This window comes from Mus musculus, chromosome 12 (genome assembly GCF_000001635.26).
Source record: "Mus musculus strain C57BL/6J chromosome 12, GRCm38.p6 C57BL/6J".
In the NCBI taxonomy this organism is placed as follows: Eukaryota; Metazoa; Chordata; class Mammalia; order Rodentia; family Muridae; genus Mus; species Mus musculus.
Window position 1 is genome coordinate 20,234,180 of NC_000078.6, and position 72,089 is coordinate 20,306,268.

The 72,089-nt window shown below is 45.0% G+C and overlaps 1 protein-coding gene and 1 pseudogene across 1 annotated transcript; both read left to right on the forward strand.

The window, feature by feature from the left end:
- The first annotated feature begins 6,559 nt into the window (after positions 1 to 6,559).
- Positions 6,560 to 12,633, forward strand: Gm32719 (predicted gene, 32719). Its single transcript, XM_030247026.1, has 4 exons — positions 6,560 to 6,582; positions 10,131 to 10,258; positions 10,427 to 10,906; positions 11,426 to 12,633. The coding sequence occupies exons 1-4, from the start codon at positions 6,560 to 6,562 to the stop codon at positions 11,527 to 11,529; spliced, it is 735 nt and encodes a 244-aa protein (XP_030102886.1). The 3' UTR covers positions 11,530 to 12,633.
- Gm9269 lies at positions 7,493 to 44,597 on the forward strand (annotated as a pseudogene).
- Positions 44,598 to 72,089: the final 27,492 nt, after the last annotated feature.

Sequence of the window (72,089 nt, forward strand, 5' to 3'; positions counted from 1 at the left end):
GGATCTCAGCAGCAGCTGCCGGAATACTAGCACTTGAAAACCGAGACACAGATTCAGCGGCGCCGCACTCAGACACACCAACTCACACAGACGTACCTCCAAGGGGTATTCTTGGGGTTCGGGGTGCCCCCAAAATCCCGGACGAGCCCCCACGATGTAGGACCCCAAATTTAGGGACCCCGCTCTAATCCAGGAACAGGCGGCACCCACAAACACAAGAATCCTCTCTTGTTGCAAGACGCATGAGGTTTATTTGGCAGAGCTCTGGGTCAACACGTACCTCGCACAGGAGGCAGGGGAGTCGACCCCCAGACTCGGAGCCTAGGGGCTTTTAAAGACGCAAAAGGTTGGGAATACAAGGAATTTTGGCAAAAGGCACGGGATTGATTCATTAACAGAAAGATTACATGTCAGCAGAAAAAGGGGGCATTAGAGCTGTTCCGGTGGGCTTGGGACTTATCTAACAACCAGTTGATTTATGTGACTTTACTTGGCGCCAAGAGGTAATGAAGAGACAGGAAGCTCTGGCCAGATGGTGTGGATGGCCTTGCCTGTCTCCGGATTGAGGGGTGAATCCAACCAGATGGTGTTAGCTTAGATAATATAGCCCCATTTGTCCTTGAATACCTTTTCATACAGTCAAGCTGTTCTTAGGAATGCTTTAACAACAGCCCCGCCTTGGCCTGCCTGGGGGCTGTTCTGCTTTGTTCCCAGTCCCGATCCCGGCTGTGGGCTCCTAAACAAGTTATAAAATCTCATCTTCCTTCACACATTCCAGCAAAAATCCCATGACAAAATCCCCTTATCAACAGCCAGTTAAGGTACATCAGCAGGGTCAAGCTACATAGAGATAACTAAGACCTCCTATAGAAAACAAAAACAGAAACAGCTTACCCATCATGGTTGTCAGAATTTTTTTGCCACCCTTGCTTGGTTCCTGCACATTATGCCAGACATACAATTTTTAAATATTACAATGCTGATTTGTATGCAAATTCCCCACTCTTGTTGTAACTACAATAAATACTCAAAACCTCTAGACTTGATCTCTCAGTTTGTACCTAAAGGGAGTTTGACTGCTGAGAGTCCTTGTTACTGAGCTCATAAAAAAGACCTCTGTGTGTTTGCATTGCAATCGGCTCTGTGCTGGTCATTGCAGTTTCTGTGACTTAGGCATAAAACCTTGATGCTTTGACTGGAACCCCAAGACCCTCAGGACTCCCATCGGAAGGGTTGAAAGACTGCTGTTAGGGTGTGTCATTGCTGTTCTTTGTATCAGTGACCTGTCTGTCAGAAATGTGTCTGTGTACCTTGGTTTTTTGTTTTTTTTTGAGTACTCGTGGAGGGAGATGAACATAGTGAATGTGGAACTCCAGTGAAGTGGAAATGCTGGAGAGTCATAGCTACAAAGTACTAGGAAGATGTTCCAGGGCCTGGAACAGGGGTCATGTGCCTCTGGTCCTAATTTCTGGGAAGTTACAGCAGTCTTGGAACCCTGCTCCATGTCTCACAGCTGCCATCCTGTCTTCATTTTCTACTCTGTACAAGTGGTGGAATCTGCTGCTTAGCCTTCACCGCCACCTGTGGCCCTCTATTATGTGTGTGCCACTTTAGTATTCTCTTACTGAGAGAGGAAGTGAGACTGTTTCCATCCCAATTTATATAGTTACTCACCTTCCACCTTGGGTTAAATCCCTCTTATCAAGAGGACCTGTACCCATTAAATTGCTCCTGACAGAGAGCTCTTTATGACCGCATTCAGGGCAAAATCAGACTCTGCAAAACATGGTGGAAAGGACAAAGACCTCATTTTTCCCCCTTCTAAACAACCCTGTTCTCAGTCTATATGTGACTCTGTAGGTTTGAACTTGGAGCTGTCAGTATATGGTAGGTTGTTTTTAATCCCTTCCAGCAAAGTTAGCATATCTTCCTTAGACCAGAGTCTTATTTCCAAGTCTGTGGGACAATCTGCTCCTCCGTTCACCTTCCAGCTGTTTGGCCACCTCTTTTGTCTCCCTGGCCTGGGAATCCAGGGTTAAGGACACCTCACCACAGGGCAGTGCAGCCTCCCTTCTCCCCATTCCACTGTATCCTTCCATGCTCTGAGCCAGGAGCCCTTCCCATTTTATCCTGGCTCAGACACTACTCCAACTCTCTGATGTGGTGGCAGGGGTCCTGTAATTGATATGGTTAGATCGTTGGTTTTGGAGTTTTACAACTTTCTCATTATTATTATTATTTCTCATTATTATTGTCTCTGTGTCATAGTTGTTTTAACTCAACATTTCAGACTACAGTCATCTGAAGGAGCCTCAGTTGCAGGTGTGCCCTCATCAGAATGGCTGGTTTCTGTCTCTGAGAGATAGTGTTGATAATTGATATAGGAAGACTCTTCCATGAAGGGTGGCAATATAGGGAAGCAAGTGGACTTGGGTTGGATGAGAGAGGTAGGTAAGCATTGTAGCTGCCTGTGGCCATGTGAACTGGGTTCCCCTGAAAGGCAGCCCGGGGCTGAAAGAGATCAGAGGGCAACAAAAGAATGAGGCCAAGACAAACCTTTCTGTTCAAAGCCTCTGAAGTTTACTGAGAGTCCCTGCTTATAAAGAGGGTAGGCCCATCTGCCAGCCCATTCTTTGTGCCTGGAGCCAGCCCATAGGCGATCTACAGGGCTTGTCTCCAGATAGTCTCCAGGACCTTTCAGCAGGAAGCAGAGTATTGGAGAAGATCAAATAGAGCCATCAAGGTCAAAAGGCTCTACCCTAGGTGTACTGGCTTGTTTTATGTGTCTACTTGACACAGCTGGAGTTATCACAGAGAAAGGAGCTTCAGTTGAGGAAATGCCTCCATGAGATCCAACTGTAAGGCATTTTCTCCATTAGTGATCAAGGGGGAAAGGCCCCTTGTGGGTGGGACCATCTCTGGGCTGGTAGTCTTGGTTCTATAAGAGAGCAGGCTGAGCAAGCCAGGGGAGGCAAGCCAGTAGTGAACATCCCTCCATGGCCTCTGCATCAGCTCCTGCTTTCTGACCTGCTTTAGTTCCAGTCCTGACTTCCTTGGTGATGAACCAGTATTGAAGTGTAAGCTGAATAAACCCTTTCTTCCCCAACTTGCTTCTTGGTCATGATGTTTGTTTAGGAATAGAAACCCTGACTAAGACACTAGGTAATCTCCTTCTTAGTGGCAGCAAGGTCAAAGTCTGGATCAGCCTGCTCCAAGGCTGAGGGAGGCTACAGAGCATGAGAGAGTGACCAAGCAAGAAAGCAAGGCAGGAAGTAGTGTTTGTCAAATATTTTTGCCTTCATTTTCTAGCTTCAGTTTCTAGTCTGAGCTCGCAGAAGGATGGTCGGCTGTGATCTGACAGAACCGTGTAAAACAAACATTTATTACCTGAGATGCTTCTGCTCAGAGGAAACCATCACAGCAGCAGAGTTGCAAGGTAGAACAACAACAACAACAAGAACAACAGCAACAACAATTGTTTCAAAAGCTGATTTTGCTGCTGGACAGAATCTCTGGTCTCTTTTGAAGGAATATAGAAAATATCAGAAATTGAGATGGCAAAATCGTAGAAAGCTGTACATGGAGCTTAATTGGTTCTTCCCATAGGGTCTGGAAGATTGGAGTGTTGACAGCAATGCAGCCACACAAAGTTGAGGTCATACTATTTCAGTGGAAAATAGACTGAAAAACTTTAGGAAGAGGTCATTTCTGTGATATTTTGGCCAAAAAAAAAAAAAAAAAAAACAGAAAACTTTTGTACTTGGCTTATGCCCTGAGATATTGAGTAGGTCAAACAAACAAAAAAACAAAAATATTGCCTGATTTGTATATTTTTACGCTATTGATAAGTATTTGTTCAATCTTTCTATTTCTTTTTTTTTTTTCCCACTGAGACAGAGTTTCTCTGTATCTCCCTGGCTGTCCAGGAACTTACTTTGTAGATCAGGCTGTCCTCGAACTCAGATATCCCCCTGGCTCTGCCTCCTGAGTTCTGGGATTAAAGTTGTGCTCCACCACGACCCAACTTCCCCTATTTCTTTATTCAATTTACATTCTAATTGTTACACCCATCCCATTCCACCTTCCATAGTCCCTCATCACTGACTCCCTTTTATCTCCCCAGGGAGGGTGGGAACCACTTGAGTATCCCCCAACTATGGCATGTCAAGTCTCTGCAGGGTTAGACACATCCTTTCCTACTGATGTCAGACAAAGCAGCCCAGTTATGGAAACAGTTTGCACAGACAGGAACAACTTAAGGGACATGCCCGGCTCTGGATGTTGGGGACCCCATGAAGAGTGAGCAGCATATCCACTACATATATGGTGGGGGCCTCCATCCCAGCCTGTGTGTGCTCTTTGGTTGGTGGCTCCATCTCTGAGAGTCTCCTAGGTTCTGGGTTAGTTGACTGAGGGTCTTCTCATGGCCTTCCTATTCCTTCAGAGGCCGTCAATTCTTTCCCCAACTCTTTTAAAATACTCCCTGAGCCCTGTCCAATATAGGCTGTGGGTCTCTGCATATGTTTCAGTCAGATGCTGAATGGAGACGCTCAGAGGACAATGATGCTAAGCTACTATCTGCAAGTATAACCAATTATCCTCAGTAATGCCAGCCTTGGTGCTTGCCCATGGGATGGGTTATTAGTTGGGCAGGGTATAGTTTGGCCATTCCTTGAATCTCTATTTCAACTTTGTGCCTGCCTTACTTGCAGACAGAACAAATTTTGGGAGAAAAGGTTTTTGGTTTTTTTGGGGTACTGAACACTTGACTGGTAGTTCTGCCTGACTGCAAGATGTCACCTCTTCATGGTCCATAACTCAATGCTATCTATCTCAGCTAAGATCACTTCCCTAGCTGCATTTGTGCCCTCCCATTCATAGTCTCAGGCACATTCTATAGATGCCCCCACACTAACCCCGCTCCCTCTCAGCATCTGCTAATTTCATTTCATTTTCCTGGCTCTCAGGCCTTCCCTTGTCTCTCACCCATCCCTAAAACTCCCCTTCTTCTTTCTTAACTACAGTCCCATCCAGTTTTCTCCCTTCCATCTGCCTCTTCTGTCTCTTTCAACCCCGTTCTGAGTGAGATTCAACCATGCTCATTTGTGCCTTGTCTTGTTTATTGTCTTTCGGTCTATGAAGTGCAGTGTGGGTATCCTGTACTTATGGTTATTATTCACTTGTAAGTGAGTACGTATATGCATGTCCTTTTGTCTCTGAGTTACCGCATTCCAGATATTAGTTTCTAATTGTACCCATTTCTCTGCAAAATTCATGATGTCCTTGTTTTTCATACCTGAGTAGCACTCCATTTTGTAAATGAAACATGGTTTTTGTGTCCACATTTTAGTTGAGGAACATCTGCATTCTTTCCTGTTTCTAACTGTTACCAATAAAGTGCCTGTGAACTTAGTGGAGCAAATGCCCTTTTGGTTATATGCCTATGAAGGTACCCTAAGTGTAGTACTTCCTCCTGCTTGCTATGTTTTAAATTAATGGAAGGAGTATTCAACGTGTTTCCTCATCCCAGGATGGAACCTTAAACAAAACCTGCTGCAAATTGGTCCAAGCGAGGCAGGGTCCATTAATTTAGAAGCCAAACTTCACAGGATCATCCATATTGTGCTGCTTCTAGAAACTGAAAGATGAAAATAGCATAGTCATATATTCTTTCTCTATGGTTTCAGTTTAGCACCACTCCAGCCATCTTTTGACAGAGTCAGGATCCCAGGGAAGACTCTGTGAGAGTTCCTTGCCTTTAAGTGGTTCAGGTTGATGCTTGAATTGCATTTTGTGACCACAGGTTGTGGAGTAAACTAACGTATTGAGAAATCTGCCATGGAGAGATGCTTACAGGGAGATGAAGTACCCAAACTGAGAGATGTATGAGAAGTTACAGGAAGAGCACCATCTATGCCTTAAGCAATTTAAGTCCAATGTGTTTGTGACAAAACTATAGGATTTGGTGTTTCCCCTGTTGTTTTTCTTACCTTTGTCCAATCTTCTCTCCCTATGTGCACATTCCTATCGATTGGAATGGAAAGGGGTATTCAGTGCCAGTTTATGTTGGAAAGATATAACTTGCTGTTTGATTTTGCAACTTTGCTTTCTGATGTGGCTGTCATGATACTGTCTTGAGTGTCAGCAGAGACTTTACATATTTGAACAGTGCGGGAGCCTTTCTAGATTCATCTTGGGGAAGGTGAAAGTGTATATACACTCAAAAAATTTCCTTTTTCTTTCTTTCCTTTTTTTTTGTTTATCCTATAATTTAGATATTCATTATCACCCTGATCACTGTCCCTACTCTAGGTCCCTGCCCTCACAGACTCCCTCCTCCCAATCTCCTCTGTTTCTTTTTTGAGTGGGGTTGGGGCCCCCTGTGTACCCCGTGGGCACATAGGTTATAGTCTATTTTTTAGGATGGCATATGCTCATGACATCAATACTGCCTGAGGCTTCAGAGTCATTGGATTCTGGGTGTTGATGTTTCCCCAAACTCTTGTATTTGTTTTGAAATTTTTAAATAAATAGGGGTGTTTTGCTTGTATGCGTGAATATGAATATCATGTGTGCCTCATCGTTAGTGTTGTTTGAAGGTGGACTCAGAAGTCCTGTTCATAAAGCCATGGGTCACGTGAATGCTAGTATTGACCACTGTTATCTGGAAGACCAGCAAGAGCTTTCCATGGCTGAGTTATCATTCTCTCCTGCCTTATGCTGCTTTTTATGTTCAACACCATATTACTAATATTTTCAGTCCATTGGTCCATTAAATGTGCCTTGATTGCCAGTAAAGTTTTACTAATGTTGCAGTTTAAAGCGGTACACTTCCTGTTTCTGCTAGATGAGTACAGAAGTGCAGGGAATGTATACTTCTTTGTAGGAACTGTAGTAAACAACTGAGTTCTTTCTATCATTTTTGTCTCCGTGGTTGATTTTTGCAGTGGAGTAAATAATTAATATGTAACCTTTGCAGTCCTGGAATTTGTTACATAGAACAGACTAGGATCCAGCTCAATGATGTATACCTGCCCGTGACTCTGGGATTAAAGACATAAACAAATACACCCTGCTTGTCCATGATTTTTCTCATTAGTGATTCTTCTTACAAATTATGGGATATGTGCTCAGTACTGTTGATCTGTTTCACCCTACATCTCCCTCTCAATTGTAATTCCTCTTGAAGACTTTACCCTATTTATTTAAAATGTTCATAAGCAACACAGGTGAAACTTCAACTCAATTTCCTTTAAAATGTTATGGTACTTAGATTATAACTTCTGTGTCAAGAAGTCAGTGGAGGAAACACCAGAATTGCATGAATATATGGTCAAGGAAGCGCACATTTACTTTACAGTGATGTCAGTACCATGCTTTGTGATGTACACATGTATGGGATATTTTAGGATGCAGTGACTTATGATGATGTGCATGTGAACTTCACTGGGGAAGAGTGGAATTTGCTGGATCCTTCCCAGAAGAGTCTCTACAAAGATGTGATGCTGGAGACCTACTGGAACCTCACTGTTATAGGTATGACTGTAAATTTTCTTTGCTTTTCAAAATAGTAGGAAAACATGTCTCTTGGTTAGTGATGGTGCTCTGTTATTACAACTGAGAACAAGGAAGACTGAGCTGAATAAATAGTGTCCAGTGATGTGAAAATTCACAGTACCTTGAATTTTGCCTATTCCCAATACTGGATCATTCATTTTTCTCGTACTGTCTTTTAGGCTATACTTGGGAAAACCATCATATTGAAAGACGTTGTCAAAATTCAAGAAGAAATGAAAGGTAATTTTCACGTGAAAGCTTATGCAATTATGCCTCTAAGGAAATTTTACTATGATACGGAAGCTCTAAAGAAAAGCAGGAGTGTAAAATGTCAATACTTGAAGTGTAACTATAGTTACAATATTTTTTAAGATTTATTTATTTATTATATGTAAATATACTGTAGCTGTTCTCAGATACTCCAGAAGAGGGCATCAGATTTCGTTATGGATGAATGTGAGCCACCATGTGGTTGCTGGGATTTGAACTCAGGACCTACGGAAGAGCAGTCTGTGCTCTTAACCACTGAGCCATCTCACCAGCCCTAATTACACTATTCTTAAAAAACATATACTGCCTCGATGTAGTTATCTGATTTATCTATCAAAGCATTCCTCTTTTTTAAAAAAAGATGAGGAAACATTGCCTTAAGAGATACCTTTATTCAATTTGTAGCTCTATTAGAGCTATACTGATCTGACAATGTGTATAGACTTACAAGACTCAGATATTGCACATCGAATAGTGATAAATATATATCCAAAACCTTCCAATAAGCAAATAATCCATGGGAAAGTTGGTGATACTCATAGTCTTATAGTGAAATTGATCATTTGTTTAGGGTACAGTTTATGAGAGTCAAGATTGTTGTCATAGGAGAAACCTTAATTCATATATTACATGTCTATGAGAACAAAAGTCAAACAGTGTGAATGCAATTTATAAACCTTTCATCTGTTACTCTTCTTTTAATATATATATCATGTGTCACAATGGATAAAAGCCATGTGAGCAAAGGATATTGAAAGAAGCAATGTACCTCTTTCTATTCCTGAACTGGGAGCTAATTGTCAGATTCTGCCTTTGGTAGACATTCTGAATATGATAAAAGTTTGCAATCAATTGGTTTTCTAATTTTACTGGGAACTTCCCCAAGCTCACACTGTAGAAAATCTTTATGGGTACTAGGAATTTGGAAATTCTTTTGTTTGTCCTAGTTCACAGTCAAATGTTGTACAATTCATGCTACAGGAAAAATTACGAAAGCAATTACTGTTATAAAGCTATGAGTTGTTCTATTATCCTCATATAGATGAAATACATCATATAAAAATCCCATATAAAAAGGATGTTATAAATGTCAGCCATGTAATAACCATCACAGATATCTCGAAAGATGCAAAACAACCCATAATGAGGGAGAACACCATGAACATATGAAGTGATAAAACCAGATGATCTGGTCCACCTTTATCAGTAGACCAATTTGTAAACTTTATTCATCTTGATGAAATTACTGAACAAAGAAATTAATGTAGTAAACATATCACATGTGCCAATTTTCATTGCAGGTATGTAAGTAATCATAGTGGAGAGAAACTCTATGAATGTAATGAACGTTCTAAAGCCTTTTCATGTCCCAGTCATCTGCAATGTCATAAAAAAAGAAAAATTGGAGAGAAAACACATGAACATAACCAATGTGGTAAAGCCTTTCCAATACCCAGTCATCTTCAATATCATAAAAGAACCCATACTGGAGAGAAACCTTATGAATGTCATCAATGTGGTCAAGCCTTTAAAAAATGCAGTCATCTCCAACGTCATAAAAGAACACATACTGGAGAGAAACCCTATGAATGTAATCAACGTGGTAAAGCCTTTGGAAGACCCAGTCATCTCCAATGTCATAAGGGAGCACATACTGGAGTAAAACCCTATGAATGTAATCAATGTGGTAAAGCTTTTACAAGTCACAGTGGTTTCCAATATCATAAAAGAACACATACTGGAGAGAAACCCTATAAATGTAATCAGTGTGGTAAAGCCTTTGCACGTCACAGTTATCTCCAATGTCATAAAAGAACACATACTGGAGAGAAACCCTATGAATGTAATCAATGTGGTAAAGCCTTTGCACAACTCAATAATCTCCAATGTCATAAAAGAACACATACTGGAGAGAAACCCTATGAATGTAATCAATGTGGGAAAGCCTTTGTACTACTCAGTAGCTTCCAATTTCATAAAAGAACACATACTGGAGAGAAACCCTATGAGTGTAATCAGTGTGGTAAAGCCTTTGTACGTCACAGTTATCTCCAACGTCATAAAAGAACACATACTGGAGAGAAACCCTATGAATGTAATCAATGTGGTAAAGCTTTTACAAGTCACAGTGGTCTTCAATATCATAAAAGATCACATACTGGAGAGAAACCCTATGAATGTAATCAATGTGGGAAAGCCTTTGCAGATCACAGTATTCTTCAGTATCATAAAAGAACACATACTGGAGAGAAACCCTATGAATGTAATCAATGTGGTAAAGCCTTTGCACAACTCACTAATCTCCAATATCATAAAAGAACACATACTGGAGAGAAACCCTATGAATGTATTCAATGTGGTAAAGCCTTTGCAAGACCCAGTCTTCTCCAATTTCATAACAGAACACATACTGGAGAGAAACCCTATGAATGTAATCAATGTGGTAAAGCCTTTGCACAACTCTCTAGTTTCCAATGTCATGAAAGAACACATACTGGAGAGAAACCCTATGAATGTATTCAATGTGGTAAAGCCTTTGCAAGACCCAGTCTTCTCCAATTTCATAAAAGAACACATACTGGAGAGAAACCCTATGAATGTATTCAATGTGGTAAAGCCTTTGCAAGACCCAGTCATCTCCAACATCATAAAAGAACACATACTGGAGAGAAACCCTATGAATGTAATCAATGTGGTAAAGCCTTTACAAGTCACAATGGTCTCCAATGTCATAAAAGAACACATACTGGAGAGAAACCCTATGAATGTAATCAATGTGGGAAAGCCTTTGCACGTCACAGTAATCTCCAACATCATAAAAGAACACATACGGGAGAGAAACCCTATGAATGTAATCAATGTGTGAAAGCCTTTGCACAACTCAGTAGTTTCCAACGTCATAAAAGAACACATACTGGAGAGAAACCCTATGAATGTAATCAGTGTGGTAAAGCCTTTGCACGTCACAGTTATCTCCAATGTCATAAAAGAACACATACTGGAGAGAAACCCTATGAATGTAATCAATGTGGTAAAGTCTTTTCACAACACAGTCATCTCCAATGTCATAAAAGAACACATACTTTCCCGATATAACTGTCTCCTGTGAGGCTATTCCAGTGCTGAGCAAATACATAAGTGGATGCTCACAGTCATCTATTGGATGGAACACAGGGCTCTCAATGGAGGAGCCTGAGAAAGTACCCAAGGAGCTGAAGGGGTCTACAACCCTATAGGTGGAACAACAATATAACTAACCAGTAACCCCCAGAGCTCATGTCTCCAGCTGCAAATCTAGCAGAAGATGGCCTAGTCTGCCATCATTGGGAAGAGAGGCCCCTTGGCCTTGCAAACTTTATAAGCTCCAGTACAGGGGAACTCCAAGGCCCAGAAGTGGGATTGGGTGGGTAGGGGAGCAGTGCAGGGGGGGGGGGAGTGTATAGGGGAACTGTCTGAATAGCTTTTTAAATGTAAATGAAGAAAATATCTAGTAAAAATTGAAATATAAAAAAAACATACTGGAGAGAAATCTATGAATGTAATCAATGTGGTAAAGCCTTTTCACAATTCAGTAGTCTCCAATGTTATAAAATTACACATACTGGAGAGAAACCCTATGAATGTAATCAATGTGGTAAAGCTTTTGCAGGTCACAATCATCTCCAATATCATAAAAGAATCCATAATGGAGAGAAACCTTAGAAATATAATCAATGTTATAAAAGCCTTTTCACAAAGTTATTGTCTCTATAATCATAAAAGAACCCATATTCGATAGAAACCTTATGAATGTAGTCAATGTGCTAAAGCCTGTGCATATCCCACTCGTCTTCAAAATGTTAAAGATTCCACACTGGAAAGAAACCTCATAAAAGCAATCAATGTGGTAAATAAAGACTTTTTACAACTCTATAGTCTCCATTATTTTTAAAGAACACATAGAAGACAGAAACCTTTGGAAGGTAATCGATGTTGTAAAGCATTTGATGTCACGGTCATCTATGATGACTTAAAAGATCACATACAAGTGAGAACCCATGTGAATGTTATGAACGTAGTAAAGCCTTTGTATGTCATAGTTCTTTAGGCACACACAAGACAAACCACACTGCAGAGAAACCCCAATTTAAATGTTTGCTTTTCTGAGAGTTGGTTTGGTCATGAGATCTGTTCCTAGCCATTGAAAGGCTGAGGGAGAAACCCTCTGAGTATATTTAATATGGTAAAGCCTTTGCACAATTTTGTAGTCATTTTCATCATGGAAGAAATTGAACTGGGTAGAAACATTGTGAATCTATTTAGTATGGTGAAGCTTTTTCATTGAACTTCTTTTTATGTATATTTTTCTTTTTATGAGAATATTCATACTGGAGACAGATGCTATGAATATCAGCAGTGTGGTAAAGCTTTTAAGTTGTTGGGTCCACTGAGGTTCAACACAACTCACACTCCAGGACAATGCAAATGATAAGAATTTATTGGACTGGGTGGTGGTGGTGCACTCCTTTAATCCTAGCACTCGGGAGGTGGATGCAGGCAGATTTCTGAGTTCGAGTCCCAACTAGTCTAGAGTGCGTTCCAGGACAGCCAGGGCTACACAGAGAAACCCTCTCGGAAAAAAAAAATTATTGGAAACATACTGAGAAGTTTATCTTCAAAACCCCACCGCCCACACCCAACCTGAGACAGAAAGTTGTATAACTTTCAAACACAAAAGCCTCAAAGTCCTAGGCCAATTTACAGCTACATTTTCTCCCAAATCAAAACTTATTTTTATTGAATGAGTCAATAAATGGTGATTGCTAACTCCTTGTATTTGGTGGTTGTTGTTGCAGCTGCGGGTGGTGTTGGTGTTGGGCTGTGTGTGTGCTTTCCCTTCTTTTGTAGACAGTGAGAGATTATTTACTACCTGTGTTTTCATGTGTATCCTTAACTTCCTCGGTTAGATTCTACCTCTATCTCTTTGTGTTGGTCAGTATGTTTAGAGAGAGGTTGTTTAAGTTTGAGTTTATCGTGGACTATCTTAATTTTTTCCATTAACGGTGTAGTCATTTTTTTACATATTAAAATCCAGGCATGTGTTGTTTCTGCGGCACATGTGTACAAACCCTTCTGGCATCTACAGACTCCAAGAAGACATCTGTGATCTTAATAGATCTTCCTTTATGTTTTTCCTGGCTTTTTACCTTTGCAGCTTTTAGTATTCTTTCCTTGAACTGTATGTTTTGATTATTACACAGGGAAGAGACTTTATTTTATAGTCCCTTCTGTTTGGTGTTTTGATGATTCTTGTGTTTTCTTTATGTTAGGAAGTTTTTCTTCTAAGATTTGGTTGTCAATACTTTCTGAGACTTTGAGCAAGGATTCTTCTTCCTCTCTTCCTAAGTATTCTTATGTTTAGTCCTTTTACAATGTCCTGGATTTCCATGATACTTTATATCAGGAAGATTTAGACTTAACATTTTCATTGTCTGGTTTACCCATTCCTTCTATTGCTTATTCAATGATTGAGATTTTTCTTCCATGTCTGTGTTCTGTGGGTGAACCTTGCCTCTGTAGTTCCTTTTTGCAGTCCTAAATTTTTATTTCCACTATTTCCTAAGTTTTAGTTTTCTTTTTTGCTTCTGTTTCCACTTTTATGTATTGAATAGTTTTTTTACTTCACATGTTGGTGTGTTCTTTCTTGGCTTCATTTATAGGAATTTTGGCTTCCTCTCCTTTTTGGTTTGTGTTTTTATGGCCTTCTTTGTGGAATTTATTGATTTCCTCCAATTTTCTTATGTTTTCCTGGATTTCTCTAAGTGATTTGGTCATTTCCTCTTTACGGAACTCTGTCATCTCCATACATTTGGGGTTAGAGTGTTTTTCTTGTAATTTAGCTTTGTTGGAATATTTAAGACCTTCTTTGACAATATAAATGAGCTCAGAGTCATTAACCAGAGAGTGATAAATGTTGGTCCTTATTACATTATCGAGCACCAATGTCATGGAATGGAATGGCGCTATCTAAGCTAAGTATTCAGCTTAGATTTAAGCCGATGTGTTATCAATCCCAAGGTTGTTCTTTCTCCTTACACTGGATGGGTAGCCAAGTGAGACACTTTTTGATAGAGTTACTTTTTGTGAGACACCTGTTTTTATCACTAACCTTGGAGTCACCATTTAAAAAACAAAACAAAAACTTGATGGTGACAGGGTGACTGACTTTGTAATTTTCCAGCATGTATTTATTCATGTCTTGTGAATGAAGACAGACCAGATTGATAGATATGTAAATTGGGGACTTTAGCTTGGTTCAAGCAATATTGAATTTCTTACTTTGGAGATATGTCCAATGCACTTTCAGGGTTTGGTCAGCTCAGATGATTGTGACACAAGCCATTGGCTGTAGTTTTGTGTCATGTTACAGATCACAGCAACTGATATTGCACACAGGAGCCAGGTCAAAGAGTAATGTATTAATGCCATTTTTTTCTGCCAGATAAGCGCTCTCTCTCTCTCTCTCTCTCTCTCTGTCTGTCTCTCTCTCTCTCTCTCTCTCCCTATATATATGTATATATATATATTCAATTATATTTCATTTTTCCATTTTTAATTTTTTTTTTCATTTATTTATGTACATCCTGTTTGTGTCCCATTGTGGACAGAGAGACAAGGCAGTCCTCTGCTACATATGTGCCTGGGGCAATGAGCCAGCCCCTGGATGCTGCTTGGTTTTTGGCTGGGAGGTCTGAAGTGTCCAGGTTAGCTCCCAGTTTTGTTCTTCTTATCGGGTTGCCATCTTCTTCACCCCCTTAAGTCAGTACAGTGACCTGCCCTTATGTAACATTTCAACCTACAACAATATATCGGTATATCGATCTACATGTTTCTATATCTATCTATCTATTCATCTATATATCTTCAATCTATACATCCTTACATCTATATATCACCTATTAATCTATATATCTACATATCTATATGTATATATCTATACATCTATATAGCTATCAATAAATATATATCATCTATATATCTATATAGCATCTATAAATCTATATATCTATAAATCTATATATAAAAATCTATATATATATAAATCAATCTGTCTATCTATCTATCCATCCATCCATCTATCTATAAGTCTGTCCATATGGTTAGCTTGATTTACCCCTGTCTAAAAGGTCTGTTATTTTCTAGGTTTCAGACGTTCAGCCTGAGAGGAAACAGTATGAGTAACATTTGATCTGATACCAGATCCTCGACTCTGGACCCATATTTTAGATAATTTTGGGGATTGTGATTACATCAGTCCTACCTCCTGTAATCAATCAGTAAACACATCTAATGCCTGCAGCTGGCAAGAAGAAAGGTTGATGGCACTTCAGTTCCCAGCCTTGGTATCTTTGGAAGAGACCATGAAGGAGAGGGAAGAAGAAGCAGGAAAAGGGTCCCATGGGTGGATAGATTGGGAGAGCATGGCCAGGTGGGTGAGCCTGAGAGTATGAGCAGCCTAGGCAGAATATGGCAAGTGCGCCGGGCGTGGTGGCACTCGCCTTTAATTCCAACACTTGGGAGGCAGAGGCAGGCAGATTTCTGAGTTCGAGGTCAGCCTGGTCTACAAAGTGAGTTCCAGGACAGCCAGGGCTATACAGAGAAACCCTGTCTCGGAAAAAAAAAAAAAAAAGAATATGGCAAGTGATATCTCACTGTTCTTAGTAAAGAAGTAGAGAAATTAGCATAGAGGAATGGTATCTGCCACATGCTGGTGCTTTAATGCTTATAATAATAATTATTAATTATTTTATTGTTTTATTATTTCATATTATTTCACATTATTATCATTTACTATATTATTATATCACATTTAATATTTCTTATTTCATATTACTTCATATAATTATTTCTTATTTTATTATTTCATATAATTTCTTTTTATATCATATTATTTCTTGTTATTAATTTACTATCATTTCCTCTCTTCTTCATCTTATTATCATCATCATCATTATTATTATTATTTCATACCTCTATAATTTATGTGGTGGTAAGAAATCCACAAGTAATATTTACCACAACAAGTTGGCTGTAAAAACAGCTTGTGCCCAATGAGTGAAATGCAATTGAAAGTAAGATGTGGTTTTACACACTTGTAACCTTAGAACCCAACAGACAAAACAGAAACATGGCCAACAGTTATCTTCTTGGGATACAGGAAGAAACTCCTCTGGGGTCTCTGATAATAAGGTCACACACATACATACACACACACATACCCCCACAAACATGCGCACACACACATGCTACATACATACATTAACACACACCACAAACATACTGCATACATGCACCACACATACACCAAACACACACACATAATCATGCCCCCACAAAAGCACGCACACGCACATATACCACATACTTACATTCACACACACACATATACCACACATACACATGCACACACACCATGTACAGTAACACACATACACCACACATAACCCCACACAGTCACATACATACATTCACACATATACACATACACCACACATACACATGCACACACACCACATACTTACTTTCACACACATACACCATACAGCCCATGCACACACACCATATACATTCATTCACACGCATATATACAAACACACCACACATACCTCCCTTTTTGATTCTGCTTCATTTTGCTTAACAATGATTTCTAGTTCCTTCTGTTTCTGTGCAAGTATCATGATTTCACTTTTCTTCCTGATTGCATGAAGTCATGTCATGTGTACTCTGTAATCAATTTGGTTAACAAGGGTAAACGCATAAAGCAGGGCCTGGGCTGAGGAATTTGCATTTTGGGTGTTCCACTTAGCCAAGAGTGACATGGCATGTCCCAGAGTCTCTTCTCCCCCAGTGAGCCCCTTGGAGCATGGCTCTTGGCCAAGGTTGTGGGGAAGGCAGGATGAGGAAATCAGTAGCTGACATTGTTTGTATACCTACTTGCCTGGTGATTTCTGCTGCAACCACCAGGTTGTTTGTCTGATGACCTTCCACAGGCTCCACCATCTGCCTGCACTTTGACCCCATGAGTGTTAAATGAGAACTCCTCTAACCTATTGAATCTGGGGGCTTTGAAGCTGTCCTGTGAGATAAGGAGTCTCGCCAGCGAGGACACACACACAGGACACACACGGGTCCTTCTGCAGCATAACTTTAATCCATCTCGAGAGAGAGATGATCAGCTTCTGGGGGAGGAGGCCCAGAACACAGGAAACTCGGTCCTTAAATAGACCCCAAGAGCGGTTGGAGACGTTTTTCACCCTGACTGGTTGTTCACTATGAGCCCAGATGACGCCACGGGACAGGCAGGGCACAAGGAATGGAAAAATACCCTAGCACATGTGCAGACTACTTGTTTACCAGTTAGAACACCGGATATCAGCGCCATCTTGTAATGGTGATTGCAAGGGCGCCTCCTCACATCTCCCCCTTTTATTTAAAAGGCAACAGGCCACCCAGTACTGAGAGTGGAGATGGAGGTCAAATCCCCAGTGTGCAAAAATAGGGGCATTACACAAAACCTTCTCCCAGGCTCATCACCCGGAGGGGTCTTGGTCCGCTCCCCTGTCGTTTTTTTTCCTGGGGGAAGGACACTTGGACACTCAACCTTTATACAAGATGACGTGTCTCCTTAGAATAGGTTCATTTTATGCCACAGAGCCTTTCTACTGCAGTGCTTAGCCGTGCAACCCTCTCAGGCTGCTGAAGCACACTCACTCTATCCCGTGCAATGAGACTAGCCTCGTGGGGTGCAAGAGCTGAGTGGCCAGCGACCTATTGCTTAAGTATAGATAACCATATATCAGGGGAGGCACCGTGTTCTAATGCTGCAAGTGCTTGGGTTATCACCATCTTGTCCCTTTTTGTTTGGGCTTTAAGTTTACAGACCATCCAGAGCAAAAGCAATGCTCCACCACATAGGATCACGGCAAACAAGCCTACCCCCACCCACTCCTTAAAATAAGAAAATGCAGATGAAATCCAGGAGGAGAGGCCCTCTGTCAATGACAGGTCCACTTGCCTCGAGTTGATCCTTAGAACGGCTGCCCTCAAGGCCTCAAGGGTCTCATCGAATCCTTCAGACCAATTTCCTGCAAGATACAAAGAAAGCTGCCTAGATAGATTAGCTGCATGAGTAAAATTTTCATATTGAACACTGGTAATGCACAGAGCACCCAATTTTCTTTCACAGCCCACCTGAGCCAACTGGTATGGGACACCTATCTGTTCCTCAACCAGATCAAGGCGCTGATTCAAAATCATCAGCCCTCCTTTCAACTGGGCACTAGCACCTGTCTCATTTCTTAGAACCCATTGGTAATTTGGCCAAATATTTTCTTTTTCTGTAGCATCTCCTTTATCATTCATTACAGCAAAAATCCAATGGAGGTGACAAAACAAAACCCTTTGTTATTTCTTTTCGAGGAAAAAATATTTGATTGACAAGGTGAAAAAACTATAGGAAATGCATGGTCCGGATGACACCAAGGCATGCTGTGTATAGCAGTAGCATTGTCAACAGACCATCGTGATCTTTTTGGAATAGTCGCATTTCCCTTTATCATAATCGTGGTGATGTTTATAGGTGAAGTTACATTATTTCCAACATCACTTGAGCCTGACTGTGCTCCTTGAGCAACTTGCGTTAAAGCATTAAATAACACTCCAGAGCTCACTTTATTTTTGCTAATGAAATCTGCCAAATTAGAGATAATCTTTTTCTTTAAAAATATTCAGTTGCCAAAAACAAAAGCAAGGTAGAAGAATTGGAATGTACTGTAAAGGTACCGGCCATGATCTTACTATGGCCCACAAAGCTATACTTATCCTTGTCTCAACCATCAGGAGTAAGAATAACAGGATCATCTTGAGATTCATCTTGCTCTTTTACGGTCCTTGTCAGTCGCGTCGGAACCCAAAGTGGATTGTCTTCACCCTGTGGAAAAAACACAAATAGCTTCCCGGGATCTGATTAAGATAGGATCTGGGCCATACCATTTATTATCAAGGACATTCTTCCATTTGACCATTTCACTGGGCGATTGAGGCCATAGTCCGTGCCTTTCAGCTGGTGATCTCCCAGCATCATCCAATTTTTAAAAATTAAGAGTAAATATTATAAGGGATAGAGCCATCTTTGGCGTCATAGCCTCTATCCCCCCTTTTTGTTTTTGTTTTTTAAAGAAGTTTTAATTCTCCTAGTTACCTAATGACCAGTTTGAGTTAGAGGCCTTTATATACATTTCGTGTCCTCCCCAGGACATAGCCTGTGGGAGTCAGTTGCCTTGATGCTAGGTGTAGATCATGATGTTTCTGACTAACAAGAACAGAACATTTGTTTCTAGGGTGGCTTTTCAGCCCAGTCATATATGCTATTTAGATTTACAAAATAAACTGCTAGGACTTATCTGTTTAGTCTTTTTTGCCAGTGGCTAACTTCAGCTTAGGAATTTCTCCCTTGAATAGGAGCCAGGTAATGATGTATGTGCTCTAATATGTTGGATATAAAAAGGGGTGCTCACGCATCAAAATACAATCTTCTATTTTCATCAAAATTTTAGATACTGAACTGTTAGTCAGTTTTAATATAACATGAACAGTGACTAATTACACTTTCAATTGTTTCTCTTGATGAGAGATTGTAACTAGAATGCTTGAAAAGTCATTATAGTCACTTGTGTATAATATATTTATTTATTAATCAGAAATTAGAGAAAATCTTTAAGTTGTCTCTGCAAATAACTATCTTCTAAAACCCAAATAAATATAAGAATCCTGAGTTTGTATCTTTTCCGGAGCTATCTGTAATCTTTATCAGTTAAAGCTTTATGTAAACCTCTATAACACAAAAGCAAATCCTGGGGGTCATTTCCAGGCAACCCAGGACAAGTTCTTAACTGCCCAAAAACAATTTTCTTAAAGGAACAGTATTTTTCTTATAAGTTGCATAAGCAATTGCAAGCTCTGAGATATAATATTGACTATTAATATACAACTTAAAGTTTGAATTTTCAACATTTTTAAACACCATCTTCAGCATCTTTAATTATCTGTGGTGAAACAGGAGGAAACTCAAAAGAATAATCATGTGATTTAGTTCACATATACTTTTCTCTCATATAAAGGCTATTTTTTAAGCACAGTAAATGGGATGCATGCATGCATAAATTTATAGGAAATATGGGAACATGCATGAAAATAAAATTTTAACTTATCTTAGGATAATGATGATCAGTTTTACTTCATATGATGGTATGCAATAGATCAAACATCAATATTCTGCAATAACCAAATTAATGGCTGTTTGGAACAAGGAACAGACACTTATACATGTAAGCACACTCTGTACACTATAACTTTATATAAAGTAGGTAAGTCAAATCGCAATGTATTGATAAATTTCACAGCCTAATTGACCTTTCATGAACTTTGAATTTAAATTTTTTTTTAGAACAACATCTGGCTAGGTCTGTAATAAGGCTCTAAGAAGTGCCACACAAGCCGAGCTGAGGCTGCTCCCCTCCGCGCTCAGCCTTAACCCAAATGCAAACTTTTCTCAATCTGAACACTCTGCCAGAGTCTTCTCAGGTCAAAAATTATCCCTATGTTGAAGTATCCTTAAAGACCTGTTTTCTTGTGTTTGTTCATGTTGTTTAGAAAGACTCTAACCTTGAGTTCCCAATTTTAAGCTAACATTCTGTTACAAGCAAAAGGCTGCCTGCCCCTTTAAGAGCTCCGTTTGTAATCGGTCCTCAGCAAGGCTTTTTCAGCTGTACTTGGCTCCCAGCCACAGCGCTTTTTGCTGTGTAAATTGAGACAGCCAGCAGATTCAACATGAAACATAAAACAGTCAGTCATTCAGACAACGAAACAATCATTCAGACAATGAAACAAAAGACATATATGAATTGACAGACACATGGACAATTTGTTTTGGTGCACCAAAAGCAGACAATAGACAGACAGGGAATAGAACTTGGTGTCTCAAAGGGACACAGATATCTTAACCAGAGCTAAGAGCTCTGAAATAGCTTATTTTCATTTTTTTCTTTTTTTGCTAAAAGATCCCAAACAGGGAATAACTGCCTTTTTAAAAACTTATTTTCTCTCTCTCATGTTCAGACTCTACTTCCTTATCTCCTTCTTCTGGGAATACTGCCAGAGAAGAGAGAAGAGGCACAGTGACCCTGAGAGCTATCTCTAAGCCTTATATGAAGGCTGCCTTTTTACTAGGGTCTAAATCATTAGGATCTGAGCTATCATGTTCTAGGGCTTTTAGCTCTCAGGTGGGATAAATATTACTAAGTTTATCTGTAGGGGGTGCGTTTTCACCTTCCCCTTTTTTCACTCCCCACTTCCAACTTCCGGGGAGGTCCTTTTTCCTTAGACATGTCTTTTTTTTCTTTTTATGAGCTCCTTATCTCTCGCTCCGTTTGGTTTCTGACATGCTGTCCTGAACCTCCTCTCAAAGGGAACAACAGGCTCAAGGTCAGACATACCTCTCCGAATCTTATCTTTTCCACTGCAGTTCTGAACCCACCCCATTTCTGGGGGCCTCCTCAATGCCGGTGATGTAGAATTCCCGGGTTTTGGCACCAGATGTCCCTGTGTGATGAGGAGTTTCGCCAGCAAGGACACACACACACACACAGGACACACACGGGTCCTTCTGCAGCATAGCTTTAATCCATCTCGAGAGAAAGGTGATCAGCTTCTGGGGGAGGAGGCCCAGAACACAGGAAACTCGGTCCTTAAATAGACCACAAGAGTGGTTGGAGACGTTTTTCACCCTGACTGGTTGCTCACTATGAGCCCAGATGACGCCATGGGACAGGAAGGGCACAAGGAATGGAAAAATACCCTAGCACATGTGCAGACTACTTGTTTACCAGTTAGAACACTGGATATCAGCGCCATCTTGTAATGGCGATTGCAAGGGCAGCTCCTCACAGAAGCACTTTGAGAAAATATGGACAAGGTGGAGCACGGGATATCCGAGGTCAGTGAAGCTGGTCTGTATACATTGTAGAAGACATTCATCTGTAAACCCAGAACATGCAGTTCAAAGCATGAATGCTGTGAAGGCTGTAGACCGAATGAGGGCAATGATTGTCCATGCTACAGATGCCCCATTCTGGTGGAGGGTGTTGACCAGATGGACCCAGGGAATGTCTCTATGCCTGTCCCTCAATTTTTCTATGAATCTAAAACTGCCCTAAAATAAAGTCAGTTAAAAATACATATGGGACCCAAGGAGCTAAAGGGGTTTGCAGCCCCATAGGAGAAACAATATAAACCAACAAGTACCCCCAAAGCTCCCTGGGACTAAACCACCAACCAAAAAGAAACCCATGGCTCCAGCTGCATATGTAGCAGAGGATAGCCTACTCAGTCATCAATGGGAGGAGAGACCCTTGGTCCTTTGATAGTGATAAGCCCTAGTATAGGGGAATGCCTGGGCCAGGAAGCAGGAGTGTGTGCATTGAGGAGCATAAGGGGGGGGGAGTGAAAGGTGATTTTCAAAGGGGAAACAGGAAAGGGGATAATATTTGAAATGTAAATAATGAAAATATCTAATAAAAATACATATGGAGACTGGTGGGGTGGCTCCATGCTTAAGAGTTCTTACTGTTCTTTGAGCAGACCCTAGTTCATTTCCTCCCAATTTGAGAGGCTCACAATCACTGGTAACTCCAGCTCTGGGGGATCGGGTGCCCTCTTCTGGCCTCCACAGGCACCTGCACTAACGTGCATATTCCCAACCTAATCTGCAAATATCTGTTAGGGAAGTGCATGGCTTTTCTAGTCCAGATCTTGGATTTTTGGTCTGAGTCTGAATTCAGGGGTAGTCCTTTGTAAAGCACTGAGTATTGAGTGCCTGCTTTGTTTATAGCTCCTGGCTAGGCACTGATGCAAGGTAATGAATGAAGTGATGCCCTCTTGACTTCATGGTGCCCAGTCAACCTGGCTGTGTGGGAGGAGGGCAGACACACAGGCCCCACATCTCCTCCCAGTGTGCAGATCAAGGGAAGTCCTAGGTCCTCTGCTCTTTAGAACAGACTCTGGGACAAACCAGTGCTTGGTTCAGTAAGAACATGCAAGTATGATCATTGCTGTGAATAGAGAGACTCTGCACCATAAGGGGAAACTGAGACAGTGCTGTAGCCTAGGAAGAGAAGTTGTGCTCGGGTGACAGGACTTTCCTGTCCCATACTGACTGCCACTTAGTTCTTGAGTCAATTACTAGCCTCCCTGTGAGCTCCATTTTCCCTCTCAAGGAAATGGAGGTAACACTGGGCCTCCCTCATTGGTCTGTCCTGAGGATCTCAGGGGGCAATGACAGCTTTGAGTGGGGTACAAGACTATTTAACAGTCCCATAATACTGTTCACTGGGAATAGGCCTCCAGTACCCATGTGTGGAGCAGACAGGGAGGAAAGAGATGGTCTTCAGACCTGGCTCTACAGGGGACCTAAGGTTTATTCATGATGCTGACTGTGTGTATCTTTGACCAGATTGGTGAGGGCTTGTGTGCTGTCTGAGTTGGGATATAGTTTTACTCCATGTGTACATTTTCTATGTTCCATTTTCTGAGCCAGGGAAGCATGTCTGGACAATATGGGCTTTGAGGGAAAGGCCTAGCTGGGGTCAGCCCCGATAAGGTCCAGAGCAGGACCTTGGGTGCTCCTTTGAGCCTTCCCAAGCCCAGCCAGGATGCTCCATCAAGCATCCTAATGACCAGAAGGGAAATAGGTCCAGGAGCCACACACAGCTGCATCTGGATAGCCCAGTCACCAGTTGAGTTATAATTAATATTCTGAGTCCAGAGAGCCATGGCTATGACCATCACCCACACTTGCTTTGTGACAATGTTATTCCAGCTGAGGTTGACCAGTATCTCACCAGGCTTCTGTTAATGGGGGATCATAGGAATTATATGCACACACACACACACACACACACAGAGAGAGAGAGAGAGAGAGAGAGAGAGAGAGAGAGAGAGAGAGAGGAGAGAGAGAGAGAGAGAGAGAACATGGATACACAAATGCACACATGGTACACAGGTGCATACTCATGTAAACACACACACAGTCAGATTTGTTTGGGTACTTGGGGCAAGTGAAGAGAGGTTGTGAGCTCACCCAGGTGCCAGTGCCCTATGTGACCTGTGGTCTTCTTTTCCACAGGCATGGTCTAGCAGCTTGTCAAGCCTGTGCATCATCCCCCAGTGGTTCTGATCCCTGCTCTGCCTTGGCCTCCACTGGGTCCTAGAAAAGTCAACCTGAGGCCAAAGGGCCTGCAGAGCATTAGAGCTATGGATGAAAGGGGTGCCATTTGCAGAGACTGTGGGGACAGTCTCTTCAGTGATCTCAGAGGATAGGTAGGAAACTGAGGCTGAGAGGTAAGAAGAACCCTGTAAGTACAAGGATGAGCCATGCATACTTAACCATGAGGCCAGCATCACCACCATTGTTTCAGAGATTGTGCATGTGTCATGGTTCTTTCTAATCCCAATGGCTGCTACCTCAAGAGGTCTGCAACATGAAGAGGCAAATGTCAAGCAGTACTTCTGTCCCTGGCTCTGATAAATGCAGCTAGTTCCCCAGAGATTAGACCAGCAGTTCCCAGCAGACCTGGGGGTGGCTGGGTCTCCCTCACACCTACCCCCAGCCCCCAGACACCCTAGCTCCTACAGCATTCATCGAGGGATTTTCATGGCACAGGGTGTCCTCAGGACTTCCTGTGGGTGGAGTTCCTTTTCTGGCCTTCATCTTCTGGAGGAAGAGGATATTTCCTGCTGCCTTTTTCTTCACTCCCCCACATTCCATAGACACTCTGTTCAGGTTGTCAGTGAGTCTGAAGGAGATACCTAGAAAGAGGCCCTTGTCTTTGCAAAGAGAGTCTTTGGGTCCCCTCAATCGAAAATAGACACAATGGAATATGGTGTGCACTGCTGGGGATAAAGAGAGCAGTTCCTGAGTCTATATGACTGAATGTCACTTGCATACATGCTTCCAGGCCCCATGGTCCTCGACTCCAGATGCTATAAGTGCACAAGTGCATGGTAGGGTCCAGTCAAGTCTGGAAATTGATGTCTGGAAGCTGGAGCAGAGAAAGAGGTCAGAGGAGTACAAGTTCTAGCCTATAGTGTCTCTTTTCATCCTGAGGCCCTTGGATGCTTTGGTGTATACCCAGTGACTCCTCTATAGCCAAATACACCTCAGCACTGAATGAGGAGAGTCTGGGTCAGATAGTTCTTAATCTTATGTCAGAACTTTGCTATGGTGTCAGAAGTCAGAGGGTGATCAGTAGAAAGATCCCTCTGAAGATGGGACCTCCTCCATTCCCACCCACCTGCCTGTGGTTGAAAGCATGTACAAGTCTGGGGCACAGCCTTGCTGCCAGCTGTGTACCTTGGCGGGCAGTATGGCTGTGCTCAGCATGTATTAAGAATATACTCTATCCCCAGTGAGCTAGAGGGCTCTGGCTTCTAATGGCAAAGAAAAGCAAATTAAAGCCTGGGCATTGAATTCATTATAATATTGGGAAAAGTAAAGCTGGAAAGAGGTTAGGCTTAGAAGGTTGTGTGTAGAGGCTTCACTTTTCAACCAAGTATTCCAGCAAGGCTAAGAGATGTGAGCACGGAGAGAGCCTGAAGAAGGTGTGGGAGCAAAGGCCCAGTGGCAGCCATAGGGATGGAGACAGAAGCAGTGGAGATATTCGTGGCCAAAGAGGATGGGAAGATGGGTCAGGCTGATGGGGGTGCAATGAATCACAGCTGCAGTTCAGAGCTCAACTTGTACTGAGTGACAGCTCTGTGGTTGTAGATAATGACCTGTTCCCTCCCTCCCTATTTTCCCCACATGTTCCTGCTCTCTCTGTGTCATAGTGACTCACCTCTGAGCACACTGAGGCTTGCTCTGAGCATCCATCTTTCCCGTCCACCAGTCAGCATCTTCTCCATCTGTCCAAAGTTAGGGTCATTAGCTCAGCACATCTTCAGGCCAAGTCCATGCATACTTGGTAAAGGTGGCTGGATGAATGAATGAGCAAAGGACTCATATTCCTGTGTGTAAGAATAGCAAAGGACTCATATTCCTGTGTGTAAGAATAGTGAGTTCCCAATGGGATATCTTCTGGAGTCCTGTGTGGTGCTCTGAGGATTCCTTCTTCTGACCGCTTTTCCTCCTGGGCTATCACTGGAGCCAGGAGGGATGGGAGCCTCTGAGTAGTCAGTGAGGTAACACATCTCTGTGTTGGGGGGGTTTGTTGGTGTGTGTGTGTGTGTCTGTAAACTTGGCGACATATATGGCATGAAGTGTGAGCCACTGCCTGAGGGTCCCTAACCCTCACAATCCTATTCCCAAGCAGTAGGCATTGACTTCCCAGGATACCTGCTGTCATGAGAGAAGGGGCCTTCCTCCTGAATCCCCACCCCTGTGTCTAGCAAGCCCTTGGTGCTTGTGCCCCTGTACTAGACCTGCCCCTCAGCAACAGGAGCCTCTGCGGTCCCTGCCCTGATGTTTTCCTGGATACATCCTTCCTTCCCTCCCCACATTTCCTCTTTGAAGTACAGGAGTTAGGAAGTCACTGGCCCTACCCAGGGATGCTTCCAGATCACAGTGATCCCAGGCTCTTTACCAGCACAGAACATGGTTTTTAATGCCACTGCACTAGGTGTGACCTGCAAGAAAAGCTTTTCAGGTCGGTGGCTTCCCTGCTCACAGGGTGCTGTACTCAGATGGAGCTCATTGAGGAAGCCTGTGGTCTTTCACAGTAAAAGTTCTCAAATGTCCCCACCGAGCATTTGCCTGGTGGTTCAGTTTGTCTCTGTCTCCTCATAGCTTCTGTTTCCCTTCCTTTCATAGAAATAGGCTGTAAACTCCACACACAGGGACCTTCACTCTTGGTTTACAGCTAAGGAGACAGGACTCAGAGAAATCAAGGTAGCAAGAACATATGGCTAGAAGGGAAGGCTGTAGGCAGGGATTGACCCAGGGACCACCAAATCTGCATGCCCCATTGCAGCCTGACACACTGCATCTCCTTTTAGAGAGAGACACACATAGGCTCAGTCAGGAGAAATGAGATCCTGGCTCAGCACCCCTGTGTTACTGCTGGACCCCCCAGGAGTGTTGGGTGCCGGCCACTGGCCAGGTCAGCCTGAGTCATTGACCATGGAGAACCAGTCCTAGAGGCCCTGTGCCATTCCCCTGGCTACTGCGGAAAGGCCATTGCTGACTTCTTGGCCTGCAGCATCAAAACACAGTTGATATGAACTGTCATCCCAGCCAATCAGGAGCCCATGTGTGAGTCATTACATAGCTGGCTCAGGGACCCCAAGGAGCCTGCTGGATCCAGCCTGGGACAACATGCCAACCTGAGTCTGGGTGCTGAGCAGCAAGGCAGAGAAGCCTATTCTGACTCCATCCCACCCGGACTGACTGCACAAGACGTCCATCTGTAGAGGGACTGGGGAATGAATTTAGAGGGCATCTACCACTGCCCTCTCCTGCTTGCAGCAATGTCTTACATATCCTTCAAAAGAGGTGTGCTGTGCTCCAGTAATTTCAGCAGACTGAGGAGTGTCATGAGTTTAAGGCTGTCCTGGGCTGTATAGAAAGACTCTACCATAGCCAGATGGTGGTAAGGCTCTCCTTTAATCCCAGTACTCATGAGGCAGAGGTAGATGGATCTGTGTGAGTTCCAAGCCAGCCTGGTGTACAGAGCAAGTTTCAGGACAGCCAGGGCTACACAGAGAAACCTTGTTTCAAAAAAAAAAAAAAAAAGACTGCCACATGAAAACGGGAGTGGGGGGAGAGGAGGGAAGATAGGCTGGAGTTGGCTATAAATGTTGGTAGAATGCTTGCCTAAGATTCACCTAAGTCTAAAGTCTATCGCTAAGTGCTCCACAAAATGCATGCGATGGTGCATGGCCCTAACCCCAATCCTTGGGAAATCGAGGCAGGATGATCAGGAGTTCAAGGTCATCGTCCTTTACATAATGAGTTCAGTGTCCAGCCTGGGATACATGAGACCCTGTCTCAAAACCACAGGGTGTGGACTCAGCCCACAGGAAGAAGACTGTATAACACAGGTGGCTGTCCCTCTGGCTCACCCTGGAGCTTCTATTGTGCAGTCGAGTATTGATTGTACCTGATATTTTGACTTGCTAATTCCCTAAGGTTTCTATAAAGCTGGAAATTAGGTGAGGAACATGAGGGCCTGGATCTGCCCTGCCTTTCATGTCTTTCCAGCTATCCCCATTGCCAGTTCCTAGTCTTCTTGGGTTGGTCATCTTCGTTGTGCTCCATGTTAGCTGGCCGACCTCTGTCCCTGTAGGGATACTATCACTTCCTCATTGGGCAGCTGTTGTGTGCTGCAGGGCAGTGAGTTCTCCTTAGCCCTGGCCCTGGCACACACCCACACATTGCTTTTTGATTTCCCCTCCTCCACCGCTGGGAACTAGCTGCCCAGATGTCCTGCTGGTCCCATACAGAAGCAGAGGCCTGTAAAAGGTCTAGTCTGGTTATGAGCCTTTTTGATGATAATGACCTCTTGGGAAGGAACAAGAAGCCTTACTTGGGACCCCATAGCTGGATTGCTGTCCAAAAGGAGGGACATCAGCATCTGGCAAGTGAATACCCCTAGTGTGACACATTCCTGAGTGGCTATTCTACTGTCACTATTGTGCCAGAATGGAGCTTTCTAGAAGACTAATTCACCCACATCCCTCACATTTCTTCCTGAGTCCCTAACCCTGGAGGTCACAAAGTGTTTGAGCCTTCAGGATAGGAAGAGTCTCTTGGGTCTCATGCTGAGCCTTTGAAATGTCATGCAGCCCCGATTCACAGTTATAAACAGTGTGAGTACCCTGCCTTGTTTTGGGCCACTGTGGGGGTTCAAGGTGGCAAAGTATTAAATACAGAAATGCAGGACCCCGCAGTCTGAGAGGTGGAGTGCTCCCTGTGTGTAAGCATAAGGACCTGGGTTCAGATCCCCAGCACCCGTGTAAAGCGCCACATATGTCCTTGTTTGCTGTGACCCTGGCACTGTGGGATAGAGACAACAGGAACCAATTCTAGGGTCATTCTGGCTGGCTAGTCTAGACACAATGATGAATAGTACTCTCTGGGTTCAGAGAGAGGTCCTGACTCAAAAACAGGGGCAGGACTCTGAGGCCTGTAGACCTGGCTCTGTTCTTACAAACAACTACTACTGTTTCAGAGGACCTGAATTCAGTTGACAGCACCCACATCTGGCTCTGTGAGCCACCAATAACTTCAGTTCCAGAGCCCTGACTTCTTCCCACTTCTCTAAGCATACATACACACAGACATACACGTGAATAGAAATTTAAAAATCTTTTTTAAAACGAAAAAGATAGCTGGGCAGTGGCAGCACACAACCTCAATCACAGCATTCGTGAAGCAGATGCAGGTGGGTCTCTGTGAGTTTGAGGCCAGCCTTGTCTACAGAGTGAGTTCCAGGATAGCCAGGGCTACACAGAGAAACCCTGTCTTGGGAGAAGTACAGAGTAAAGAAAAGCAAAAAGAAAGAAAAAGATTCTCATGTCAACCTCTATATCCTTCATGGGAAAGCATGCCTGTGTTTATGTGTATAAGGGTGCATGTGTGTGTTTATGAGGGTGTGTGTGATGGTTTGTATATGCTCAGCCAAGGGATTGGCAATATTAGAATGTGTGGCACTTTTGGAGTATGTGTGGCCTTGTGGGAGTAGGCATGCCACTGTGGGTGTGGGCTTTAAGACCCTCATCCTAGCTGCCTGGAAGTCAGTATTCTGCTAGCAGCTTTCAGATGAAGTCATAGAACTCCCAGTTCCTCCTGCGCCATGCCTGCCTGGATGATGCCATGTTCCCTCCTTGATGATAATGGACTGAACCTCTGAACCTGTAAGCCAGCACCAATTAAATGTTGTCCTTTGTAAGAGTTGCTATGTTCATGGTGTCTGTTCATAGCAGTAAAACTCTAACCAATATAGTGTGTAACATACATATACACATATCTGCATACACACACAAACACACACACGAAAAGGGAAGGGAAGGGAAGGGAAGGGAAGGGAAGGGAAGGGAAAGGAGGGGACGAGAGGGTAGGGGAGGGGAGGGGACAGGAGGGTAGGGGAGGGGAGGAAAGGGAAGGGAAGGGAAGGGAGGGGATGAGAGGGTAGGGAAGGGGAGGGGAGGGGAGGGAAGGGAAGGGAAGGGAAGGGAAGGGAAGGGAAGGGAAGGGAAGGGAAGGGAAGGGAAGGGAAGGGAAGGGAAGGGAAGGGAAGGGAAGGGAAGAGAAGGGAAGGGAAGGGAATTCAGTACCTAGTCTGAGGAAGTGCTCTGAACAAAATAGGACCAGAGTCTGAAGGTAGATGAGAATTGATGCTAATCCTAGAGGCCTCTTCCAAGAGAAAGCACGGAAAGGGCAAGCCCTTCACTGCCTCCCACCCAAATAAAAAGCCAATTGGCCTTGTACTACGGAGCCGGTCATACCCCTTCTCCCTGTTTCCTGCCTATCATCCAAAAATGCGGAGGAATATCAACTTAGTGTTATTCTTAATAAGTGTATTTCAATTTTGTTCAGTCAAACTTAGCCAGGGTTCCAAAGCCCTACTTAAAATTCAACTAGGAAGTCACCTACCAAGCACTAATTAGCATCATAAAGTCAGAGCCTGCAGCTCCAGGCTTTTCAGTTAGTTGTTTACTAGGAAAAGAAAAGACAGTCTTAGCCAGATACAGTTTACCATAAGAAAAGTTAGGGAATCCCATGGGGACAGGTTTTTTCCTTAGCCCTAGAATTCAGGCAGAACTATTAAGCATAGATAAAAAATTTTTTTTGCCTCAGGCCAGCTTTTTTCTTTTTTTAATCCTTTTCGTTAAAAACAGGGGGGAAATGTAGTCTCCCCTCCCCCCAGCCTGAAACCTGCTTGCTCAGGGGTGGAGCTTCCTGCTCATTCATTCTGCCACACCCACTGCTGGAACCTGCTGCTTTGCTGTTGGTGCCACTGCGTGTTCACCTTGCTACTGGATCTGAGATTATTCGGCAGGAATCGGGTCCCCTCCCCCTTCCTTCATAACTAGTGTTACAACAATAAAATTTGAGCTTTGATCAGAAGGAATCTGTCTTAGCTCCGTTTCTTCTTCTGCCCCGTCTAAATTCCTCTCTTACAGCCCAAGTAGCCATATCAGTCAAACCGTTCACATTGCGAACTGCTGACAGCCACAACACCCAAGGACTGACCCTCTCTGAAACAGACAGCAAGAAGGGCAGAGAGGTGGAGGATCTGCAGATGCAGAGACCCTGGGGCTGAAACATATTTACCAGGGTCCAAAGAGGGGGGGGGGAAACACAGTAATGATGTCCCAAAAGTGTAAGTCTTAACAGAAGGTCAGAAATGCCATTCGGGATGTTGGGGAGAGTGACCATGGAGTCTGAGAAATCCGCCCCCAAGGAGTGGTGGGATGTTTGTGTTTTAACAGGCTGCAGGGTGTGAGTAGGAGCTTCCTGGGTGACTGGAGTGGGTGTGACCCAGATGAGCCTAGCTTAGTGAGGAGAGTCACCCACATGGCTCCCTTCCTGTTACAGTAGCAGTTTCTGTTAAGAAAAAAGTTCTTGGGGATTTCCTGTTCTTTTCTCCACCTCCTCTGGTTCCGTAACTCCTGTGGGGCCTCTCAGGCTTGGAAAAGAGCAGAGGGAGAGAGGTCTGGCAGTGCAGGGTGGGGCTTTCCATGCAGCCTTGCCAGCTGCCCCTCTTTCTCCTTTTACATTGCACTTTTACCTTGTTGCTTAAGTTTTATGCATATGGATTAGTTTGTGTGTGGTGGCCAAGTGATCCAATGAATGTAGGTCAGAGGACACAGCCTCTGGGATTCAGTTCTCTCCTCCTACCATGTGAGTTCTCAGGCTTAAACTCAAGTCACCAGGCTTAGGACCTGGTGCCTTTACCCAGGGAGTCATTTCAATGGCTCTGCTTCCTTTTTTTTTAAACAGTCATTGAGGCTCTGGGGAATTGGGAGTGTGCGCTCCTGGAACGTGGCTTGGGAGTCAGGATGGTTTTGCAGTGACTAGTACCTTGACATGGGATCTATGGTTCAGATGGCAGGCTGAGATTGCAGTAACACTCTAGTCTCCCTCCCATAGATCTCACTGGGTGGCTGGCTGCTGTCCCACTCAGAAGAGGATATCTCTCTCACTGTAGCCTCTGCATCCCTGGCTGGACTCAGGCTTCTGGTACCTTATAGCTAGCTTCTCCAGAGAGGTACAGTAGCCCTGCAGGATAGGTCTGTAGATCTGAGGAGGACTGTGGGATGAGAACACATTGTCTTGAACTCCTGGTATCAGTGAGTAACGTGATCACCAGATGCCATAGGATGGTAACTGCTGTGAATAGGATCCCTGTGTGGTGGCATCAACTCCAGAGTCCTTGCACTGCCCAGCACTGTCCAAGAAATAGGATGACATTCATATATAATATGAGATTTTCCTACAACCACATGGAACAAGGAAAGAGAAACGGGGTGAACAATGTCCACAGCCTGTTGGATTTAACCCATTGTATTCTAAACAGGCCCAATAACTGTGTATTTTACCCTAAGGACTTACTTAGCTTGGACTATTGGTTCTCAAACTTCTAATGCTGTGACCCTTTAATACACTTCCTCATGTCATGGTCACCCCAACCAAAATATTTTTTTTTTGCTACTTCATAACTGTAAGTTTTGTTATCGTTACAAATCATAATATAGATATGTGCCTTCTGATAGTTTTAGGCAACCCCTATGAAGAGTCCTGCAATCCCCAAGGAATTGGGATCCACCCATTGAGAAGCTCTGGTTTAGACCTACTATGCTTTCTTGCCTAGTTTAGAAATTGAAAGGGGTGTGTGCAGAGATCTAGGGAATCTGCCAGCCTGCGCCCTCTAGTGTTCATGCAGACTCAGTGCAGCTTGTGTGGCTCCAGGTGCATCTCCTGCAGCTGATGGCCATTCTGCAGAGGGCTGCACTGAAGTGGAGGCTAAGGCTGTTTGAGTTTCACCTACAGCGGATGGAGGAGGATGAGGGAGAGGACGAAGACGAGAACAAGGACAAGGAAGACGAGGATGAGGATGAGGACGAGGAACAATATTCTGCTGGTCACCGTAAGGAAGAGCATAGTTGAAGCTGATTTCCCCCTGCCACCTTCTGTTCCACCTGGCATGGAACAGGCTCTCCACCATCCAAGTGCAGATGGTCTGTTGAAGTTCAACTTCACAGAGGATGCACCCAGTCTCTCCTGAGTCCAGGACTTCCTAGGGATTAGGTACCCACCTCTCCCACCACCTTCCCTCCAGGGTCGGTGTCTAGCAGTCCTTGAGGTTTGGCAGTCTGACTGATGATATTGCTGCGTGGTGGGCTGAACTGTACCATGCATGTTCCTAGCCAGCACTGAGCTGTGGTTAATGGGACATTGGAGCTCCCAAGGGCCTTTCCCAGTGACGGCACAACTGTGCTGTTAGCAAAGCTTTTTACTCGCAGTACCAAGCTCGGGTTAAATATTTCCACAGAGCTTTCCAGCTACTTGTTTGCTCTTTCCTTAATTTACAATTCAGTGTGCTAAGGACAATAAGAGCATAACAGACCCTGGAGCTGTTAGCTCCCTCCCCCAATTCCCATTACTATGAAATCACATGTCCTGATCTCCAAGGCTGTTGTCTGTCAGATCTAATCCCTGCTAGAATGTGAAGTGCTTTAAACAAGTGGGAGGTGGCTGTGTGATCCAGGGACCCTCATTCCCCACCCCCTAAAAAGATGAAAGTAGGGCTGTCTGATCAATGAAGCCTGGGTTAGTTTCATGGCCAGGGCTAGGTATGTATTTCTTCAGGGGAGCACACAGTGACTTTTCTGTAACTGTATAAGCATTCCTTTTTTTGGTCAGGTTTTTTCCCCCAGACATCACTAAGGCTGGCTCGGTTGCTTAATGAATGACAGAGGGGTAACGGAGTGTGTACCACTGAGCCCGTCACACGTCTTTGCTGCTGTCTCAGTGCCTCCAGGAGAGCTAAAATGAGGTCCCTCATATTAATTTTTTTATCCAGGTCTCTGTTAGGCATCTATGGGCAAGTGCCCGGAAGCATCTATGAGGCTGCCAGCATTTGTGGGCTCCACTTAGCAGGTTCATGAAAGTGAGCATTAAGAGATCGTGGCTTTGACAGCCACTTTATTGGCCAGCAGCTTTTTTGGGTACCAGCTAAACACACCTTGGAAACTCATTGCCTCTCAGGATGTTAGCAGGGAAGGGGCCCAGGATAGATCAAAACCCAAAGGACAGAGCCCAGCTCTAACCTGGGTCTTTTCTTTCTCAATGGGACTCATTCTGCTAACTCCTAGGTGAGACACGTGAGACTGCTTACCACTCCCTGGAGGCTCTGTCATCCTCCACCATCCCCTCTGGGCCTACATTTTTTACTCTAAATTCCATCTTCTTGGCCAGTGCACCTAGTTCTCCTGCCTAGGAATGTGCCATTGTAGTGCAGGGCACTCGAGAGTAGGGACCTCAATCCAGCATGACTCAAGCATCTATACTTCAAGAACCCAAGAGACTGGAAAACACTGGAAAAAGGTCCTGACTGCCTGCTCAAGTATGGGCTTCTCTGGTGATCCACTCTCCCAGGTGATGGGGTGAATCTGTCAAGAATGAGGCTAAGGTGGGTGTGGGGGGCTTTCTGCTGCTGGGAGCCTGCTTTCTTTTCCTCCCTGGTGGTTCTTTGGCTAGCTTGCTCTATGACTGTTGGTCCTCTGTCCCAATTGTCTGTACTGAATCCTTGTCCCCTTTGGAGAGGAAGTGGGGGGTCACTGTCACTGACTGCACTGTCTGAGGGTTCCTATGGCTCAGGGCTAGCTGCTGGATATTCAAGAGTCTCAGCAGCACTTAGCATTGTAAAGGTGTGTTTTCCCGTCTGGGTGTAGTGGAACATGGCAGGGCAGGAGGACTATGATCCATGGAGTCCCTCCAGGACTAAGGCTTCTTTACATAGAGCCTTTCTTTACTGGAGTTTCAGAAAAGGGTCAATTCTACCCTCTCTTCCTCCTTATCTCATACTGCTTATGCCATTGGTCTCAGGTGCTTAAGATGGCCAGACACATTCCCATTGTCACCACCCTTTCTTTAAATGACATTGCATGCAGGAGCAGATCTTCAAGCCATTGCTCCTCAGAACCAGGTCCTGAGGCTCGGACCCTTCCTTTTCCCTTTTCTACATCCCATGAATCCTCAATGCCTCAGGGATAGCCCTGAAACATGGATTGAAGGCTCCTGGGTGGTCTCCATCCTCCTGATGCTTACACCTTGTTCTGTGCATCCAAAGAGGGTCACTTGGGATCTGTTTGGATGTGAGCTATGTCAAAGTTCTTCCTGCCTCCAAATAGTTTTAGTACATCTTGGGAACAAGGGCATGTGTGTGTGTGTGTGTGTGTATGTGTGTGTGTGTGTGTGTGTGTGTGTGTGTGTGTGTGTGTGTTTACACTATAGCCACAACAGCAAGAATGTCCTAAACCAATGCAAAGCATGAATTCTAATTAGCAGCTTGATACCAGGGAGGAGGCAAAGGCTGGGCAGAGGCACAGCCCTGTGTTCTGGAGCTCCCTCCTCTGAAATATTTGGTAAGGAGCAGATCTTCAAGCCATTGGGAAGGGAATGGGAAATAAGGGAAACGAAGCCTCTCCTCCAACACCTCCAAGGCTGTCTGCACTGCAGCCTCCTCCCGGCAGATATCTGCAGAGCAGGTACCAGGAGTTTGGCATTTTAGTAGCATCTGTTGGATGATAAATCACAGACACAGCAGTGATGTGTGTTCAATGAGGTGAGTGGATGCTGCGTGCATGAGCTGGAAACCAAGGGTCTGTGGCAAGGCTGTGGGGTGCAGGGCTGTTGATCATGAAGAGGAGCCACAAGCACAGGGCAGGCTGGGGTGGCAGTGTAGCTGTTTCCACATTGCCCTCTCTGGGACTGTCATACCAGCACAATCCCATAGCTGGGTATCTTGGAGTCAGGTCCTGGCTCACATAGGAGAGGTTCTGCAGCTCTCTGATGGTCAGTTCTCTGGTTAGCACAATGTATTTGTTCGGTGACATTTCTAAGTGGACTCCAGGCCAGAGACACGTTGTAAGATTCCCTGTGTGAATGGTTCAGTGGTAAGGGCCTTGGAGCTACATGGCTTCACCGGGTCTAGGTCTTTTCTCTCCAATACTAGTATTTGAGCAGGGGACACCCTCCCCCCACAGCTTGGTCCAACCTGGCTTCTCTACCTTTCACCTCCTACCACCCCAAACTCTGCCCTCATTTCTGTGGTCTCCTGCTCACCTTGTTTCACAGTTTTTTCTCCTGCCTGAGGGCCTCCCGAGGGCCTGCCTCTGACAGTAACATCCTAGTAGCCACCTCCTGGGCTCAGCTCATTGTCCCTTCCTCTAGGTTCTCCAGTTCCCTTCTCCCTCCCCTGCCCCCCTTTTACCTCTCCCTTCCTTCCTTCCTTCCTTCCTTCCTTCCTTCCTTCCTTCCTTCCTTCCTTCCTTCCTTCCTTCCTCCCTTCTTCCTTCCTTCTTCATTGCCTCCTTCCTCCTTCCTTTTTTCCTTCCTTCCTTCCTTTCTCTCTTTTTCCCTTCTTCCTTCCTTCCTTCCTTCCTTCCTTCCTCCCTTCCTTCCCCATCAATATTCCTGGATTGTCCCCAGACATCTCTTTTTGCACCTCTTGTCCTGCTCCACTAAGGGATTCTTTGGACCAAACATCACCAGGTGTACCACCCTCCCACTGTTGGCTGCCCTATTCTTACCTCCACTTCTGTGTTCCCAGGGTGGCTTCAATTTTACATGTGTCTGGTTAATTGAGTTTCCAAAATGAATTACCTACAATAAAACTAGGGCATTTCTATCCCTTCCCAAAGAGTCATGATATGGTCTTACTCTATGTTGGGGTGTGGATTAGAGCCCTGGGTCATGGGCTCCATGGAGAGCAGCTCATCTGTATGCTTGTCCTAGGCCTGTGGTGACCCCTCAGCCACCAGCAGTCACATTTGTCCTCTTACGGCAGACTCTCTGTGGATGGAGAAGTTGGTATTAGGTGCTCCTGTTCTGAGGTGGATGTAGGTAGCTTCTGGGGGTACTTCCAGCCAGTACTGGCTACCCTGTCAAGCTCAATGTTCAGTGAGCAAGGGAGAGGTTGGCTGACTCATGGTTGAAGCCCAGGCTGTAGGTGATAAGGAAAGAGGACCCTAAACCTTGGTAGAAGCAAGGCTGTGAGGTAGGAAGTGAGTGTAACAAGAAAACAGAGGATCTGGCAGTCAGCCATCACTGGGGGACTTAAGAGAGCCTGCGCCCTTCTATGCAGGTCCTCCAGGACCTTAGTTCTGTGTTTCAGTTGTTTTTTTTGTTTTTGTTTTTGTTTTTGAGACAGGGTCCGCTCTCTGTAAACCAGGCTTGCATGGAGCTCAAAGTTTTCTGGCTGCCTCTGCCTTTTGACTGCTGGGATTAGAGCCTTGTGCCAGCATCAAGGCTCTGTCTCTATTTCTTGTTCCTGAAGCCCCGCCCAGACAGGGCTTAGCCTATAGTGTTCTATCAACTCGGATGTTCTTAGACATGCCACCAGTCAAGAGATAGAGGCTGGGACACTGTGATTTGGGGATGCTTCTTCTTTGAGTAGAAAATAAAAGCTAAGGGGACTGGGATCCTGGAGAGAGGGCTCTTGCTGTTCTTGCAGAGGACCCCAGTTCAGTCCTGTTCCCTACACCCACATGGTGGCTCACAACTTCTGTAACTCCAGTTCCAGGGATCTGACATACTATTCAGGCCTCTGCAGGTACCAGGCAACCTCACAATGTATTATATAAGAAGAAAAACATTTGTAACAAACTATGTAAGAAAATATTTTTAAAGCTTTGAAAGAGAAAAAAAGAAAAGAACACATGGACACATTTTGACAACTTAAAACTGCAAATGACCTTTAATCCCAGCACTCGGAGAGGGAGTAGGAGAGTCAGGGGGATTTCTGAGTTCAAGGCCAGCTTGGTCTACAAAGTTAGTTCCAGGAGCCAGGGTTATACAGAGAAACCCTGTCTCAAAAACCATAAATAAATAAATAAATAAATAAATAAATAAATAAATAAATAGAACAACAACAACAACAACAACAATACAAAATAAAAAACCTGCAAATGAGCCAGTCATTGTGGCTCACACCTGTGACTGCTAGACAGGGGAGGCAGGAAGGTAAGGGTACAGGTCGTCCTCAGCTACATAGTAAGTTTAAAGCCAGCCTGAGCTACATGAGACCCTATCTCAGAAAACAAATAAACAAAATTTCAAAGGAAAACATGACAAAAGGTCCTACAAGATACCTGTCCATCCAGCCAATTCCCCACTTCAGTCAACTTTACCTTTCCAGTAGGTCCTTCCACAGGAGGCCTCAACTCACAAACCCATGTGACCAGTTCTCACAGATGGCAGCAATGGCCACATGCCCTTGTGCATAATCTTCTTCCATTTGTAGATCTCTCTGTCTCTCTGTCTCTGTCTCTCTCTGTCTCTGTCTGTCTCTCTGTGTGTTTGTGTGTGTGTGTGGGGGGCGGGGGGTGTTTGTATGTATGTCTCTGAGAGAGAGCCAGGGTTTCTCTGTGTAGTCCTGGCTATCCTAGAACTTGCTCTGTAGCCCAGGGTAGCCTTCCTTGAACTCTAATCTGTCTGCACTGTCACTGCGTTCTGGGGTTAAAGGCATGCACTACTACTGGCCTTCCTGTTCTCTTTCTTTTAATATAACTTTTTTAGACAGGTTCTCATGTAGCTCAGGCTGGCCATGAACTTGTTATATAGTCATAGATGACCTTGAACTCCTGATCCTGCTGCCCTCACCCTCTGATTCTGGAATTACAGATGTGTGGCACCCGGCTACCTGACTTGATGATTATTTCTGATCAAGATACTGTGGACATTTGAGTTGGTAGTTTGTACAGGGGAGGACGTGTTTACATAAGTAATTGTGTGCTTTGAAAGGCAATAGCCATATGTCTGTTTTGGACAAGGAACTTTAAATATCTCCTAGTCATCTAGATAAGTAAATAAAATATGTACATAGAACGTTAACAGCCTGGGAAAGAGGTGAAGAAGACAGGGGCGGTAGCAGGTAATATTGAGTGCATGTCTCACCTTCCTTAGCAGGATCTAGCACCTAGTGCTTAGAATTCATAAGCTTCTGAGCAGTTCAGAGTGGTTTCCTTTGGGACTTGGGTAGAGGAGACTCACCCACACTAGTTCTACACATTTCAAAAATAACAGAGCTATTGCAGGTGTGTTACTGTGAAAGAAAGAAACCAAAACTGAGGTAGGGAAGTGAACGAGCATTAATGTCCAGTGGCCAATCACTGCAGGATCTCACACTTGGGCATTGTGGGAGACTGCAGTGGGGTGTGCTGGCCAATGAAGCACAGTCCTGAATTTCCATGGGGGCTGTTTCAGCTGTTAACATTCACATTGACGGGGCTGGTGAAATGGCTCAGTGGGTAAGAGCACCCGACTGCTCTTCCGAAGGTCTGGAGTTCAAATCCCAGCAACCACATGGTGGCTCACAACCATCTGTAACGAGATCTGACGCCCTCTTCTGGAGTGTCTGAAGACAGCTACAGTGTACTTACATATAATGAATAAATAAATCTTTAAAAAAAAAAAAAAAAACATTCACATTGACATTCACCGACCAATTGATGCCAATTCTAGATCTCCCTGGCAGAACAATATCTCATAGGCATAATAAAGAGTGGGGACTCCCATAAGGTTCCCAGGTGTCTCTTCTAGGGTTAAAACAGCATGGCATGTGCTGGTAACTTCTCCCAATATTATGTGGAGGGGGATAGGGAGGTCTTGGGGGGGGTCTAGAAGCCTCCTGTCAACATGCTTCAAAGCTTTAATACCTGGGTCCCCATGAAACCCTACTTACCCAGATTAACCCAGAAATCTGGATAAGAATTGGGTTTTTGAATGTCATTTATAAAATTAGGGTTGCTGACAAATGAAGTTGAACTTTGAAGGGTCAAAGCCATGTTCCTGTTCTCTGGTATCATCCCTGAGTCCACTCAGGATGGGAGTCAACCTAGTTCTAAATTTACCCTAGCTGTGTTAGGTAGGAATGTGAACCACTAGCATCCACCTACACAGGCATGATTTATTTACTATGCAGCATCAGCAAATGTATCTGTGACAAGGAAACAAACACACACACCGGGTCCCCCACGAGAAAAAGAACTAGCTGTTCAAAGCGAAGAGTCAGGATTGGGTCCATGAGACCCCTTTGCCCCAAGCTGATGAGCTGAGGGGTTTGTCTCGATCCTGTCTCTTGTTTAACCCTTACAGGACATTTGACAAAGCTTCATTCCACTGATTTTAGGTTGCCTCTCCCTGTCCCCTTATACCACGATTCTGCATGCATGCTCCAAGTAGACTGTATTTAGCCATAAAAAGATATTCTTTCTGTCTTTCCTAGAGTGTTCTGGGTTTTGCCATGTAATATAGAACCATTTTGTACCTCCTGAGGAGAGCTATCCTGGAAATGCTAAAAGTCAGAGCTTGCACTATCATGGTCTAGAGTTCTTCTGGCCCAGAAGATCTCAACCTGTGTTATCATAACCCCTTTGAGATCGAATGACCCTTTCACAGGGAGTCACCTAAGATCCTCTTGCATATCACATATTTACATTATGATTCATAACCATAGCAAAATTACAGTTATGAAGTAGCAACGAAAATTACTTTATAGCTGGGTGTTCACCACAATATGAGGAACTGTATTAAGGGGTTGCAGCTTTAGGAAGGCTGAGAACCACTGCTGTAATAGATGGCACTGAACATACAGAGGATATTGCTTAGCCAGCATGGTGGTAGGGTGTGATAGGAAGCCAGACTTGGGGTTTCAGGTATCCACAGCTCACCTTGTGTCTTGGCCTTGCAGGTTTAGTCTCCACTGCCAGCTGCCATGAGCAAGCAGAACAGCAAGCTGTGTCCTGAGGTGCTGGAGGACCTGTGGAAACACAGGGAGTTCACCAACCATGAGCTTCAGGAGTGATACAAGGGCTTCCTCAATGACTGTCCCACTGGCCACCTGACTGTGGACAATTTCAAGATCTAGGCCAACTTTTTCCCCTACAGAGACGCCTCCAAGTTCACTGAACATGTCTTCCACACCTTTGACACCAACAGCAACAGCACCATCGACTTCCGAGTGTTCATCATTGCTCTGAGCATGACCTCTCGGGACAAGCTGGAACAGAAGCTGAAGTGGGCCTTAGCAAGTCCGACCTAGACAGCACTGGCTACATCAGCTGCAGTGAAATGCTGGAGATAGTGCAGGTACCTGCACTTAACAGGGCCTGGAGCATGGGGAGTGCAGGGATCCAGGACCCCCATCCCCGACCCCATACACCAGGTCATTCTTCTGCCCACTTGCTACCTGCTGTATTAAAGGACTGCATGTCTTTGCAGTGAGTAACGATAAAAGCCAAGCATCTATCGATTGCTTGCTGGACATCAGGCCCCAGCTGAGCTCAACCATCAGGTTTATTCACACAATTCTATTAAACGGGTCTTTTTTTTTTTTAAACAAAACAAAACAAAACAAAACAACCTCTAATGAGATCTGAGGCTCAGATATGTGATTAAGAATTGTCAAAGCAAGAACTGGGAAAATGGCTCAGTGGGGAAGAACACTTGATACCCAGCATGAGGACCTGACTTCTGATCCCAACATCCACAGAAAAGTCAGAAGTGGCTGAGCATGCCCGAAACCCTAGAACTAGGGGACAAGTGAGTCCCAGAAGCTTGCTGAGCAGGCATCCTAGCTACAATGGTAAGCCCCTGCAGGGTTCAGTGATAGAGAAAAGGGAATACTGTGAACACCGGTATTCCTGTTTGGCCTCTGCCCAGGTGGGTGTTCATCTGCACACACATGTATAACATACACACACATTAGCTGTCTATAGGACTTCCTATAGAAATCAGAATGACACAGTAAAGGATGAGTCAGCAGTCAGTTCTTCACAGGAGCAAAGCTTATGTGCACCCTGCATCCTTCCTGCTCCATGCTCTAAACCATCTCTGTATTTGGTCCAGTGGGCTGACTCTGTGGGTAAAGTTGCTTGCTACCATGTCTGGCAGCCTGGGTTCAATCCCTAAGACCCACATGGTAGGAAAAGAGAACCAGCTTCCACAAGTTGTCCTCTGAATTCCACGTGAGATCATCTCTCCCAAATAAATAATTACATACATCCATAAAATAAGTAAAGTAGTTATATACAGTGCCTAATACAATATCTATAGATGTTAATAATAATTTGTATTATTTGGGAAATAACAAGAAACTGTCTGTGTACCTCCAGTTTCATTTTCTAGACTATTTCCCACCTGTAGTTGTTGGATCTGCAGATTCAGGACCCATGGGTGGGCAGGGATCAATGTATTTCCCCTTTGATCTTCCCTCCAGGATTTCCGAGCTCCCCACAAAAGAACCTCCTTTTAGACAGACGCTTTGCCCCACAACCTCCCCTCTAATCTGAACCAAAGAGCCCTCCATTCTTCCACGCCCCAGCTGTATCCTGTGCTCTTGAACGTCACTTAAACTTTCCTGGCTCCCTTTGCCCAGCACCTTGTCTGTGAAACTTGTTCTGATGAGAGAAGGGTCCTGACTCTGCCCTGTCCATGCTCCTTGGTTAGCAGAGCGAGGACCATAACCCACCCTCTGTCCTCCAGAGCACACTCACAGATGCCCCTTTGCAGGCCATCTACAAGATGGTGTCCTCCGTGATGAAGATGCCTGAGGACGAGTCCATGCCCGAAAAGCGAACAGACAAGATCTTCAGACAGATGGACACAAACAAAGATGGTAGGAAACATGGCAGGATTGAGCAGGTGGGGAGGGAGGAGGGGACTGGGAGAGGGGATGGGATGGGGTTGGGGAGAGGGGAGTAGATGAGCCTGTGAAACTGTTGATGGCACAGAGGTGTTTGTGATATACCCTCTGCCGTATGCAGGCCTGCCCTTTTCCAGCCCAATTGATTCAGCTCTGATTGAGGGAGGGAGACTAGAATTCAGTACTCCTAGCCTGCATCCTGCACCCTTCCTAGGGCTCTATATCCATGGGCATTGTCAGTAGACCCTCTGAGCTGTAGGCTTCATCCCTGTTGTCTGAGTTAGGGTTTCCATTGCTCTGATGACACACCATGGCCACAAGCAACTTGGGGAGAAAAGGGTTTATTCATTCACAGTTTCCACATAACAGTTCATCATCAAAAGCAGTGAGGGTCGGACTCAAACAGGGCAGCAACCTGAAGGCAGGAGCTGATACAGAGACCATGAAAGCATTGCTACTTATTGGCTTGCTCCCCATGGCTTGCTCAGCCTTCTTTCTTATAGAACTGAGAATCACTAGACCAGGGTTGTACCACCTACACTGGGCTGTGCTCTGCTCCATCAATCACTTGTTAAGAAATTACCCTCTGGTCAGGCATAGTGGCACATGTCTTTAATGGGAGCTCATAGGAGACAGGAGGCTCTCTGTGAGTTCAAGGCAACCTGGTCTAAAAAGTGAGTTCTAGAACAGCCAGGGCTGTTACACAGAGAAACCTTGTTTCAATAAACAAAACAAAAGGGAGGAAATGAGGGAGGGAGAGAGGGAGGGAGGGAGGGAGGGAGGGAGGGAGGGAGGGAGGGAGGGAGGGAGGGAGGGAGGGAGGAAGGTAGAGAGACAGGGAGAGAGAGAGAGAGAGAGAGAGAGAGAGAGAGAGAGGAGACTGGACATTGTCCATTTTCTAGAGTGTTCCAGACTTTAACCAGAGCACTGGCTAATCCTAAGTCTCCCTCTTCCATTCCTCAGGCAAAATGTCCCTGGAAGAATTCAACAAAGGTGCCAAGAGTGACCCATCCATTGTCTGGTTGCTGCAGTGTGATCCCAGCAGTGCTAGCCAGTTCTGAGGGGAATGGACTTTTACACAGTTGTGAGAAACACAGGCTTGACCTGCCATCTTCAGCTTTGCTTGCAAAAGTGGATTTCTCCGTGATTTCTCCTGCTCTCTCAGGACCTGGGTCCAGACAGCATATCACATTCACCTGATCTGGCTGGATGCAGCTCCCTCCTCTGTCTGATCCAATAGATGTCCCTCCCCATCCAGTCCAGGCTGGTTCCTTCCAAGGTTTCAAGTGTTCTGGGCTGTAGGGCTCCTTCCCTGCCCACAGAGGGCCTGGAGACCCTTAAGGACACCATACAGGACATTTCAGTATCTTACCGAGACCAGCTGATTTATTCTATGATCCCAGGTGACTTTGTGAGGATGAAGAAGATGGAGAGCAGACAGGCAAGCCCTTCCTGTGCATGGCTCCACCTCCCTTGTTCATTTTCTCTGAGCAAAGCTGCTTGCATGTATATACCGTGGTATCCTTACTTTTAATATATAAGTTTTGTATAAAGTGAGAAGGTTCAGCCCCTGTATTTAAAGCCTCTGACTGCCTTTAAAGCATGGTCCCCTGTGGCCTGTGATTCTCCCCACCCCCAAGTCTGGCTGTGCTGTGGTATTTAAGTATTCATTTGCCTAATTACACAGGAGATACATGCATGCCCAAGGCTGTGGACATCGGCCCTCCGTCCTGCAAACACACGTCCTGTGTGCTCTGTCCTTCCTTTCCATTGGCCTGGCATATTAAAATAATCTAATAAACCAAGGTCTGTGAGTTTCCTGTGTTGCCGCAAGCACCCTGTTCATGGTTCACTCTCCAGTGAGTGTGGGAATGAAGCAGGTAAGTGGTAGACATTGGGAAAGTCCTTGAATGTATGGAACAGCCGAGAATTTAGTCAGATAGGAGTCCATGCCAGCCTTTCCCCACTCAGTGGGATCCACACACAGCAAGGCCATTGGCCCTCCTATTCTGTTGGCTAGAAGTTGTTTTAGATATTGGACAGAAACAGTCCCTCAGGGCCAAACAGGGCATGTGCCCTGGCTAATGTCATCCAGCACGTTCAGGATCACTTATTCAAATAATGGGGAATAAGGGGATGGATGGATGTGTCTGCCCAGTTATGAAGACTTCTCTCCCTCTCTCTCTGTCTCTCTGTCTCTCTGTCTCTCTCTGTCTCTCTCTCTCTCTGTCTCTCTCTCTCTCTGTCTCTCTCTGTCTCTCTCTGTCTCTCTCTGTCTCTCTCTGTCTCTCTCTCTGTCTCTCTCTGTCTCTCTCTCTGTCTCTCTCTCTCTCTGTCTCTCTCTCTGTCTCTCTCTCTCTCTCTCTGGCTCTCACTCTGTCTCTCTCTCTGTCTCTCTCTCTCTCTCTCTCTCTCTCTCTCTCTCTCTCTCTCTCTCTCTCTCTGCCACCATGTGGTTCCTCGGATTTGAACTCAGGACCTTTGGAAGAGCAGTCAGTGCTCTTAACCACTGAGCCATCTCTCCAGCCTTGGTAGTCTTCTCAAATCGAGAACCCAAAGACACACAAGATGTGAGAGTACTGTGAGGAGCAGAAATAAGAGCAGAGAAATGGGGCGGCTGAGGCAGGAAAGTCATGAGTTCTAGGACAACCTGGACTCCATAGTGAGACCTCAGCTCAAAAATCCAAGAGCAGAGACCAAGTCTGATCTCCCAGACCCACATGGTGAAAGGGAAGAACTGACTCCCATAAGTTGTCCTCTGGCCTCCACCTGTGTTTACAACCCCAGCAGTCTGGGGACCTGACAATCGCATCAGGAGTCCAAGGCCATTCCTAGCTACATACTGAGTTTGAGTCCCGCCAGGGTTCCATAGTGAGACCACACCTCAAAAACAAAATCTGACAATTGTCATAAAAAGTACTTATTAGGACTTGGTGGTTAAGAGCACTGGTGGCACTTCCAGAGGCCCTGAGTTCAATTCCCTAGCACCCACATATCAGTTCAAGACTGTCTGTACCTCCTGTTCCAGGTGATCTGGCACCCTCACACAGACATACATTCAAGCAAAACACCAATGCCTGTGAAATAAATTAAGATACACCTTTAAAAAGAAAAGGAAGAACTTATTCAAGGAAGAAGCTGTCTTGTGACCAAACCCTGAGCTAGCCTTCTCCATGGGACCCCAGAACACCCACAGGATGTCTTGTTGGAAGTGAAGGTGCTAATCAGCTTTCATAGCCTTAGAGACACTACCAACACACCCCTAAGATTACAGTCCCACAGTCCATTTTCAAATCTAAAGATGAACTTCCTGTCAGGAAGCCAGGGCCATTCAAGCACGTGAAGGAAGCACCACCCAAAAGGGACAAAGTCTTGGTGAGCCTAACAGAATGTGGCTTTTGCACTTCTGTGGCTGTGGGTGAAGCTAACCCCAGTCCACACCTTGCCCTATACCAAACCTTGTAGCTAGACAGTGTTGGAGACAGTGGTAGCAGGAAGTCCAGAGAGGGAATGTCAAGGTGGGGACATGAGATGTTGGAGGAAGGTTGGAAGCAAGATAGACTGCTGAGCCCTCCTAGAAGTTCTAGCCAAACTCACCTGTTCTATTTCACTCAGTGGATTTTTAAGATGTATTTTATTATTTCAATTGTGGACATGTGCGTGAGAGAGAGAGACTACATGCATTTGCATATATGCATGCAGGTGCCTGTGGAGGCCCAGAGCAAGATATTGGATGTCCTGAAGCTGGAGTTACTGGCAGTTGTAAGCCCTGGTACATGGATGCTGGGAACCAAACTCTGATCCCAGCAGAAGCGGTAAGTGCTCTAACCATTGAGCTTCTCTCCAGCCACACCTCATCTGCTTTGAGCTTAGACCAAGCCAAACTCAATGAAAAGCACTCAGCACAGTGGGGCAATTCTTACTAAAATGCCTTTGTACACACGGTTCCTGCATCTGGACTGCCCTTCCCTCTTTGATTGGAAAACTCCTACTGACCCTGTGAAACCTTGTCTCTCTGTCTCATTTGTGTAGCCTTCCCTGTCCTCCATAACTCCTTCTTAGTCTTACTAGCTACCGGTCAGTAAGAAGTATATATACCTTCCATTTGGAGGCTCTATTATGTTCCTCGTGGTTCACATATTTTTAATGGCCATGCTGGCCTAATTAGGGTCAGATCACTAGTCCTGTTTCCCAGTAGGGATTAAAAACACGAGTCTTCAAAAGTTTAAGTGGTCCAGTCATGATGGTTCACCCTTCTAATCCCAGCACTAGAAGAGCTAAGGCAGAAGAATCTCAAATTTGAGTCTATGTTTGCCTCCCCAGGAAGGCCCTGTCTCATAGAATGAATGAAGAGGCCTAAGTAGGTTGTTCTAGGTCCAGTACCTGACAAGGGACAGACTCAGGACTCAAACCCTGTGCTGCCTGACCCAGAGCCCCTTGATACTGTCACCACTGCTTGGCTCTGTCTTCTTCCAAAGGGTGTGGGAAGCCTTGTCAGCTTCATCTCAGGGTCCCCTTGACCCCCAGCTTCTCTACATGAGACTTCCTTTTTCTGGAAGCCATTGAAGTTTGCTGTATTGTTCCTATTGGAAGGCCCAGGAACAGACTAAGAAGGCTGGATTCCAAAATACTCAAGAGCCACTATATGTGGCAACACTAAACGTGACCCCTAGATGGCAGTGGTGCACTACTCAATTGCTGCTTCTGCAGTTTGCAGAACTGTTTTTCCACTGGGTGAGTCTGGGGCTTTTGTTTACAGATGTCCAATATCAGAGTTCATGGATGGAAGGATTCATATGCTAGTGAGTAACCGAAAATATGTGGAGCAGAAAATTGATATAAAAAAGATAGGGTGTTTCCCTCCGAGGGAGGGAAACCGTGGGATTTCACTTGCTAGGTTTCTCAGAGACTGTCTCAGTAAGGAAAGACCCCTCAAAGTGTAGAATATAGCCAAAAAAACAGAAGCACCCCCAATGGTGTCACTGTGCACGGAGCTATGCTTTAGCCTCATGACACGGACTTCAGGGTCACTCCAGCGTCACCTGCAGCTGTTAAATGTAATCGACAAATCGTGAAAGTGTATTTTCTTTGATTCAATCTAAAATTAACACAAGGCCCTACAAAGCCTTCGAGACATGTAGCCTTTTTTGGTAAATGCAGCCTAGAAACTACTCCATTGTCCTTTCTAAGCTGGTTATTTACCACAGGATGGACAACAGGGGGAGGGTACTCAGAAGTGAGCCTGAACAGAAAGTCGCCTGGACAAAGGGTACAGAGAGGAGGATGGGGCAGGAAGAAAGGGTACAGAGAACAGGATGGGGCAGGAAGGTTCTTTATTAGGAGACCCTAGGGTTGCCTCCCCACAGAATCTTCTCTGCAATTTTCTAACCATAGGAAGAACCATCAGTGACAGTGACAACGCAGATCTACACATGCCCTGAAACTGCATCAGATACCATGCACACAGCATGTATGTGCCAGCGCATGCGTGCATGCCTGCACACACAACACACACACACACACACACACACACACACACACACACACACACACACACACACGATATGACTAAGCTGTGTAGATCGTAGCAGTGTCCCTATCCCTGACTTTAATGTCACTGTAGCTGTGCAGGACAGGACCAGGGCTGAACCTGAAGGACAGATGCATGGACCCAGCTGCAGCTTCCCTTGGTTCTGTCATTACTCAAACATCAAAACTTTTATTTTATTTTTTAAACAGGGCTGTGGGGAGACAATGGCTTAGTGCATAAAACATGCACAGTGTAGGCATGAAGACTGGAATGCAGATCTCTAGACCATGTAATAGCTGGGCAGGTATGGCAGTTACCTGTAATCCCAGCATCTGAGAGACAGACAGGACATCCTCAGGGCCAGCTGCCTGGCTAGCTTAGCTGAAATCAGCAAGCTACAGTTCAGGAGACCTGGCCTCAAAAAATACAGTGGAAAGTGGAGTAGGGAGACGCCCAATGTCTACCTTGAGCTGCCCACACATGCACATGCGCCCACAATATGGAAACACACATGCACAGGGCATATGCATACACATGCAAAAACATTAAAATCAGAAATGTAAAGAAATCTGTAGGCCCGTGTGTCTGTGACCAGTCCATTCTTCTGACCTCAGCTGAGGTTTGTAAATCCGGCCTGTTCCTCTCTACGTATCCCTCAGCTTTCTCAAACTAGCTTGGCCTGAAGGAAACCCATCACTGCCTTGGTCCTGAATTCAAGGCCCACTCCATGCTAGAAACTGGGTCCTCCTTAGCATCTCCTTCTACGTCCATTTAAAACAATGATTCTCAACTTTCCTAACGCTGTGACCCTTTAATTCAGCGAGGAGATGACGGCCCCTTCAGGTCTTGGGGATGAGCAGAAATCAATGCCAGAGGACCAAAGGAGGAAGAAAATTCTATCGTGCTCAGGGCTGCATGGAAAAGGAATGGAGGTCAGAGAGCCACAGTCCAGAGATGCAATTACACTGCACAAGTACTTAGAACTGACGGTTCACTATGTTTGTCTCCAGCCTTGAAAGGCAACTCTGTTGACAACGGTGTTCACGTTCAAGGTGTGGTTGATCCATTATTCCTGCACTAGCTGTCAGAGCATGGAAGCTAAGGCCAGGACTGTACAAGGCTTCCATTTGGAGTTTCAGCTGATACCTGCTAGTGGAGATCTCCCAGGCCCAGAAAGACAGACATGGCAGATAGTCCTGAGGTAGCCTCCAAGTTCTGAATGGAACCCTGCTCAGGTCACTGTGGGACCTGGAGGAGAGCTGCCCAGTCTGACCTGGAATGTTCATACAGGTTGCCTGAAGCTGGTAAGGGGAGTTATGGAGCTTAGGCTGCAAGCAGGGACACCTGCAGAAGAACAAGAAGGGTAATATAGAGGCAAGATGATCAGTGGCAAGGGAGGGGAGGGGAGGGGAGGGAAGGGGAAGGAGGGGGAGGGAGGGGGATGGAGAAGGGAGGGGAGGAGAGACAACTGCCTGGGCCTTGCTGGTACTTGTTAAGAAGCTATGAGATGAGCCAGGGTACAGGTCAGTTAGAGGTCAGAGGGAGGAAGGAAGGAGACTAGACTGACATCAGAGCTTTCTCCCTCAGCCACACTCTGGCAAACGCTCACTAGAGCATTCTTTGTCCTAAGAACTGAACATCAGTCCTGAGAGATGCAGTCAAGCAATTTTGGGATATGGAATGCAGTATGCAGAATATGTGATACACAGACATAGGTACATACATTCACAAGACTAAATATATCTAAATAGGAACATGAAAAAGCTTGGCATGCTTCTGTATATAAGAATCTGGCACCAGGCAGTGGTGGAGCATGGCTTTAATCCCAACAGGAGCGGCAGTAGCTAAATCTCTGAGTTTGAGGACAGCCTGGCTACAGAGTGAGTTCCCAAACAGCCAAGGCTATCCAGAGAAACCCTATCTCAAATAAATAAATAAATAAATAAATAAATAAATAAATAAATAAATAAATAAATAAATAAATAATAGAAATAAAGGAGAGAGATGAGATGCAACCTCCTTAGGGGTCTCCAAGGGTTCCAACTTCAAGCTACAGGTGACATCTAAGGTCTGGTGATAAAAGAGGCCCCTGAGTTGGTCTCTATCAACTTATTGCCCACTCATTAGGAGGGAGGCTACCTGCCAGTGTTAGGAGCCCTATACAGAGGCCCAGGTAGCAACAGCCCACAAGAAACAGGGCCTGCCAGCTGCCACCTGAAAACACACAGAGAGAAGGCTGCCCTGGCCCCAGCCCAGATTCTGTGCCAACTGAGCTACTGCATTCCTGAGCAACAGGAATGCTGGGAGAGCAAACATGACTTTAAGGGTAACCTTGGGAGGAGGTCCACTGTCTGAAGGCACACCTGTGGGGACCCGTGGGGAATGTGACTGCTTCTGAGAAGTCCTGGGCTGCTGACAGTCACTAAGAGCTCTTCAACAGTCACAGACAATATTTAAAACAAAAAAAGAAAACAGGCTGGAGAGATGGCTCAGTGACTCAGAGCACTGGCTGCTCTTGCAGAGAACCCCATTTGGTTCCCAGCACTCACACAGCATCTCACAACTGTCAGTTTCTCCAGTGACTCCCTCTTCTGTCTTTCAGAGGTACTGCACTCATGTGGCACACCTACATACATGCAGACCAATACTTATACACATAAAATTAATAATCCCTTTAAAAAAAAAGCAGAAGCCAGGCACGGTGGCATATACCTTTAATCCCAACACACAAAGATACAGCCTGAATCTACATACAGAGTTCTAGGACAGCCAAAGTTACATTATAGAGAGACCTGGTCTGCGTTAAGAGAAAGAAGAGAGAGAGAGGAGAGAGAGAGAGAGAGAGAGAGAGAGAGAGAGAGAGAGAGAGAGAGAGAGAGAGAGAGAGGAGGGATGGAAGGGAGAGGGAGGGAGGGAGGGAGGGGGAGAGAGAAGATTGGGCTGAAGTAAAGAATGGCCCACTCATCCCATCCTATTTCCCACCATGCCAACTGCTGGTCTCCAACACAGACTGGCCAGTAAGTAACAGAGGGAGAATCAGTCTCAAGAATTTCTAAAGACACACTGAGATAGGTGCTCAGAACTCTCAGCTCTCTGTCTGTCTGTCTACATCTTTCTCTCTCTGTCTGTCTCTATCTCTCTCTGTGTCTCTGTCTCTGTCTCTCACACACACACACTAATACACACACACACACACACACACACACACACACACACACGAGCCCATCTCACTGCTTCCTCTGCCCACTCACCTACTCCAGAGTTGATAGTGAGGTGACCTGCCCATCTGAGAGCTGGGATCATTAGAGGAAGCACAGCAATTGACTGTCTATGGGTTTGTATGAGAAAAGAGAAACATTTGGTCTCAGAAAGGATGGTATTTCTAGGAGTACCGGGTGGAATGGGCTCCCATCCTGGCAGGGACTATAAGGAAGTCACCTCCCTCAGGGTGGGGAGAGGGCCCTTAGGGAGCTCACCTGGGACTGCAGTTGTCCCTCTGCTGTGTGATCTGAGGCCAGTTTGGAACCTAGGAGTGTCTAACCCACAGTCCACCTGCTTTAAAAGGTCTCTGATTTGTATGGGCTATCTTTTCTCACAGCAAAATATAGACCTAATACATCAATGTAAGTTAAACCTTCTCTTTACCAAGGGAGGGACTTAGAAGGGCCACGCTGTTCCTGCACTTCTACTCCATCCCAGACACCCTTGCCCCATTTTGGTCTTCAGAGCTAGACCTTTAATGAGTCCTATGTAGAAGGGTCTGTAGCAGTGACATTACAGAAGACTATTCTATGGGACAATTGTTTCCTCTTTCGGTTTCCTCATGAGCTTTAAATAGACAGGCAGTCACAGTGAGAGTCTCCCTGCTACCAAGACTGTGCTGTCCCCAGTCCCCAGAAGACAGTCTGGTGAGTCACACAGAACCATGAAGATGTCCCCTTGGCCAGCGTCTCTAAGCCTCCTCCTGGTCCCTGTAGTTTAGGGTTTCATCAGTACCAAGAGCGTGTCTTAATGAATAGACTCCGCATAGCAGTTCATCAATTAGTTTAAAATTGCACCTGACCCACCCCACACACACCTTGTGAGCTTGAGCTGAGGCCACTTCTCCAGAATGAGCATTGGCTGCCCTTCCACGACTGTCTCCTCTGCTGGCCAGCGACTTGTCAAAGGGTAGAGGGAAACAGCATCTAAAGTTAGGAAGAAGAAATGCCTTTCGTGTCACCGAACTGCATTCTTTCCATATATTTGTTTTCATAGCAACAAATCAAATGTTTTAAAACAGAAACCAGAATTGATGTGAAGCAATTTCATCACCTGTCTTCCACAGCGCATTTGACACCTCCATATTAAGTCCTAAGTGTCCTGTCCTTCCTCCTTTGTGGGCTTCTGTTGGACACGGCTTTCTCTTTTGAGCTACTCACTTGCAGCTGAGAAAGAACCTTTCTTCCATAGTAACAAGACCCAGAAGTGGGTAATCCAAGACAGCAACATGTCCTTATTGCCATCATCAGAAAAGAGCCAGGCCCCCTTCCACCGCACAAAGTGGCACAGACCTAGGAAATTCCCAGCTCCTGCTTTCCCCACAAAGCGAGCTCAGTGACATTTTCCAAGTGAGGAGGCAGGAGAGGAGGTGCTGTCAGTCTACACTAGACTGATGAATAGGCTTTCTCAGCACACTCATGGCAGCATGTGTGAACACTGACATGTGGGGCTGCTTCTTGACTTTGCCCCAGAAGACACAAGCCCCATAGAGTCTCACCCAAGAGCCTGAGTTCAACTAAGTACTAACTAACTCTTCCTTACTCACAGATACAGCTGAGCCATGGGCAGAACAGACATGCTCATGGGAATTCAGAAGGGAAAACTGCTAGCAATGAGATGGGTCCTATCTTTCCTGGGGGAGCTGGTTACAATATTCAGGCAAGGTAACCTCTGAAGAACAAACATGTCATGCTTATGCAGCAGGCAGAGACCTGGCCCTGATAGAGCCTAAGAGGATGTTTGGAGTAGGAGAGGGACAGAGAAGATAATCAAGAGACCTGTAGATGGGTATGAACAGGAACACCAGCAGCAGATATATCTGTAAGGAACTGATACATCTTCCAGCAGCAGATACTGAAAGATCCTGACAGAATGCAAAAGGACACAGAAGCCCTGAAATTGGCAAGATAGATGTCACTGTTAGCAGAACTAGCTTCACTGATTTAGAAAAATTGAGGCGCACAATGTTCTGGCCACTTCTCAAACCCGTGTGTCTTCCAATGTTTTGAATGTTCCTTGAACCCATGTGTGTGCCCACTGATGAAGCCCATTGCCAGGTGTTTGTGATATTGGTTGCTGAGAAAGAGTCAGAAAATCTCCCCAGAAGCTTGGGGCATTGCCTATGTGACTAAAGCCATGCTTCTCTTGTGGGGGCTGTGGGGGGCAGTAACTTTGCCAGGAGCCAGAGTTTCAGGAGACATGAGAGAACTTCCATCTCATGTAGGTGAATTATCACCACTGGGTCCTGGGCTTACACCTCAGCTTGACTGGAGACCAGACTGTCTGTGTATAGCCCAATGCCCAACAGCACACAGGGGCTCCTTTCAGAGTCTTTCAATACATCTTCCAGCAACTGATACATCTTCAAGCAGCAGATACATCTTCCAGCAGTTAATACATCTTCCAGCAGCCAGGGATTTCAGAAAGAGGTGAGGGCAAAGAACAAGAACCCGTGCCTATGGTTCATGAGGTACAGGCATCCTTGTGGCTTTTGAGGCTGACTCTCAGAAACCATGTGTCACCAACCCAGGTGGAGATGGAAGTTGTTGGGTAGAAATTTAGAAGTCCTCATTTGCAATAGAAGTGTCTGCCTTCTCACCACCTCTCAGCAGCTTGAGAAAGTTTTCAGGCTCCAGCTTAGCAAGGCTTAAGCAACTGCTACTAATATGAAGAGGTTTATTTTTAAAGCAAAATCTCCTTTGTAGTTACAAAAATAAATCATATTCAGGCTGGCATGTAGTGAAGTTGGTGGTCGAGGGCTTGCCTAACTTTCATGACACCCTGGGTGGGGTACTCAGTGCTACATAAAACTAGGCCTGGTTGCACACATCTATAGTCCCAGAACTCACAGGTGGAGGAAGGAGGAATATAAATTTAAGGTCATTGTCATCATCTGTATAGCAAGTGTGAAATTTGGGTCCACTTTGAGGTATATACACCTTATTCTGGAAACAAACAAATAAATGACACTTGTAAAAATTCAAATAAGCCAGGCAGTAGTGGTACACACCTTTAATCCCAGCACTTGAGAGGCAGAGGCAGGTGGATTTCTGAGTTGGAGGCCAGCCTGGTCTTCAGAGTAAGTTCCAGGATAGCCAGGGCTATACTGAGAAACCTTGTCTCAACCCCTCCCCCGTCCAAAAAATTCTCCAGATGGTTCCAGCCCCTTCAGGATCCTCCCATTGCATTTTAATAATTATATACCTCTCTCTCTCTCTCTCTCTCTCTCTCTCTCTCTCTCTCACTTCCTCTCTTCCTTTTTGGGATATTTTTGTACTCCATAGAATTCCCTAGACACTTTTTATGGCTAAGATGCATTCCACAGCACCAATGCATGGCAGCTCGGTTACCAAGTCACTATTGAAGCTGGAGAGCTGCTTCTGGCACACACAATCATTGTGAACACTTACAAAAAGATGTATCTGTGAACACGAGTTTCCAAGTCTCTGGGATAACTGCCCGGGAGCACGATGGTTGGACCTCACAGCAATTGTATGCTCAGCTCAATTGTTTGTTTTAATTTTTTTTTCTTTTTGGATTTTTGAGACAGGGTTTCTCTGTATAGCCCTGGCTGTCCTGGAACTCACTTTGTAGACCAGGCTAGCCTCGATCTCAGAAATCTGCCTGCCTCTGCCTCCTGAATGCTGGGATTAAAGGCTTGTGCCACCACGCCTGGCTTTTGTTTTAAATTTTTATTCATTTACTTCTTTCATAGGTGGAGTGTGTGAATGTGGAGGTCAGAAGACCAATTGAAGAAGTCAGTTTTGCTACATTGATCTTGGGTTTTAGCCTCAGGTTATCAAGCACCATTACCTACTTAGTCATCTTATCAGCCTGTGTGCTGTTGGGCATTGGGCTATACACAGACAGTCTGGTCTCCAGTCAAGCTGAGGTGTAAGCCCAGGACCCAGTGGTGATAATTCACCTACATGAGATGGAAGTTCTCTCATGTCTCCTGAAACTCTGGCTCCTGGCAAAGTTACTGCCCCCCACAGCCCCCACAAGAGAAGCATGGCTTTAGTCACATAGGCAATACCCCAAGCTTCTGACCTTCAGGTTAAACACTCTAGTTACCTAGCAACAGTAAAGATAACAGCATACCAAAAGAGGGGCTGTTTGGACCCTCCCCATTCTCTTGCTCTTACTCCCCTTACACTTACTCTCCACTCTCCTCTACTCCCTCTCTGCTTCTCCCCTCCCCGTTTCTCCCCTCCCCTCCCCTCCCCTCCCCTCCCCTCCCCTCCCCTCCTCTCCTCTCTCTGTCTAAACTTACTCACTCCCTCTTACTCTAGACTTTCTTCTCTCTCTTCTTTTCCCCCTTCTCTTCTCTTGGCCATGTCTGGTCTCTCTCTCTTTCCACCTTTTCTCATTCTCCCTGCCTTTCGATAATAAAGCTCTAAAACCATAGACTGTCTCTGTTCATCTAGGTCCGCTGCAGTTATGCTCGCCTGCTTGGGGACCTCGCTCCCTCAGCCCTCACTCCCATAACACCAGTGCTTCAGGGTGTCATCCCAGGGCCCCAGGTCATGGACTTTCCCTTTTCCACCAACACCACCCCCTCCTTCGAGTAGGATCAATGGCTTAGATGCCCACCTGGGTCCAAGTGGCAAAGAGCAAAACCTTCCCTCTTCCATGTTCTTTCTATAGGCTGCCATGGGAAGGCATAGCCAGATTAAAGGTGGACCTTCCCACCTCAAAGGATCTAGATTACAGGTTGGTCTTTCCTACCTCAGAAAACCTGGATTAAAAGTGGGACTTCCCACTTCAAAAGAAAAAGAGTTCTCACAGGTGTTCCCAGCAGCTTGGGTTTTACTTCATTCCAGATGAAGTCAAGTTGACAACCAAAAGTTGCCTGTCCAGGTGGCTGGGACATTTTACATCCCTACCCACAATTTATGAGAAATTCAGTCACTGTGAACCTTTGCCAGTGTTTGGTGTGTCACTGTTTTTATTTTGACCATTTTGACAGATAAGCAATGATAGTTCACTATGGGATTTATTTGATTTAAAAACAAAGAGAAGGGGCTAGAGAGATGCCTCAGTGGTTAACAGCATTTAATACTCTTCCAGAGGACGGGAGATCAGTTCCCAACACCTCCATCAGGCAGCTCCCAACCAAGTGTAAGGCCAGCTCCAGGAAACCAATCGCCTCTTTACCTTTCATTGGCACTGCACTCAATTGCGTGCATGTACACACACACACACACACACACACACACACACAGAGACACACACACACACATACACACACAGACACACACACACAAATCTCTACATAATTAAATACTGAGGAAATTTTAAATGAAACATTCACTGATGTAAAATGTCCAGGGAAATAGTTTTTATGCATTCATGCTAGAGGTGTACAGTGCATGTGTGTCTGCTGCCTGTGGAGGACAGAAGAGAGCATAAACCCCACCGCCCTCATCGGGAACTGGAGTTACCATGGTTGTGAGCAGGTCCCGGGAATCAAACCTGGGTCCTCTGCAAGAAAAAGTAGGACTTTATTTGATCCATCTCTCTTGTCCTGGAGAGCTTGTTGGTTTTTTTCTTTTCTTTTCTTTTCTTTTCTTTTCTTTTCTTTTCTTTTCTTTTCTTTTCTTTTCTCTTCTCTTCTCTTCTCTTCTCTTCTCTTCTCTTCTCTTCTCTTCTTTTGTTTGTTTGTTTGTTTGTTTGTTTTGAGACAGGGTTTCTCTGTGTAGCCCTGACTGTCGTACAACTCACTTTGTAGAACAGGCTGGCCTTGATCTCAGAAATCTGCCTGCCTCTGCCTCCCAAGTTCTGAGATTAAAGGCGAGTGCCACCGACGCCTGGCAAGCTTGTTGGTTTTTGAATGTTTGTCTGGATTTTTTGTTGTAGATTTTGGGTTTGTTTTTTGGCTGTGTGTTTGGTTAGTTGGTTGGGTTTCTGTTTTTCAAGACACTGTTTCTCTGTGTAGCCTTGGCTGTCTTGACACTCACTCTGTAGAACATGCTGGCCTTGAACTCAGAGATCTGTCTGCCTCTTCCACACACATCCAAGTACTGGGATTAAAGGTGAGAGGGCAGCTACCACCATCACCACAGCCTGGCTAAAAAAGCTTGTCTTTTATCTGCATGCTCAGGTGCATTTTTTAGTTTTCTTAGTTCATTTAGTTTTCTTTAGTTTTTAGGTTAGACTTAACTTTCTGTCTTTAGGGCCCAGTCCCATGAGGTGCTGGGGGTAAAGCCCTGCTAATTCAAGACATTTCTCATTTGATAAAATTAAAACATCTCTGTTCATCTGCTCCCTACCTCCTCGAGTTATTGCTGAGCTCCCTGAAGACAGTTTTTGCTTTAAGATGTGAGGAAGGCATCTAGTTGCCTTGAGGTGGCACCCTCAGACATCGACATGGTCATGAGTGGATTTATGGAGGATAACCTCCCTCCAGTATTAACTGAACACAGCTCTTCATGGTCCCCAAATGCCAATAAAAGCAACATCTAACTCACTGAACTACTTTGCTTCCTATTGCTGCGTTAAGCGCTATGATCAGAAGCAACTTGGGGAGGAATGATTTCATTTCATTTGGCAGCTCACAGACCATTATGAAGGAAAAGAAGGCAGAAACTCAAACAGGGCAGGGACCAAGAGGCAGGAACTGAAGCAGAGAGCATGGAGGAGGGCTGCTTATGGTCTTGCTCCTCACAATGTGCCCAGCTTTCTATTTTTTTTTATTATAGCGACCTTTCTTTTAAGCATATCGACGTTATTTATTCATTTATTTATTTATTTATCTATCTATTTTTTTCTTGTCTGCAAAACATGTACATGCTATTTCCAAAGCAGCCACCAGAGGGATCCAGATTCCCTGAAACTGGAACAACAAATGATCTTGAGCCACCATGTGGATTCTGGAAGTTGAAACCAGGTCCTCTAGAAGAGCAGCCAGTGTTAACCACTGAGCCATCTCTCCATCCCCTCATATAACATTTTTTATACAAGCCAGGACCACTAATCACAGTGGCTGGGCCTTCCCACACATCAACTATTAATCAATACAATGTCTCTTAGACTTGCATAAAGGGCATCTTATAGAGGCATTTTCTCAATTCAAGTTCTCACTTCTCAGATGACTGTAACTCATGTTAAGCTGACTAAACCAATAACCAGCACACCCCCTATCAAACAGTTAAGAGAATCCATCTTGTTTTACAGGTGAGCAAGCTGGAACCCCTACAGGGTGTTGCAACTCACCACAGACTAAATATTGATGGATGTTAGAATCCCATAATATGTGTCTGTGGTACGGCTGATATCTTCTATCTGTCCAGTTGTCTGTCCAGTCTATATGGCCACCCTTTCTAAGGTCCAAATCACAAGTTTCTTCCAGGCTACAAGGACTCTCTCTGATCACTGATTTGAGTATCCAGACTGAATCTGTCTCTGTCAAACAAGGAAAAACTGTTGACAGTTCCCTGTGCCTGAGGGTGTAATAAACTCTGTAAGCCGAGTCAGATCCACCTAGTGGGAAACTAAATAGCTCTCCCTGACTCCTGTTTGGACCTGGGGCTCGGGCACAGGAATGCAAAGACAGGCCAACCCCAATGCCCCTTCTCAGGTACCCTACCTGGCTGTTTCCTTCCCTCTGACTCAGGAGCACTGCTCCCCAGTCCCTTACTTCTCTCATCCTCCTTCCCTAGTGAACACAGTCAACATAGATTTTCACACTAAGCCACATGACTCCCAGCCCTGATGCAAGCTAAGATCAGTTAAGTAGAAAGTTGAAGAATATTCATGAGGCCTGGCAAGATGGCTTTAGTGGGCAAAGGAGATTATTACCAAGCTTAATTGGTCCTGTGGACAAATGTGGTGGAAGGAGAGAACGGACTCTAGAAAGTTGTCTTCTGACCATGCACACCACCCATGTATACAAACACATAAACAAAATGTTAAAAAAAAAAAAAGACATAAGCGTGGGCAGGTTCCAGCTCCCAAGGTTCTGGTCCAATCCACATCTGCTGGGAATGTTTAAATCATCTGGGTGATTCTAGTATGGCTTCAAGGATGAAAATCAACTTCACAATCTGAATGAAAAATTAAATAGTAGGGGGGCACAACTACTCGTAAAGCATGGGGAAGGTTTTAATTGTAGCTATAAGGAAGAAAGCAGACAGAGGAAAGAGGCCAGACTCAACTTGCCAGCAGACTAAACCATGAGAGAAGAGAGGGAGGAAAGAAGGAGGAGGAGGAGGAGGAGGAGGAAAAGAAGAAGAAGAAGAAGAAGAAGAAGAAGAAGAAGAAGAAGAAGAAGAAGAAGAAGAAGAAGAGAGAGAGAGAGAGAGAGAGAGAGAGAGAGAGAGAGAGAGAGAGAGAGAGAGAGAGAATGAATCACTGACCAAGACAGGTGGCCAGGTCCAAGAGAACAGCATAACCGAAATGGCTGAGTTATACAGGAATCAGGCTTGGGGAAGGGAATCTAAAGTCTAGCTCCCAGGAAGGAGAAGTTTAGGGTAGGAGATGGGGTGAGAAGTGCTAGGAGGATCCATAGGTACTGAGGGATGTTGGGAGAGCTGGGAGGAGCCATAGGTACTGAGGGATTCTGGGAGAGCTGGGAGGAGCCATAAGTATTGACAGATGCTGGGAGAGCTGGGAGGAGCCATAGGTACTGAGGGATGCTGAGAGAGCTGGGAGAGCTGGGAGAGCTGGGAGGAGCCACAGGCACTGAACAACACTCCTCCCTGGTTTCCTAGAGACCCTAAGTCTGTTCTTGGATGGTGTGCTCATGTTTTCCCCCTGAGCATGGGGGCCTGGACTCTGGAAGGTAGATTCTGCTGTGAAGAGAGGCAGCAGGGCTAGTGACAAGCTTTCTTCTGCCCTATAAAGGGGAAGTTTCTGTACCCATATCTGTCTGCCACTGACTCTTCCTTTAAGGAAAAACCCTTCTGTTTTTAGAAACTGAAATCCCAGAACTACAGTCCCAGCCACCTTGTACAGTGCCTACATCCTGGCCCTGCTCCCAATTTGGGATTTTATTGTGAAAAGGAGGCAAGAATCCTCCCTGGGGTGGAAGAAATCAGCAGAAAGGTCTAACTACCCCCCTCTACCATCAGAGAATGTTCAGAAGCCACAGCTGGGCAGCAGGGTCCTGAGAGGACAAACACCACTGTACACAGTTGACACGTGGTTCTGGCTGCATAGTGCCTGACCTAGTCTGGGCCCCCCTGGAGATCTGGGAGTCACCCAGATCTCACAAAAAAACAAACAAACAACCAAAAAAAAAAAACAAAAAACAAAAAAACCTCCCTACTCCTTCCATTAGCGAAATTGGGATGCTGCTTCCTTGGAACAAAGAGCCCGTTGGCTGTGAAGTCAGAAGAAGGAGCAAAAAAGAAAAAACTAAGCAAAACAAAACACTTGTCCTTCATGGGACCAGCCAGTCTGAAGAGCATGCTCAGATCTAGGGAGGGTTCTGGGTGTTCTTCAAACCATCTCCTGGCCTGCAGACTTGTCAGTCTTCATTAGCCAGAGAGGCAGCAATGTGCCTGAGGTTGGGTCTCCTGGAATGCAGCTCCTTGGGCCTGGCCCCAGGCCACAGCATCACAGTATTGGAGTGTGGCACCTCGATTCCTACACCTCTCCTGAGGCAATTCCTTTGGGAGCTGAAACTTGAGAGCCCTGGTCTTAGCCTTCAATGCAAGCCTGGAACAGCCCTTGAGAAGGCAGGGCTCTCCTAATGGAAAGAGACTGAAGTCTCCCAACATAAAAACCTTCATTTTTCAATAAGAAAACTGAAGCTGGGGTGCCAAGTGGTTTATTCAAGAGCCATTGATTCATGAGGATGGGAGTGGAGACCATAGGATACTAGAAGAGAGGAGCATTGTTCTGAGAATAGGGAGCCCACAGCAATCACTCTAGATTGTGAAAGAAAGGTGAAATTTCAAGACCTGTATGTCATATAAAAGTAATGAGAAATTGCTGCTTGTTTGTGAGTCTAGAGGCTTTCTGGGGCTGAGAACAAAGAAAAACAAACTAGGGCATGCCTGTCAATAAAGCATTCCTGGGAACACCTTGACCATAAAGATAAAGAGGAATGTAAAGACATAACAGGGCTATCTGAACTGAGCTAACAAATCACAGAACTCTGACACCCTGAACTGCATGTATTCTTTTGCTGATATTTGAATAAGCCAATAGTGTGTTGCTATGCTGAATTCCCCACCCCTAAGCCCTTTACCACATGTGATGGTTTGTATATCCTTGGACCAGGGAGTGGCACCATCTGAAGGTGTGGCCTTGTTGGAATAGGTGTGACCTGGTTGGTATGGGTGTATCACTGTGGGTGTGGGTATAAGATCCTCACCCTTGTTGCCTGGAACTCTGTCTTCCACTCACAGCCTTTGGATGAAGACAGAACTCTCAGCTCCTTCTGCACCATGCCTGCCTGGATACTGCCATGCTCCCACCTTGATGATAATGGACTGAACCTCTGAACCTGTAAGCCAGCCCCAATTAAATGTTGTTTTTTATAAGACTTGCCTTGGTCATGGTGTTTGTTCACAGCAGTAAAACCCGAACTAAGACAGAAGTTAGTACCAGGAGTGGGGTATTGCTGTGATAGGCCTGACCATGCTTTTATTTGAAAGAATGTGGATTTTTGGACTTTGGATTTGGAACTCTGTGGGAAACCATTCCAGACTCCCTGGCCAGCCGGAGGGAGATCTGTGGGCAGTAAACAAGCCCATATTAGGTGGATGGCATGCCCTTAATCCCTGATTGGCTGAGCTAGCCTGCCTGGTGAGGTGATGTGACCTGTGGTGATTGGTGGGAGCGTGGTTGTAACTTGAGTGGATACACTGGTACCCTGAGGCATGGGAGTTTGAAGAGAGAAGCTACCTGAGTAAACTGCTTTAAGAAGAACCGGTGGTTGCGTTTTCCTTGCTGTTCGAGTTGGACGCAACAGAACTCAGTGGAATGCTTTAAATGGGGCTTAATGGGTCATCCTAGTAGGAATATGGAAGACTTAGTTGCTGGGAGTAATTTGAACTGTGCTGACCTTGTCCAAGAGATTTCAAAGGAGAAGACTTTCAGTATGTGGCATAAAGACTTTTTTTTATGGTATTTTGGTGAAGAATGTGGCTACTTTTTGCCCCTGTCTGTAAAGTCTGCCTGAGGCTAAGGTGAAGAGACTTGGATTAATTGCATTGACAAAGGAAGTTTCAAAAAAGCCCAGCAGAGACTTTGTTCTCATGTTAAGTCTCACAAAGAGAAGTTTGAACAAGCATAGCAAGCTTAGAAAGACAAAATATAAAATATATAGTTTGAGTATTAAAGGCATGCCAGGAAGTGAAATGGAGCTAAATCCTGTGTTCTAGGAAATAACAGATTAAGGGAGAGGGACCTTGGGGCAAGATCCTACCCAGCTGAAATTAGATCTAGGCATGGTGGTAAACACCTTTAATCCCATGAGACAGGCATGCTAATGTCTGCATTCAAGATTCAATCTACAGAGCATGAACCAGGATAGCCAAGCTAAGGCAGTGAAGGATTTAGAAAACATAAAGCTAGTACAAGGGGATCATATTCTAGTTCCTGTAAGCAGCAGAACTCGGCAGCTTCAGCCATGTGGCTCTGGCTCTAGAGTTAAGAATGGAAGGAACTACTGGGAAAATTGATGCTGGTTAGCTGGAGCTAAGGAATTAGTGGTGACTAAGAAGAGACCAGCATCGTTGAGGTGAAATCTTCTGGAAATTGTTTTCTGGGAGCACAAAGAAGCTGTGTTCCAGAGATAACCAAGGTTGTACCTCATGCTGTGGCTGGACTTGGTAATGTGTCAGAGTCACTCAGGTGGTACTGCTTGTGAAGGAATGAAGGGATCATGGAGAGAAGCTGAGGCTTAGCACTGTGAGAGGCCAGGGAAGTCCACTTGAGAAGGTGAAGCCTCAGCTGGAGTTGATGGCCCAGGACTGAAGGGGTCATGCAAAGGATTTGAGGCTTGGCACCCTGAAAAGAGCCTATGAGAGGCTATTGGTGAAGCCTAGTTGGAGTGGAACACCCCAGCGTATGGGAGATGTCAGTACCATGGGATGATCACCAAGAACAGCAGCCGTAGTGGAGTGGATCAACCTGAGCTTAGAGTGCTACAGAGGGCAGAGCTGGAAAAGTGATGCCAGCCCTTAGGAGGAGTCCAAAAGATCAAGTGGAATCCCAGGCATTGAAAAAGAAGCTGTAACATTGAAATTTCCTTGGAGACTAGAAGATGTTAAAGATGCCAGAGCCATGGGATACATGCTGAGGAAAGCTGCTAACAGGGAGTGGAACCAGCCCAGGAGAAAGCAGTTTGTTGCAGTCAACAAAGATGAAAAAGGACTGGAGATCTGAAGACCGCTTTGACATCAGCCATGGAGATGCAGAGTTTGGAGTTTGCCCAGCTGGTTTCCTGCCTTGCTTTGGGGATTACAGTTAATTATGTTGAATGATTCTCAGAAGAGACCTTGAACTTTGGACTTTTAACATTGTTGCAACTGCTATTGACTATGAGGACTTTGAAAGTTGGACTAAATGCATTTTGCATTATGCTATGTTTAAGTATGGCCCCATAGACTCATGTTTTTGAACAAGTCTATGGGGACCAGGGAGTGGAATGTGATGGTTTGTATATCCTTGGACCAGGGAGTGGCACCATCTGAAGGTGTGGCCTTGTTGGAATAGGTGTGACCTGGTTGGAATGGGTGTGTCACTGTGGGTGTGGGTATAAGATCCTCACCCTAGTTGCCTGGAAGTCTGTCTTCAACTCACAGCCTTTGGATGAAGACAGAACTCTCAGCTCCTTCTGCACCATGCCTGCCTGGATACTGCCATGCTCCCACCTTGATGATAATGGACTGAACCTCTGAACCTGTAAGCCAGCCTCAATTAAACGTTGTTTTTTATAAGACTTCCCTTGGTCATGCTGTCTGTTCACAGCAGTAAAACCCTAACTAAGACACCCCATAAAAATCCCTAGCTTTTGTGCCTCGGGGTCGAATCCACTGTCTCCTGAGTGAGATACATTTCGACCTGGAGCTCCGTCATTAAACTACCTCGTGTGTTTACAACAAGAAGTATTCTTGTGTTTCTCTGGGTGTGCTCTCTTTCCCGAGACTAGAGTGGGGGTCCCCGAAAGAGGGTCTTACAATTGCATACCAATAGAAAAGCACAGAGCTCATTGTGTAGATAGGGCAGGTTGGAGATGCAAACTCTGCTGGAGTTATCAGATTGGAAAGCAGGAAGAAAACTGTGACTGTCTTGGCAAGACCAAGGTTGTTCTAAAGATACACTTGTGCCCTCCCTTTAGCTTTCTGAGGACTGTGACAACGAACCCCAAGAAACTGGAATTTTCACCAGGAATTTCAAGCTGACATAGGGAACGTGCTGGGACCCTGACACTAACCAGAGCAGTAGTCTGTCTCCAGTGCTGACAGCCTGAAGGACAGATATGGGGAAGGGTTGTGTGGTGAGAAGAGACAAGGATGGGTTGACCACGGGCTGAATCTTGACCATGACTCCCAAACCTAAATACATCCATAGTCAGGAGCACAGAGAGATGGATCCTGGTGCTCAGTTGCTTTCTCCATTTTATTCAGCCCAGGATCCCAACCTACAGAAGGGCGCTACCAACACTTAGGGTGAGTCTTTCCTTTTATATGGTGCTAACTAGAAATTCCCCTGCAGATGTGTCCACAGGTTTATCGTCTAGGTAATTCTAGATTCCATCAAGCTGACAATCATTATCCACCCTCACAGAGCTACCAGTGAGTAGGTGGTGATCCTCATTAGTGGGAGCACTGGATGTAGAGTCAAAGGACCTTGTTCTTGCAATTGCCTTGCTGGTAGGCACACTTGTTTGAAACAGCCAGACTTTGCAGTCTTGCTTGCTTAGCCTTGGGTTCCAGCACCATATAAAATGGGTTTGGAGGTACATGCCTGTGATGCTAGTACTTGCAAGCAGTTTGTTATTGTTTGTTTTTCCAGACAGGGTTTCTCTGTGTAGCACTGGCTATCCTGGAACTCACTCTGTAGACCAGGCTGGCCAAATCAGAGATTCAGCTGACTCTGCCTCCTGAGTGTTGGGATTAAAGCCCTGCACCATCACTGCCCAGCTCAAGATTATCTTTATATCAGACCAACCTGGGATGCATAAGACTCTGTCTCAAAAGACAACAAGTAAACACAAAACCCCACCATCTCCCATAACAGTAGTTAGTTTAATATGACTGTACCATTTATCATTGTCTTCTTCACTTCCTAGGGCTATGTAAAAAAAAAAAAAGGTTAACAGTTAGGGTGACTTACATGGTAATGTATCATCTTAGCATTCTAGACTCTAAGGGCCGAGATCAAAGTGCTGAAGGGGTTGATTCATGTGAGGTCATGTACTGGGTGGTTTTGTGTTGTCAACTTGGCTAGGGTTATCACAGAGAAAGGAGCTTCAGTTGGGAAAGTGCCTCCATGAATCCTGCTGTGGGGCATTTTCTCAGTTGGTGATCAAGTTGGGAGGGCCATCAAGTTGGTGGTGCCATCCCTGGTCTGGTGGTCTTGGGTTCAATAAGAAAGGAAGCTGAGCAAGCCATGGAAGCAAGCCAGTAAGTACTACCCCTCCATGGCCTCTGCATCAGCGCCTACTTCCCAACCCATTTGATTTACGATTTGGATTGTGATAATATTTGTAGATGGATATACACACATATTCATATATGTGTATGTATATCTCCAGATATGTATTCTCTAGCTATCCAAATCATATACTTTATATAACCCGTAGGCAAGTTTGTAGAGCATTTTCTTAATTAGTGAGTAATTAATTAGTGATTAATTAGTTAGTTAGTTATTAACATGCAGTTGACTGTGCCAGCTATTTTTCAGCAAAGCTTTTAGGAAGTCCCAGATTGGTCTTTGAGGAGACACATGATGAGAATTAAAAATCCAATGAAAAGTTAGTGCATGGTCAGGAGGGACTCTTCCAGAGCACTGATAGGCTCCTAAAACCCAGGATCCAAGAAAAGCTTCTAATTCTTGCATTCTGGGGCCTGTAGCTCATTACAATGCCCACCTCCTTCGGCTGCTTGCTTGGCAGCAGGCAGCAAGGCCAGCATTGCCTGGAGCCCCCTTTATCTGAGCCCACTGTGGCTCCCACCTTTACTTCCTTGATGTGTGCTGCCAAAACACACGCATGTATAATTTGATAATGAACCCTGTCATTTTGTACAAATAACATAAGCTAATTAATTTAAAAGGTGGATGTAATCCGACTTTCTATTACTAATAACTGCTTTACCATCTGTTTTGGCTCCACCCTTAACCCATGAAGTCATTTCTCTAAAAGCAGTAAAGGAATATTTGTGTGTGTGGGGGGGGGGGGTGTATGCATGTGTGTGAGTTTCTGGAGTACTGTTAACATTGGATTATTGGATATCCCCTTTCATTGCTCCCCTGCCTCTTGTCTTGTTAATCTTAGACAGGGTCTCTTGCTCAACCTGACGCTCACCAATTGGCTACAGTGCTGGGCAGTGTGTCCCTGGGATTCTCCTGCCTCTGGCTATCAACAATGGGATGAAAAGCTGCCACACCGAGTTTGTACCCGAGTGTTAGGGGTCCCCATGCTGGAGCAGTGATCACTTTACCTGCTGCACAATCACCCCAGAGTCAAGTCACTTTTATTTTTAAAGTGAAAGGACGGTTGTGTTAGTTGCATACATGAAAAACCACACTATAGAAGGTTCTAGGGCCCTGTGCAATCAGTGCCTGTCCATGTCTGCAGCACTGGCTTTCTTTTCCTTTGAGGGCAGGGCTCTAACCCAGGTAAGGCCTTCTTTCTCACAGCTAACAAGTTCCCACCTCAGGGCCTTGGCTCTCTACATTCCTTTGGAGGACTCTCCCCAGCCCCTTAGGCTCAGCTGTTTCGTCTCTTCATCTCAGACTTAGCTCGAAAGTTGTGTCCTCTAGGAAGCCTTTTCTGACGGCCACTGTTGATGTCCTGCCCCTGCCCCAGTTATTATTACGTCACCTCATTTTGTTTCTCTCAAAAGGACTCACAGGAGGACTGTAGATGTAGCTCAGTGATAGGGTCCTTCTCCAGCATGCACAAAACTCTGAGTTGTAACTCTACCCACCTCCGCCCCTGCTCTGATCCCAGAACAAAATAAAATGTGCATAGAGTGTATTCCCACATATGAGAGGTAGAGGCAGGAGGCTCAGGAGTTCAAGGTTATCCTTAGCTATGTATCAGTTTAGAGGATAACCTGGGGGACACATGAGCCTAAACACACACACACACACACACACACACACACACACACACACACACACACACACACACACACATATACACACACACACACACTCCTTCAAAATGACACATTCATATGATAGAGACCCAAACCTCTGATTTTTCTAAGATTAAATCCCAATAGTACAATAGAGTTCACATGCTTTGAAATTGTAGCCTTCTGACAAGATGAGAAAACAAAGTCCTTGTTTTTGGTGTATCCCTCTGTAAGCTAGAAAAACATCTCTCAAAGGTTAAGTGCAAACGAGTTAGCTCGAGGTCTCCCTAAGTCTTGGTAGGAGTGAGTTCTGCATTTCTACCAGGCTCCCAGATAGCTGCTGCTCTCCAGACCACAGTTGGCACACCACAGATTGAGGCAGGAGTTCCTTTATTCATATGGAACTGTGTTCATGGCTGTCATCTTGATCCTTAGGCTTCCAACATGGAGGAGGAGGAGGCTTGAAAGTTACTGTGTCTGATTGGGGGCAGTGTCGGGAAGTGCAAGGTGGTCCAATCGCCACCCTCCCAACCAGCATGTACATTCCTCTGTAAATAAGTTTCCCAGACTACTTGAGCAGCTTGTCTAACCTATCATGGGTGAAGACCCCATTCTGTCTTGGCAGATGGCAGACCAATGGCTTTCTCAGTAAGGATTTCATGTCACCTCTCATTCTTTCTGCCTTCCAAAAGCTAAGTGGTGCCATGCAATTAGTTTTCTAGTAGTGGTTAGGGAATCCATAGAAAGACCCAGTCTCAAAAAGACTAATGAAATTTATGGAGGTCCTACTCTGTGTCTGCCCCATTTTAGAGCTTCCCAGAAGCTGAGTGCAAGAGGTGAGCATCAAGCAGCATATTCTGGAGCTGGTGAGCTGGCTCAGTGGTTCAGAGTGCAGACTGCTCTTCCAAAGGTCCTGAGTTCAAATCCCAGCATCCACATGGTGGCTCACAACCATCGGTAACAAAACCTGATGCTCTCCTCTGGAGTGTCTGAAGACAACTACAGTGTACTTACATGTAATAAATAATAAATAAATAAATAAATAAATAAATAAATAAATAAATAAATATTAAGAAGCAGATGCTTTAGCGATAAGTGCAAATCGTTCTATAATGGAAGCTTCTAGAACAGATTGGGGTTGAGATGCATTGTAAGTTCAGTGAAATGAGTGCTCTCACCTTGTCTGACTCAATATTTGGCCAAAAACCAATCACTTCACATATCAGTGAGGATGGAGACAGGCAGAGAAATGGGTGGTAGGCGTCTCACTGTGCACCAAGATCTATTAGTATTATTCTTATTAATAATAGTTCCTTTTTCTACAGTCCAGTCATTATCGCCCTCCTGATCTAACCTCTGACAGTTTCTCATCCCTTTACTCTTCCCAGTCTCCAAGATGATGTCCCTCCCCGCTACCCCCATGCATCAAGACCTTAGTGTTGTGCTCTGCTCTGTTTCTTTTCTGCTGCCTTACAGATTCTCTGTCTAATGCTTCAAGGAAGGAGAGTAGCCAAGACCACCAATTTTGCCCAGACAGGCTGAGAAAGAATTGAAAAGAGCTGGACCCTCAGGCTCAGGTTTGGGGTTGATTCTGAAAGATGACCAAGACACTTCCCAAGCAGTCAAGAAAAAGAAAGTGTTCCAGGCCAAGGACTTGGTGCGAGGGTATGAAGGTGTGTGACGATGAGGAAGCTCACAACAATGTTCCAGGGTCAGAAGCTAGCTAGCCTGTCCTACAGGAAGCCAATGAGGAGCAGAGCTGCTCTCAGTGGGGGAAACACAGAGGGGCACTGTGAGCTGTGGGGAAGGGCAGCTTGAAGTTTCAAGGATGTGGCTGACACTCTCTGCTGAGCAGGACTAGTGTACTGTAGATGCTTTAGTGTGGGGCTCTTGGGTGAGTGCTGCAACTTCTCAACTCTCTACAGGTGAATGAATGGTGTGGTCAAGAAAGTTTCTCAGATTGGGCATGGTGGCACATGCCCTTTATCCCAGCACTCGGGAGGCAGAGGCAGGTGGATTTATGTGTTTGAGGCCAGCCTGGTCTACAAAGTGAGTTCCAGGACAGCCAGGGCTATACTCAAAAACCCTGTCTCAAAAAACAAAAACGAAAGTAAGAAAAAAAGAAAGAACGGAAGGAAGGAAGGAAGGAAGGAAGGAAGGAAGGAAGGAAGGAAAGAAAGTAAAAGTAAGTAAGTTTCTCAGTGGAAGAGTGGTAAAGCCAGGTCACCTCTGAGGATTCAGTGATGGGTTGGTGTGTGAGTAATGGTGTGGAGTTGTGGTTCTAGATTCTCCCTGGCCTCGCCATAATGTGGGTGTGCTTGATCATCCCTGGTGTGTCCACTGCATACATCCACAATTTCACCAACAGGGGCAAGGAAACAGAGATGCTCAAGTTTAGTCCCAAGGGCCTGGAGAACATTGACTAAGGAAGTGTTTTCCTGGCTGATGAGAAAAATCACTCAGCTATGGTCATCTGTTCCTGTTAGAAGGCTATGCAGCATATTATATACTATGCGCATGTTATGAAATGCACAATAAAAAAGTTTCTCAGTCATTCATGTCTGAGTCCCACAGAACCTGTCAAAGTTATTCTTTGTGGAAGGCCCCTCCACATGCAGGCAGGGTTTGGAGGTGCTTAGAGGTCAGAGGGAAGCAGGGAGAAGGGTTGGGGGAAGGGCTAGTGTAGAATCAAGAGCTTCACTTTTATTTCATAGACAATAGGAAAACACTGGAGAAATGGCTGCCCCATCTAAAGGAGAGGGAGAGAAACCTATGAATGTATCCACAGGCCAAAGGAAGAGAGATATTTTGTTTGTTCGTTTGTTTGTTTTGTTTTCTAGAAATAGGATCTTACTATGTCTGGCTTCTAATCAGCTCTGCTGCCCGGAATTTATAGCTTCAAATTCCTTAGCTTCCCACTCAGCCTCACAGGTGCTGGGATCACAGGCATGCACCACCACACCCAGCTATGAAGAGAGTTCTGTGATCTAAGAAAGAAATAAAGTATGCAAGTACTCTTTAAAAGCTTTAGCAAAAGCTATCTGCATATGGAGTGCTAATTAAACTCTTATTTTTTGTTTGTTTTGTTTTGTTTTGCTTTCCCATGAAAACAAACCCCGCCCTCCGATGGCACTTGTTTGTATTATTCTAAGTGCTTGAAAACAACAAATGGCATTCCCTTAATTGCTGAAAGACAAATAATATTTATAACACTAGTTGCCTTTGCTTGCATTTCAGCATATCAGGGCTTTAATCCTATGTGTATTTAATTCCAGGAGCATGAATCAGAGTTGGGAGGGCCACTGATCTGCCTGTTGTCAGGAAAGATAGAATTGTATTCAAAGTGGGCTGGTAAATACTGAAAGCCTAGACTCTGAAAATAGATGTGTGTGTATATCCATAAATACACTTATTTTATGTTTGCTGACTTACAGACTGGACAGCACACAGCGTGCAAAGCATTCAGAGATATCTGCTACACTATAGTGAAGCCCATGTAGCTAATTGATTCTCATACATGCTTCCATTGATTTTTGCCAAGTACTTACATCAATACCCAGTCTGCAGTTTAACCCTGCCTGGACAAAATAAGACGTAGAAGAAATGCTTATTATCCAACTCAGTCTGCAAAGAAGTAGCTGCTGTTATTGACAGATGAGTCTCTTTCTGACATCAATGTCAGTTGGCATTTGTTTATGTTAATGAGCAAGCAAGGCTGGTAAAGATGTCTGGTGTAACTTCATCTGCCCATGATACCTGTGGCCTCCTTGCTATAACAGAGAGGATTGGCAGCGTTTTTCCACAAACATCTTTGCTACTCATGATGCGGTGGCTCAGATGTGCCTGCCTGTGAATATAATCCTCAACAAAGTCACAACACTCTGCTGCCTTGTTTGGCTTAGACAATCAGTTAAGCAAGAAGTCCAGTCATGATCAGCGGCTGCCCATTTCTCTGGTGTAAATACTCCTACGAAGCAATTTCAAGCTGCCAGACTATGGAACTGGGAAGAGATGCACAGTGACATACCACCATGTAGTATTTCTACCACATCCACAAGTTCCCAAACCCAGCTTTCCTGACTGTGTGGCAGAGCTCACCTGAGTAGCCCCCACGGACTCCAGTTTAAGGCTCCGTTATCTACGACTGTCTACTTTATTTCAGAACGGAGAGTCTACAGACTTTATTAAGATGACAAAATGAACAGTCTTTGTGTGCTGTTCTGTAAAATAAAGTGAGGATAGATCTGC

Excerpts from the sequence above, each read along its gene's own strand:
- Gm32719 (XM_030247026.1), top strand. The coding sequence starts at position 6,560 with ATGAATATCATGTGTGCCTCATC. Across the intron at positions 6,583-10,130 it reads AATATCATGTGTGCCTCATC|CCAATATCATAAAAGAACAC; the intron begins GTTAGTGTTGTT and ends ACTCACTAATCT. Across the intron at positions 10,907-11,425 it reads CCAATGTCATAAAAGAACAC|ATACTGGAGAGAAACCCTAT; the intron begins ATACTTTCCCGA and ends ATAAAATTACAC.